The sequence below is a fragment of the Cupressus sempervirens genome, chromosome 11, assembly GCF_028749045.1.
Source record: "Cupressus sempervirens isolate cs-2001-9-10 chromosome 11, ASM2874904v1, whole genome shotgun sequence".
In the NCBI taxonomy this organism is placed as follows: Eukaryota; Viridiplantae; Streptophyta; class Pinopsida; order Cupressales; family Cupressaceae; genus Cupressus; species Cupressus sempervirens.
Genome location: NC_143128.1, coordinates 529,128,171 through 529,200,259, shown reverse-complemented (window position 1 = coordinate 529,200,259; position 72,089 = coordinate 529,128,171).

Here is a 72,089-nt window from a genome sequence, read left to right as displayed (position 1 = left end):
CATATATTTACCATTATTCAAAATTTCAATATAATTAAATGAGTCGATGTACCTTATATGTATCGATTAGTACTTTGGTACTCTGTTGATTGATGGGGTCCGGTATTGTGTACTCGAGCATGTATGCTCACATAATTTGCCTTGTGATTGGTGTCTCTTTTTACTTTTTCTTTGACTACCCGAGCAAAGAAAATACCATATATTTCAATGAGGGACTTTGTTAAGCAACACCAAATTTTAGGGGAATCTTATATTCGATGGGCTCGAGAGTTCATATTTTAGCAAATTACATTATCACACAGAAGTTGGTCCATGAAAGGAACTCGTATATAACAAACTTTGATATTAAATGGACACTAAGCTAAGTTGTATCTCTTAGATTTCGTAGCATTTTAACCAACCTTAATAAATAATAGACTTACAAGTTTAGAAACAATGGACTGATAAAATAGTCTACACCACACACCTATATATAATAAGTTTAACATTTTCTCAAGGAGAGATGAGTGTGGCTAATTGTTTGATATTTTAAATAAAGAAATTTTGCATGGCCTAACAAAACACACAATATCTTAATTTATCCAATTTTTGGTTTAAGCAGTTTTATGACTTTCCATCGTCAATCTCTGTACTCAGATTGTATAGTATAGTTGATAGTGAAAAAGATCATACATAATTTAAACTAGAATTGGAACACAACATTTGGTAAAAGTTTTTAGATTCAAGTGTTTGAATTTTTTATCAGATCATACTACTAAGATTCTTCCTCAAGATATAAGAAGCTAACTAACTTGTATAATATGATCTAAAACATTGATGTAGAACATTCATAGAAATTATAGATTGTGAAAAATATGATAGCTTTAAACTCCCTCAGGTTGTTTTCGAGTTATAAACTAACTACCTTGATCAGGGCTTTTGTCCATGCAGATCAAGGAGCGGCACTTGTTATAAATACAAGCCACACTGATCAAGCATACCACCATAGCTGCAATACACAAGACTATCACCACGACCAAAGCAACCACATTTGGGGAGTGTTTTCTGTTGGAAGAACAAGCAGGGAGCTCTAGAGGCCCTCCACCACAAAATTTAAGGCTGCTCAAGCTGGCCAACAATGAATTGAGCGGCCCAATTTTGAAACACTTGGATCCCTAAGTGATGGAATGACTTGGGCTGTTTGTTCCATAGATCATTATTTAGCTGAGCACTCATGGTGGTGTCTCTCTTCTTCCTTTCTCTTTCAATTGCTCTTTTCTCCCTTGATTGATTTGCATAAACTATTCTTCATAGGTTGGCAGGATTTTTGCTTTGATACCATTGTAATGAACCCTTTTTTGGGGGTCATTTGTTTATTTATGACTTCTTTTATTTGTATCCTTTTTCTCATATTTTTTCTGATGATCCTTAACACAAAACTTTCATTCAATATATATATATATATATATTTTAATTTGAAGAGTTGTGACTTTTCAATATAGTAATTATATTATAATAATATAATAATATAATAATTTATTTATATTATAATATATCAACTATATTATTAGATTATAATACTTTATTAATATAGTACGTTGCTATATTATATTAGAATATTATTATTATAACACCATATGATATTATTATATAATTAGAATGTAATATTGTTTTATAAAAATATTATTATTTTAATATCATTATTAATATTACTTTATACAAAACATTTACTTATTATTTAAACTATATACTTATATGGGGAGATCACAACCCCACTCCCATCATGCTAACAAGATAATATCAAGTCCCAAATGGCTAACAATCCAAAAGTCAAAACAAGAATCTAGGTCAAGGAATCCTGATAGCAATCTATCTCAAAGGTACCAAGTAAACAATTAACATCTAATCCCAAAGGCAACAAACACAAGTAGGAAACCTAATATGCATGTGGGAAAGTGTCATCACATGAGCCAACTCTAAGGTTACCCTAGTAGCCTCTCTAGCCTCTGACCCCCTAGCGACTCTTTGCAGCATTGGTATCCTTTCTTACAAACAAGGCATACTAATGAGGCAAGGTCACAACCAAGCATCCTCTCTACTCCCATCCTAGTAGGTACTAGCACTTGAGGCATGTGTGAGGTAAATCATTATCTCTTTTTAATTGATTTTAACTCATTTAATTAAATGTTATCACTTATTAATACAACTTACAATGGGTTACCCAGGAAACCACTTTAGTGCCTGGGCCTCCATTACAAGTAATTTCCTAGCATACACATAAATAACCTACCCTAAGCTCATAAAATCACAATATTCACCTTACTTCTATAAAAGCAACTAAAAACCACCAATAGATAATTGATTGAAACCTCATAGTTTACACCAAGAAAATCACACTATGTATCTCAGTCCTATACAAGCAACTAGTAAGCACTAATAAAATAACTGATTGAAAACCTCATCATAGAAATGTGTGAATGCATCACAATGATTGTGAATTAAAAAAGATCGTGACTAAATAATAGTATATAATAACATCATAAATTAGACACCTTACAAGCCTTTAGTAAACATACCTAACTAGTCAAAACTAGGTTTATCCCAAAAACTCATTACAAGATAAAACATTACAATTCGACGTGCATTTAGAATAATTGTAATCATTTAGTTAATTTGGTTTATTAATATAATATCATAAAAAATGATTCACAATAAGGGTTCTCAAGTTCTCATTTTCAAAATAGTCAGATTTGATAAAGGTATTCAAGTTGGGATGATCAAATGAAAATTCTTAAGATCGTATCTTAATCATCTATGTTTTTCCAAATAAATATATGGTTAAATCTGTCCAATGATAGTCTATATGGGAAAATATCTTACTTCTAAAAATTCCCAAATAAAACCTATTTATAAATATTTCAAATGACCGAACAATCCATTAAAAATCACCTTATTACATAATACCATTTTCATAAAAAATAAAATTAAATATTTTTAAACAATAATTAGAATTTCATTAAATTTCTCTTAATTAAAAAAATTATAATTATAATTTTTAATTTTTAATATTTATTAGTATTAAACTATATAACAAAATTTTTAATTAACTATTATTAAAATATAATAATAATTATTAAATTATTAATAATAAAAACTATAAAATCTATTAATAAAATAATATTTATTAAAATATTAATAATAAGAACTAAACATATATATATATATATAATATAAATTAAAAAAAGAAAAACTAAACGCCCTAAGGGCTAACCGTAGCAGCTATGATTGCTCATCGCAACTTTGGCTCGACTATCATGGTAGCTTCAACTACTTACAACAACCTTGGCTGCTTTCATAGCTAAGCTACGATGAGACAGTGTGGGGACGGGGAACGTCATAACCTCTATCTCCAAAAAAAGTTGTTTTTTTTATAGATAATTTTTTTGGAAACTAAATCAGTAAAAGCCCCCCCCCCCGCTCTTGTTCCAAACCAATTTTGATTATTTACCACAATAATTACTAATTACTATAGCAATAGTATAATTTTCTCTCTTTTAAAAAAATGAATTTGAACAATGATTTGTTGGGAAGAATAGTATGTAGCAATCAAATTTGTATAATTTAATTCTAGTTTTCATTTACAACCCTAGCTAAATTTTGTTTTCTCAATTCCAATACAAATGAGGGTTTCAATTTCATTTCTTTTCATAGAGGTTTTAATAAAGAAGAACAAAAATTTCAACAAGGGTTTCAATCTAAATGTGATTTCCAAAACCAAGATTCATAAATAGGCACAAAGATCATAGAGGTAATTTGAAAGAATTTACTATGAAAATCTCAACAAAATTTCCTACCTTGATATAATGCTAAACCTGATGAACGCTCAAAGAATACAAGAATTCTCGTCTCCCAAAACCCTTTCGAAAAATTGCTCCTCCAAAATGTGTGTGGAGAAATGAGCTCTAATTTCCTAATAAAGAATTTTCTCCTCTTAGAGTTTTGGTTTCATGAACATGCAAAAGCCTTTTCTTTTATTATTTTAATTTATTTAATTCTTTGTGCATATTTTTTGTGTTTTAATTAGATTAAAGTTTATTTCAATTATTCTCACTTTGACTTTATTAAATACTAAGACATATTTAAAAGGTATATATTTATTAATTTAACTAATCATAATAGTTAGAGTTCATTTTAAAAATGAAACTTCTAAGTTAATTATTATTAAATTAAATAAATATAATTATGTGAAATTTGGACTTTTAATTAAATCTTTAAATTTATTTCCTCTATTTAATTAATTTTAAAATAATTAAATATAATTAAAAATTTATTTTTCTTTATAAATTTATTTTTCAATTAAATCATTTAATAATATCTTTATTTGATTTAATTATAACTAAAAATCACTACAGACCCACAAACTTAATAAGAAAACCCATCTAAAAGACAAAGTATGAATTCAAATTCAAGGGTCAAAATCTCAAATTCACGTCACTTGACGAATTAAGAAGGGTACATAACTCAGATACTTGTCCTATGTTCTAGGAGAATTGGCTTAGGGTTAGGATTTGGACTCGAGAACTATCTCCCCTCTTTACCATTGAGATATTGCAATAGGACACACTCATCCTGGCAATTCAAGGATGTCGATGCTTGGTACCTACAATCTGCATAAAAATTGAACATGTACATATGCATATATATCTGAACCAAATAGGCAATGGTGGGGAGTGGTACATCATTTAGATCTTGTCTAGCAGGTGACTACAACTCCCTCCCTCAACCACATCAGAAATATTAAACATAAAATAAATATACATGTAAGCCATACATATACAAGTATGGGGTAAGTAACAATGAAAAAATGTATATAAATCATCCATCTAACTATCATCATGAAACAACATAAATCATTATATGAACATACAAAGAATTATCATTGAAAGAATAACTATGAACAAATGAAAAAAATGAGTATCAAGTAGCTCATCAAATATATAATCTTAGTATGAAATTTGTTGTTGGTTCGTAGTGTGTGGAGTATGGGGAGGTGCGACTGGTTCCATAGATGAACCATGGGCAAAAATTTTCAAGATTTTTCAGCAAGTCATGTAATGGACTAGTTAGGTTCAAAGGTGAACTTTGGGAATTGATGAAAGACATGGTGCATAATGATGGGAATGTGTGAAGTAGAATGTAAAGCAAACGATGATGCTGGAATGTGTAATGTGAATGGGTGGAGTTCTTGGTATCCCTTTATCACTGCATGGTTTGTGGAAGTGGGTAAGCTCAAGAAACTCGTGTGCACTTGGTGAAGACCTCAATGCTTGTTGAAATGGGGATTCTAGATCAGAACCCTCCAGTTTGCATCAATTCTAGAAAAATTGCACCTCTACAAAAGTACACTTCCTCACCTCACTAAATTTTGCACACCATAGAGTTTTGCACACTTGCAAACTTGCGTAGTTGTGGATCTGGGAACCTGTAGACCTGTGAAGTTGCACACTTGCACAACTACATTTTTCAAAGCTCAAAAAAATTTCTAAATCTGTGTGAAGTGCAGATTTTTGCAAAAAAAATGTAGAATTTCAAAAATTTGGAAAATTTTCCTTCCTTTTATGAGAATGAAAAGTGTGGCCCTCCTTCTAGTACCACTTTTGTTGAGCTATCATTTTACACGATGCTAAACTGTGGGAACTCTTGCGAATTCCTCTATTGAAAAGCTGATCTTGTGAATCGATTCCAACATTCTGGGTGATCTTGTGACCTATTGGAACCCACCAAGTTAAAGATAAATGTGAATGTTCAAAAGGAGGCCTTTGCTAGTTCATTTTGATTTCAGATGGAATGTAGAATCCGTACATTATTTCAAAAATAACATTAAAAGAAAACTATATTTTTGTATTTTATGTTTTTCTTTATGAATGCAATCTAACAATGCAACTAATATGAGTTCCTATTCTAACAAGGGGTTAGCAAAGCAAATAACAGAACTTGAAAGAAAATAACATGAAATTTAAAGCAAATAACATGAAATTAAAATCCTAACGGACATAAGCTATAGAAAACAACACACTGCGTGTTAAGCTTTTGAAGAGATCAGTAGGTAACCAATGAAAATAGGAGCAGTGCTTCATAGATTCCATTGATGCAATCGTCGATGGGAGATTCAAATAACCGACTGATGTTTTACTCTTCATCAAATCGCAAGGCCACGAAAAGTGCACTCATGCGAGACAAAGAATTATGTAGGCACAATTTGGTGATTTCTTCTCGAGCTTGTTACATCAACGAAATTCATAAATCTATAGCAAACACCAGAACTAGAAGATCACAAAACTAGAAACAACGCAATAAACCTTTGGCTCAATCACGATTCCATGAACAAAATTCACAAAACAATGACACATTTAGGCAAGAATCACTACACTCTAAATGTGAGCACCAAAAGCATAATTTTATTGCATAATAATGGCGGCCCTGATTACATATTACAATTTTGTACTTATAAGAAATCATCTACTCAATTTGTGTTGATAGTGAGAGATGTTCTTAATGCAATAAAATTCTTTTAATCAATAAAACAAATTAATTATATACAATCTAACAATCTAACTGGTGCTAAACAGGACTCCATCCATATTTTATTCATCAATTGGATGCATGAGCTTTTACATGTCATAGAACAAAGAATTTATGAGAGAAAAAGAATAAGAAAGCCTTTAGTCAAAGTAGAAGTGTCTAGAAGTGTCAAGAAAAGAAGCTCCATCCTCACTAGGCATTTGTTAGAGTTAAATTGCCGTTAGAATGCATTTTCAATGCATGGAAAGCTCTATTTTTGGAATTGACAGTCAACTATTGGTGGAGCTTCTAGAAATATGCACATGTGGATCTGCGGACCTGTGCAGCTCTATAAAAATGTGCATCTGCAAAAAATGTGCACCTGCCTAAATTACGCACCTACTCACTTCTTCAAAAAAATTTAAAAGACTTATGAAAATGTGGACCTGCACACCTCAAAAGCTCAATTCGCCAAAAAATCAAAGCTCTCAATTTTGAAAATGGTTTCTAGGTTTTTCTCAAATGGGGTTTTAGATCACTTTTTGTGTACATACTTTGCCCCTTTTTTATGATTACTTTCATAAACTTGAACTCCTTATGCATCTTTAATCTAAAATCCTAAGGCACCTACATTGAATCTTGTCACTAATAGTTGCATAAGGTGAGGAACCTATTTCACTTTGCTTCATATGTCCAACCTCTGTATCTTCAACCTTTGTCTTCTCTCCAACTTCCCTATCCTTCTTGGTGAGAGACCAAGTGATCCAGATTTTCCAAAATGATCAAATATTTGAAACTTTTTCATATTTTTTCACAAGTTTTTCTAGGTTCTCTTGACTGGCCTTTTCAGAGGTCTTCTGCTCAAAATTTCAAGTTGAAACTTTCATCAATCCCTAAAATTGGGTAGTCGAACGCTCACTGTTTTAGGGACTAAAATGAGATCTTTAGTTCTTTTTTCCAACAGTGTAAACGATTTTGAATTCTAAGCTCTAGGACGAAAGTTATGACCCTCACAAGTTGAGGATGCCTTTTGATCTACACAAAGAAAAGACGTTTATTAGTTCATCATAATAAGGTTTATTAATATGTAAAAAAATCCAATTACTCTTTAATGAAAAAATAAAAATGAAAAGGTGTCTTTTTCATTTTAACTATTCTAATATTTTTTATATTTATTTTTTAGGTTTCTAGTGTGGAGGTGTGGTGCACGTGGGTGAAGTTTGAGGAACACACGGTGTGAGCTTGTAGTGGTGGCATGATGTGAGGTGCAAGGTGCAAGTGTGGAGGCACAATATGCAATGATGTGTGCACAATGTACCTCAGTGTTGCGAGGTGTGCAGTGCAAGGTGGTGAAGTAAGGGGTGGCGTGAGGTGCGCATAGGTTGTGCAGTGCATGGTGGATGCACGTAGGAGATGTGTGGTATGGAAGCATAGGAGCATGAGCATGCTTTCTTTGTGGTGCACAATGCAACTTTGGAGTGCACGGTAGAGCGAATCACATGCAGCAGGTGTGAGCCACAATGGTGTGTGGTGTTTATTCTTCTTTTGGGTGTAGCACAAAGTGCATGCACACAAGTGGAGCAGAAAACATGGGCAAGCACTAATTTTGGAGGTGGGCACTACATGGGCCACAGGTCTTGGAGGTGTGGCACGCACAATGGGCACAAAGGCCATGGGGAGGACATAGAAGAGTGTGCACGTGAGCAGGCGCACGCAGGCGTGGCATATTGCACTAGCACTATGAACAAAGATGCACGTAGATTTTTTTATTTTTTTATATTAACTTTTTCAATTTTCATTTTTTGGGGTCTTTTCTAATTTTTCAATTTTTTGTTCTTTTGTAAATTTTATGATTTTTTGATCTTTTCTGATTTTTTGACTCTAAAAATCATTTGAATCCCAAATGGTTAATTCGAGGATTTGAAAAAAAAAATAGGGAGGCCCCATTCTTTACTAGGAATGGGGCGTGTATTGTGGAACCACAACAAATAGCCCCCAAAAAAGGAAGAAATGACCAAGGCATTTCTTCATCAGCAAACATCCTTTCAACGTGTGTCAAACACCAACAAAACTTTGAACACCTCAAGCATATTTGAATGACTTCCCAATCAAAATCTTAGAATTCAAAACCTTTAAGCTTAGTGTGTGATTCGTGTATTCATTCCCTTCGATGTCTAAGGATGCAGTCTATCAAAGTTTTCTAACAACTCGTATACATCTTCCACTCCTCTTGGCCCATCCATTTAGAATCTTCATGAAGGTTGTTTATCAATCACTGCTTGACCAGATGAGAGAATCAGTTCCAGGGGTCTCAGTGAGATATCACTTTCTTTTGTGCTTTTTGGAAAATTTTGAATAATTGTTCCATGTAGTTCACAATGTCACTCTTTGATGAAGAAATGTTTGGGATAGAAGATACTTTATTTTGAAAACATATCTTTTTCCATTTAAGATCTGTAGAATCCTTTGGTCTTAACACCATCCCCTTTTTTTCCTTTTCTTTTCTTTTTTTATATGTATCCTGACTATGCTTAGACTGGTTACCTAGGACATCAGTGTCATTTCTTTGATTCGCTCTTTGGTGAACATCCCTTGTGTTCCTCTTTTCAAACTTTTAGAAAGTCTCACGCCAAACAATGATCTTAGCAACCCTTCAAGAAGACCCCTCATGTTTGAATCAATCAAAGTTTGAATCATCCTTTGTTGCCTTCGACCATAATTCCACAGCACCTAAGATGGTCAATTCTTAAATTTGCAAAGTGTTGATGGTTGAGAACCCTAAATTTAAGACTAAAAATCTCCCTGTTTCCATAAGCAACATCTATTGTTTAGTTGGTATAAGACACACATTCGTCCAAACTTTTTGACAAAGAAATACCTCTTACTAAAAGTTGAAACTACAAGGAGTGATTTATTAAATGCATCAAAAATTAGTCTTGATTTCACCCAACCCCCGAAATGACACAACTAAAAGAGAAAAAGAAACAAAAAGAAATGAAACCCAAACAAAAATACTTGACTCAATGAAAACTAACACCTAACTAGAAAGACTAATAAAAAAAAAAAAGAAAAAACAAAAGAAAAAACTTATCTACAAAAAACCTTGAATGATAAGAATATGAGGTGGTTGTTAGTGTTCCAAATCTCTATTTCTCATATACAAATAATTGAATGAAGAACAATTAAAATATACAAGGGTTTCAATCAAATTACTTCACTCAAAGACATGTTAAGAACAAGGCAGAAAAGATTTCAACACAAAGTTTTTCAACCACATTTAAAAACTCTGAAAACAAATTTATCTAGACACGAAGAAGATAGGGATTCAAAGAATGGAAAATGGAAATCTTTTATGTAAATTAATCATAAGATTCTACTTGAATATGATGCTAACATGAAAACACACAAAGCACGTGAAAAAACCCCTTCCTTCGAGAAAGCTTCCTCTTTGAAAAATCCCTTCTTCGAAACCTAGTTTCCCCAAAAATGAGCTCTAGATCTCTGATAAAGAGTTCTCCCCTAAATTCGGGGCTTTGATTATGCAATCACACAAGGGAACTCGATGATCATTATCTTTTATTATTTTATTATCTTTTACATTTTCATGCACAACTTTTTGCAATTTAAAATATCTTTATTAAATAATTAGCTTCCTCTCTTTATTTAATTTATTATATTTTAATTTCATGCATATGCTTTATGCAATTTAATTAAAATAAACTTTATTAAATAATTGCTTACTCTCTCTTATTAATTACGAGACATTTTAATAATATATTTATTAATTCAACTAATAATAATATTTAGAGTTTATTATTAAAACAAAACTCCTAAATAATAATTATTAAATAAAATAAATATATGTACACCTAAATTAGAACTTTAATAAAATCTTTAAAATTATTATTTTTATTTAATTAATTTCTTAATAATCAAATAACAAATTTCTTTATAAAATATCCATTAAATTAAGTCATTAAATTATCTTTTAATCTGATTTAATTAAAACATAAAATCAAAATAGACCCACAAAACCAAATATGAAAATCCATCATACAAAACATAAAACTAAATCAAACTCAAGGGTTATAATCACGAATTTGCATCACTTGATGAATTCAGAAAGGTAAACAACTCAGATACTTGTCCTACTTTCTAGGACAATTGGCTTAGGGTTAGGATTCAGACTCAAGAGTTATCTCCCCTCTTATACCATTGAAATACTGCGATAGGGTACGCTCATCCTGGCAATTTAGAGAAGTCTTAGGTACTTGCAATCTGCATAAAATCCATGCATGTACAAACACATATATTCTAAACTAAATAGGAAATGGCAAGAAGTGGTATATCATGTAGATCCCAACTAGTAGGTGACTATGACTCCCTCCCTCAACCACATCAGAAATGTCAATTATAAAGTAAAACAAACAAGTACACCATACACATGCAAGTATGGGGTAAGTAACTATAGAAAACACATATAAATAATCCAACTATCATCATAAAATAACTAAAATCGATGTATGATCATACATATATCATAATAAAAATAATCCTGAAATAACTAAAATCACTATATGAGCATATATGTATCATCATTGAATAATCATAAAAACATTAAATAACTAGTAACTCATCACATATAAACAATTGAGTATAAAACACATCTAATCAAATCCACTAACCAAGTAGCGATAATCATAAAACACAATTAGAAAATTGGCCTAAAAGAATCTATTAATACAACAAGAAAATTCAACTAGGGATAGGTATTACATCCACTCCCCCTAGACTTAGGCTTACTCTTGGAAGCCTACAAGAAGGATGAAACTAAACTAGGGGTAGGCATCACATTAGAGGTCTGCTACAAACTCTACATCCTAACCACTATCCTCTCATTCACATGCATCTATCTTGACTCATAGCTCTCTAGTAGGCTTTTCTTCCTTCTCGTTTGTTCCTATCTTTGAAAATTCAATTTGGATATGCTATTGGATATGTCATTACTCTAACAAAATAATTGAACCAACTACTTAATATGATCCTCAGTATTGACTACCACTTTTTTGTTGAATGATGAGCACAATGTAGAAACTTAGAACCATATTTTTAATCTTCAAATAATTTATTTCTCAATACACTCTGCAATCATAACATTATTTTGAATTATTTATAGAGATAGAAGATGTTGATGAATGATTATTTTAAAGCATCTAAAAATGTTGATTCTTGTGTTTCATCATTTGCTAATATTATTCACCACTTTTGGCTCTTTGATCAATATAAACGAGTTGGATCATTTTCCCTCTGAGAGATGTATCAATATAAATAAGTTGCGATAATTTTGAGTTGTGATTAATGCGGTACTCTTCTATTAAAATTACTCATTAGGACTCTTAATTATATTCTCAAGTGTGCAAACTATGTGAGATGCAATGGCCTCTATATCTTCTAAACTAGGTGAAAACTCCACAGTTGTAAATTTGTATTCAACTTGAACCCTATTAATAAAATTCAATGTATTCTAAAGAATAAAATATTTGATTAGATTTAACAACATCTAATGAACCCAAATTATCTTGAAAAGTAAACTGAAGGTTCTAGCAGTTCATCAATCGATAGTAGGTTAATCACTTTTTATGGTATCTTATGTTAACAAAATATCATGTGCTTGTGAGGGGGGATAATGTTCACTTGGACTCTTTCTGGTATTTATTACCACTCACAAGGACTAGACTAAAATCACCCTTCTAGATGCTATTATTGATAAAGCGATGGTAGCTTTGAATCTTGCTCTGGTGGGGAGATTCTTCAAATTTAGAACCACTATCATCATGGTCTAAATATGGGTGGGAATATAGTATAAAATTAAGGGGAGTGTGGTTACCTCATTAGTTTTTGGTGGATTATTTCTCTTTAGGTTCACCATAGTGAAAGACCTTTCCATGGTGCTCTTGGGATCCTAGTTATATGGAAAACATTTCCTCACTATGATGAAGTGGAATCTTGGTTTCAATTAATCAACCAATCTTAGTTACATGGCTCTTGTCTTTGTAAGCCTCTTGGGACTCCTCCTTGATTTTTGGGATGAGTAGGTATTTTGGTGGGCAGGGGATTCTTTTGACAACTACATCTCTATAGATATGGCCACTTTGACAAAATCGTGCTTGGTCTTTACTAGGTTTTATGTCAGTTTAACCATCAACAAAGCCATACTAAACTTTGTTACCCTCAAATCCAAGTTAGGTTGTTGGACCCATGTCATAGTAAACGAGGATGCTACCTTATTCTTGAAAAATTGTAACTTTAAAGGTCACTCATTTGTGAACTATAATGCTCCTAAGGCACAAGAATCAAAATAGAAAAAGAAGGTTGTTATTAGCTCAAAGTCCCTTGAGTTGAGAAACCTAGAAATGTTAGAGTACTTCAAAATAACTGAGAGGGGGTGGGGGGGGGGGATGGGGTGGATCAGTTATCTAAGGTGCAAATGTATAAATAAAAAATTTCACAACTTAGTGAACCCATAAAACATTCATATCCATGCATGCATCCATTATGTAATTTCTAAAACTTATATATTACTATCAAATCAACTTCAAAAAATGTAAAGCATGAAACACAAACATTCATCAGGACACTTCACACAATGATTTACATAGAAACCCAATTTGGGAAAAAAAACCAGTAACATGCTACTCCTTTTCACTCTTCTAAAGTGATGCCTTATGAAAGGCCAACCCTGTTTAAGGTTACAATACACACTATTAAATGTGACCCGGTTAAGGGATTTCAATCACCCTATTAAAAGTGAGCCTTTTTAGAGGACTTTAGGCCATTCACTTGGAATGCCACCCGGTTAAAGGATTTACAAATGACTATTAGGTCAACCTTAATCCAAAGGATTTACGCTAGACTGATACAATTATTACAGAGCAATAGTAGAGCTTTGATCTGATACAACTTAAAACTTTTCTTGCAGATTTTAGATCTATGTCTAGTCCTCAATTCTAATTGGCCTTCATACTTTGCAACTCTAATAGCTTGTTCACCCTTCAATCATTGATCTCCTTAAGCCTTCTGGCTTAACACGTCATTTGCAGATTCTCCTCTTGGCTCACTTGATGAAGCAAAACCCTTAACTCCTTCTTCTCCTTAGGTTCTCGCACATGACAAATTTTTTGCTTCATGATTAGACATTCCTATAAATAGGAAATTAGGATTTTTTTCGCTTATTTTCCATTGTCCAAATTAGGGTTTTGGATGGATTAGGTAGGATACAATGTATCTACCCCATATCTTGTATTTTCTAGAAACTTCTGCTAGATTCCATTTGAATTCACCTAAAAATAGTTTACATCAAATTCTTTGCCACTAGGTCATCAACCTTATCTTCCTTTTGGTTCACAAGTTTTAAGAAAACAAACTTGTTGGCTTAGATTCGGTGAATCTTTGATCTTTAACATAATACAATAGGTTGGCATTATCAATCTTTTGATGCTCGACACATACTGCATTGCTCAGCAGCAACTAAAGTATACTAATGCTTGGCATCAACTAAAATTTACTTGGCATCAATTGTCTTGCTCAACATCCACTAGAATTTTCTTTCACTTGGCTCCAATTGATTTTTTTCTCAACTTGCACTGACTTTGCTTGGCACCTACTATCCATTTGGTCAAGCTTGGCAGACAAACTTCGTGTAACTTGTTCTTCTAAACTTTCTAAGTGTAGCCAACATTTTGTAACCTTAAGTAGATTATCAATACATCATTTCATCACTATCTTAAATAATCCTTGTACTTCATTACATAATCATAACTCAACCTTTCCTCTAGGTGCTATTGTTACCTCTTATTGATCAAATCCTCTTCATCAATGAACTAAGTAATAGTACTTGAATCTTATAAGTAGTTGTCTTACTAGAAAATAACAGGTTTGACATCAGTGACAAAATAATGATAGTTGTTTTCAACAATCTCCCTCTTAACAATGATGTATATGATCTTTTCAATCATATTTCAACAAGAAATCCGTCCAATATATCATCCTCTATAGAGATAGTTGTGAAGACAAGCAAAAAAAATCTCCCCCTCTATTGTAAGATTCTTCTTTTGAATTCTCTTTGATGGAAGAGGGGGAAATCCCAACCTCTTTGGTTGTGGTTTCTCCTACTATTGAGACAGACTTAGTGTAAGGAACCCAAAAGAAAATAACCTATTATGTCACTAAGTTTTCTTATTTTATTTTTTTGAAAGATTAGAATAATAAGAGATATCATATAGCAGAAGCAATAAATCGCATACATACCTAAGCAATACATTAACAGTTACATCTCTTAAGGATTCCATGACATTGAATCACATACATAAGTTATATTAAGATTAAATCTAATACGTAAAAAAGTTCAAAACATAGGATAACCTTACATATGAAATTAAATGAAATAATATACAACTACATTAGATGCCACATGGCATAACCAAAATGCATAATCATCCTTTACACAAGTCACAGGGTATGAAATGATAAAAGAATATACATCTTGATAAGATAGAACATCTCACAGGATCTCAAAGAATCAAAGTACAATAAATCAAAATATGACCATATAACATAATCACAAGATCAAATATAGGATAGAACAACTGCACAAAATATCCAACATTGACATCCAGCTATCAAAATCTCAATGGTATGAGAAACACTACCACCCAACCTCATAGAACCTAAATGACCCTATAATGAACCCTTTTTGGGGGTTTCTTTTTTAATTTATGAATTATTTTATTTGTATCCTTCTTCTCATATTTTTCCTAATGATCCTTAACCCAAAACTTTCATTCAATATATATATTTTAATTTGAAGAGTTGTGACTTTTCAATATAATAATTATGTAATTATTTATTTATATTAAATTTAATATTTATATTAATTTCACAAAATATAAATTATTTATCTATAATAATATCACAAAATATTTATATTATAATACATATTAATTTAATAATATATCAACTATATTATTAGATTATAATACTTTATTAATATAGTATGTTGCTATATTATATTAGACTATTATTATTATAACATGATATGATATTATTATATAATTAGAATGTAATATCACTTTATAAAAATATTATTATTTTAATATCATTATTAATATTACTTTGTATAAAAAATTTATTTATTATTTAAATTATATACTAATATGGGGACATCACAATCATCCCCTCTCAAATTTGCTTGTCCTCAAGCAAAGACAACTTAAAAGACTATCTACATGTAATGTTAATATCCTTATGATGTAAGAAAATATAAGCATATATTGAATATAAATATTGATGCATAAATACACGAAGCAAGCATGAAGTAGACACATGAATGCATGAAAACACAAAGCATACACGATGAAGACAGCTGATGCATGAAGGTACAAAGCATATACAATGCAGACATATCATACATTCTTTGTTGATTCTCTATAATTTAATTTTCACAATGAAGTAGAGTAAAAAGAATGATTTATAAAATATACTTCCCCAATACGCCTTTTGATCATGGATCCTGTAAACACAAATAATTATTACCATATAATAGCTCCAAAGAAAGATGAGTCTTGTGATCATCCCTTTTCTTATTTACATAATCATTTGCCCAAAATTACTCTACCTCTCCCTCCACAAACTCCCTACCTTAAGATATCAAAATGTGGATGAGAAATAGACCTTCATGTACTATAATTGGAATATGTTCCTAATGTCATCATGATATATATATGTATATATATATATATATATATATATATATGTATATATATATATGTATGTATATATATATATGTGTGTGTGTATATATATATACACACATATATATACATATATACATATACATATATATACATATACATATGTATATATGTATATATTTATATATATATATATGCATGTATATATATATACATATGTATATATCTATATATATATGTATATATATATATATATACATACATATATAGATACATATATACATATACATATATATATGTATATACATATACATATATGTATGTATGTATATACATATATATGTATACATATATGTATGTATACATATATATATACATATATTTATGTATACATATATGTATATATACATATGTATTTATATATACATGTATATATATATGTATGCATATATATACATGTATATATATATATATGTATCTATATGTATACATATATATATATACATACATACATATATATACATACATACATACATATATGTATGTATGTATGTATATATATATATCTATGTATGTATATATACATGTATGCATATATGTATGTATGTATATATATATATGTATATATACATATATATCATACATTTATCCCTTAATTCAATACTTATCTAATTTTCATTTTCATATATCCATATCTATATATGTGTGTGTGTGTGTGTGTGTGTTTGTGTGTGTATAAATATATATATATATATACATATATATATATATATATACATATATCTATATATATATATATAAATATATATATATATATATGACTTGTACCATATATTTACCATTAATGAAAATTTCAATATAATTAAATGAGTCGATGTACCTTATACGTACTGATTAGTAATTTGGTACTCTATTGATTGATGGGGTCCCGTATTGCGTACTCGAGCATGTATGCTCACATAATTTTCCTTGAGATTGGTGTCTATTTTTAATTTTTCTTTGACTACCCGAGCAAAGAAAACACCATATATTTCAATGAGGGACTTGGCTAAGAAACACCAAATTTTAGGAGAATCTAATATTCGATGGGCTCGAGAGTTCATATTTTAACAAATTACATTATCACACAGAAGTTGGTCCATGAAAGGAACTCGTATATAACAAACTTTGATATTAGATGGACACTAAGCTAAGTTGTATCTCTCAGATTTTATAGCATTTTAACCAACCTTAATAAATAATAGGCTTACAAGTTTAGAAACAATGGAATGATAAAACAGTCTGCACCACACACCTATATATAATAAGTTTAACATTTTCTCAAAGAGAGATCAGTGTGGGTAATTGTTTGATATTTTAAATAAAGAAAATTTTCATGGCCTCAAAAAACATACGATATCTTAATTTATCCAATTTTTGGTTTAAGCAGTTTTATGACTTTCCATCATCAATCTATGTACTCAGATTGTATAGTATAGTTGATAGTGAAAAAGATCATACATAATTTAAACTAGAATTGGAACACAACTTTTGGTAAAAGTTTTTAGATTCAAGTGTTTGAATTTTTTATCAGATCATACTACTAAGATTCTTCCTCAAGATATAAGAAGCTAACTAACTTGTATAATATGATCTAAAACATTGATGTAGAACATTCATAGAAATTATAGATTGTGAAAAATATGATAGCTTTAAACTCCCTCAGGTTGTTTTTGAGTTATAAACTAACTACCTTGATCAGGGCTTTTGTCCATGCGGATCAAGGAGCGGCACTTGTTATAAATACAAGCCACACTGATCAAGCATACCACCATAGCTGCAATACACAAGACTATCACCACGACCAAAGCAGCCACATTTGGGGAGTGTTTTCTGTTGGAAGAACAAGCAGGGAGCTCTAGAGGCCCTCCACCACAAAATTTAAGGCTGCTCAATCTGGCCAACAATGAATTGAGTGGCCCAATTCCAGAAACACTTGGATCGCTAAGTGATGGAATGACTTGGGCTGTTTGTTCCATAGATCATTATTTAGTTGAGCACTCATGGTGGTGTCTCCCTTCTTCCTTTCTCTTTCAATTGCTCTTTTCTCCCTTGATGTATTTGCATAAACTATTCTTCATAGGTTGGCAAGATTTTTGCTCTAATACCATTGTAATCAACCCTTTTTTGGGGGTCATTTGTTTATTTATGACTTCTTTTATTTGTATCCTTTTTCTCATATTTTTCTCGATGATCCTTAACCCAAAACTTTCATTCAATATATATATTTTTTAATTTGAAGAGTTGTGACTTTTCAATATAGTAATTATATTATAATAATATAATAATATATATTAAATTTAATATTTATATTATAATATATCAACTATATTATTAGATTATAATACTTTAATAATAAAGTATGTTGCTATATTATATTAGAATATTATTATTATAACACGATATGATATTATTATATAATTAGAATGTAATATTGTTTTATAAAAATATTATAATTTTAATATCATTATTAATATTACTTTATACAAAACATTTACTTATTATTTAAATTATATACTAATATGGAGACATCACAGGCCCACTCCCATCATGCTAAGGAGATAATATCAAGTCCCAAATGGCTAACAATCCAAAAGTCAAAACAAGAATCTAGGTCAAGGAATCCTGATAGCAATCTATCTCAAAGGTACCAAGTAAACAATTAACATCTAATCCCAAAGGCAAAAAACACAAGTAGGAAACCTAATATGCATGTGGGAAAGTGTCATCACATGAGCCAACTCTAAGGTTACCCTAGTAGCCTCTCTAGCCTCTGACCCCCTAGTGACTCTTTGCAGCATTGGTATCCTTTCTTACAAACAAGGCATACTAATGAGGCAAGGTCACAACCAAGCATCCTCTCTACTCCCATCCTAGTAGGTACTAGCACTTGAGGCATGTGTGAGGTAAATAATTATCTCTTTTTAATTGATTTTAACTCATTTAATTAAATGTTATCACTTATTAATACAACTTACAATGGGTTACCCAGGCAACCACTTTAGTGTCGGGGCCTCCATTACAAGTAATTTCCTAGCATACACATAAATAACCTACCCTAAGCTCATAAAATCATAATATTCACCTTCGTTCTAAAAAGAAACTGAAAACCATGAATAGATAATTGATTGAAATCTCATATTTTACACCAAGAAAATCACACTATGTATCTCAATCCTATACAAGCAACTAGTAAGCACTAAATAAATAACTGATTGAAAACCTCATCATAGAAATGCATGAATGCATCACAATGATTGGGAATTAAAAAAGATCGTGACTAAATAAAATTATATAATAACATCATAAATTAGACACCTCCCAAGCCTTTAGTAAACATACCTAACTGGTCAAAACTAGGTTTATCCCAAAAACTCATTACAGGATAAAACATGACAATTCGACATGCATTTAGAATAATTGTAATCATTTAGTTAATTTGGTTTATTAATATAATATCATAAAAAATGATTCACAATAAGGGTCCTCAAGTTCTCATTTTCAAAATAGTTACATTCGATAAAGGTATTCAAGTTGGGATGATCAAATGAAAATTCTTAAGATCGTATCTTAATCATCTATGTTTTTCCAAATAAATATATGGTTAAATCTGTCCAATGATAGTCTATATGCGAAAATATCTTACTTCTAAAAATTCCCAAATAAAACCTATTTATAAATATTTCAAATGACCCAACAATCCATTAAAAATCACCTTAGTACATAATACCATTTTCATAAAAAATAAAATTAAATATTTTTAAACAATAATTAGAATTTCTTTAAATTTCTCTTAATTAAAAAAATAAGAATTAGAATTTTTAATTTTTAATATTTATTAGTATTATACTATATAACAAAAGTTTTAATTAACTATTATTAAAATATAATAATAATTATTAAATTATTAATAATAAAAACTATAAAATCTATTAATAAAATAATATTTATTAAAATATTAATAATAAGAACTAAGCATATATATATATATATACATATATATATATATACATATATATATATATATATATATATACATATATATGTATATATACATATATATGTATATATATATATGTATATATATATATATATATAATAAATTAAAAAAGAAAAACTAAATGCCCTAAGGGCTAACTGTAGCAGCTATGATTGCTCATTGCAACTTTGGCTCGACTATCATGGCATCTTCAACAACTTACAACAACCTTGGCTACCTTCATAGCTAAGCTACAATGAGGCAGTGTGGGGACGGGGAAGGTCATAACCTCTATCTCCAAAAAAAGTTGTTTTTTTTATAGATTATTTTTTTGGAAACTAAATCAGTAAAAGCCCCCCCTCCTATTCCAAACCAATTTTGATTATTTACCACAGTAATTACTAATTACTATGGTAATAGTATAATTTTCTCTCTTTTAAAAAAATGAATTTGAGCAATGATTTGTTGGGAAGAATAGTATGTAGCAATCAAATTTGTATAATTTAATTCTAGTTTTCATTTACAACCCTAGCTAAATTTTTTTCTCAATTCCAATACAAATGAGGGTTTCAATTTCATTTCTTTTCATAGACATTTTAATAAAGAAGAACAAAAATTTCAACAAGGGTTTCAATCTAAATGTGATTTCCAAAACCAAGATTCATAAATAGGCACAAAGATTATAGAGGTAATTTGAAAGAATTTACTATGAAAATCTCAACCAAATTTCCTACCTCGATATGATGCTAAACCTGATGAACGCTCAAAGAATACAAGAATTCTCGTCTCCCGAAACCCTTTCCAAAAATTGCTCCTCCAAAATGTGTGTGGAGAAATGAGCTCTAATTTCCTAATAATTTTTTTTTTCCTCTTAGAGTTTTGGTTTCATGAACATGCAAAAGCCTTTTCTTTTATTATTTTAATTTATTTAATTCTTTGTGCATACTTTTTGTGTTTTAATTAGATTAAAGTTTATTTCAATTATTCTCACTTTGACTTTATTAAATAATAAGACATATTTAGAAGGTATATATTTATTAATTTAACTAATCATAATAGTTAGAGTTCATTTTAAAAATGAAAATTCTAAGTTAATTATTATTAAATTAAATAAATATAATTATGTGAAATTGGGACTTTTAATTAAATCTTTAAATTTATTTCCTCTATTTAATTAATTTTAAAATAATTAAATATAATTAAAATTTTATTTTTCTTTATAAATTTATTGTTCAATTAAATCATTTAATAATATCTTTATTTGATTTAATTATAACTAAAAATCACTACAGACCCACAAACGTAATAAGAAAACCCATCTAAAAGACAAAGTATGAATTCAAACTCAAGGGTCAAAATCTCAAATTCACGTCGCTTGACGAATTAAGAAGGGTACATAACTCATATACTTGTCCTATGTTCTAGGAAAATTGGCTCAGAGTTAGGATTTGGACTCGAGAACTAGCTCCCCTCTTTACCATTGAGATATTGCAATAGGACACACTCATCCTGGCAATTCAAGGATGTCGATGCCTGGTACCTGTAATCTGCATAAAAATTGAACATGTACATATGCATATATATCTGAACCAAATAGGCAATGGTGTGGAGTGGTACATCATGTAGATCTTGTCTAGCAGGTGACTACAACTCCCTCCCTCAACCACATCAGAAATATCAAACATAAAATAAATATACATGTACACCATACATATACAAGTATGGGGTAAGTAACAATGAAAAAATGTATATAAATCATCCATCTAACTATCATCATGAAACAACATAAATCATTATATGAACATACAAAGCATTATCATTGAAAGAATAACTATGAACACATGAAAAGATTGAGTATCAAGTAGCTCATCAAATATATAAGCTTAGTATGAAATTTGTTGTTGGTTCCTAGTGTGTGGAGTATGGGGAGGTGCGACTGGTTCCATAGATGAACCATGGGCAAAAATTTTCAAGATTTTTCAGCAAGTCATGTAATGGACTAGTTAGGTTCAAAGGTGAACTTTGGGAATTGAAGAAAGACATGGTGCATAATGATGGGAATGTGTGAAGTAGAATGTAAAGCAAAAAATGATGCTGGAATGTGTAATGTGAATGGGTGGAGTTCTTGGTATCCCTTTATCACTGCATGGTTTATGGAAGTGGGTAAGCTCAAGAAACTTGTGTGCACTTGGTGAAGACCTCAATGCTTGTTGAAATGGGGATTCTAGATCAGAACCCTCTAGTTTGCATCAATTCTAGAAAAAGTACACCTCTACAAAAGTACACTTCCTCACCTCACTAAATTTTGCACACCATAGAGTTTTGGACACTTGCAAACTTGCATAGTTATGGATCTGGGAACCTGTAGACCTGCGAAGTTGCACACTTGCACACCTAAATTTTTCAAAACTCAAAAAAATTTTCCAAATCTGTGTGAAGTGCAAATTTTTGCAAAAAAAATGTAGAATTTCAAAACTTTGGAAAATTTTCCTTCCTTTCAGGAGAAACAAAAGCGTGGCCCTCCTTCTAGTACCGTTTTTGTTGAGCTGTCATTTTACACGATGCTAAACGATAGGAACTCTTGCGAATTCCTCTCTTGAAAAGCTAATCTTGTGAATCGACTCCAACATTCTGGGTGATATTGTGACCTATTAGAACTGACCAAGTTAAAGATAAATGTGAATGTTCACAAGGAGGCCTTTGCTAGTTCATTTTGATATCAGATGGAATGTAGAATCTGTACATTATTTCAAAAATAACATTAAAAGAAAACTATATTTTTGTATTTTATGTTTTTCTTTATGAATGCAATCTAACAATGCAACTAATATGAGTTCCTATTCTAACAAGGGGTTAGCAAAGCAAATAACAGAACTTGAAAGAAAATAACATGAAATTTAAAGTGAATAACATGAAATTAACATCCTAACAGACATAAGCTACAGAAAACAACACACTGCATGTTAAGCTTTTGAAGAGATCATTAGGTAACCAATGAAAATAGGAGCAGTGGTTCATAGATTCCACTGATGCAATCGTCGATGGGAGATTCAAATAACCGATTGATGTTTCACTCTTCATCAAATCGCAAGGCCACGAAAAGTGCACTCATGCAAGACAAAGAATTATGTAGGCACAATTTGGTGATTTCTTCTCGAGCTTGTTACGTCAACGAAATTCATAAATCTATAGCAAACACCAGAACTAGAAGATCGCAAAACTAGAAACAACGCAATAAACCTTTGGGTCAATCACGATTCCATGAACAAAATTCACAAAACAATGACACATTTAGGCAAGAATCACTACACTCCAAATGCGAGCACCAAAAGTATAATTTTATTGCATAATAATGGCGGCCCTGGTTACATATTACAATTCTGTATTTATAACAAATCATCTCCTCAATTTGTGTTGATAGTGAGAGATATTATTAATGCAATAAAATTCTTTTAATCAATAAAAAAAATTAATTATATACAATCTAACAATTTAACTAGTGCTAAAAAAGACTCCATCCATATTTTATTCATCAATTGGATGCATGAGCTTTTACATGTCATAGAACTAAGAATTTATGAGAGAAAAAGAATAAGAAAGCCTTTAGTCAAAGTAGAAGTGTCTGGAAGTATCAAAAATAGGAGCTCCATCCTCACTAGGCATTTGTCAGAGTTAAATTCCCGTCAGAATGCATTTTCGATGCATGGAAAGCTCTATTTTTGGAATTGACAGTCAACTATTGGTGGAGCTTTTGGAAATATGCACATGTGGATCTATAGACCTGCGCACCTCTAAAAAAATGTGCATCTGTAAAAAATGTGCACCTACCTAAATTACGCACCTACTCACTTCTTCAAAAACTTTTGAAACACTTAAGAAAATGTGGACCTGCGCACCTCAAAAGCTCAATTCGCCAAAAAATCAAAGCTCTCAATTTTGAAAATGGTTTCTTGGTTTTTCTCAAATGGGGTTTTAGATCACTTTTTGTGTACATACTTTGCCCCTTTTTTATGATTACTTTCATAAACTTGAACTCCTTATGCGTCTTTAATCTAAAATCCCAAGGCACCTACATTGAATCTTGTCACTAATAGTTGCATAAGATGAGGAACCTATTTCACTTTGCTTCATATGTCCAACCTCTGTATCTTCAACCTTGGTCTTCTCTCCAACTTCCCTATCCTTCCTGGTGAGAGACCAAGTGATCCAGATTTTCCAAAATGATCAAATATTTGAAACTTTTTCATATTTTTTCACAAGTTTTTCTAGGTTCTCTTAACTGGCCTTTTCAAAGGTCTTCTGCTCAAAATTTTAGGTTGAAAATTTCATCAGAAACTTTCATCAATCCCTAAAATTGGGAAGCTGAACACTCACTGTTTTAGTGACTAAAATTAGATCTTTAGTTCTTTTTTCCAATAGTGTAAACAATTTTGAATTCTGAGCTCTAGGACAAAAGTTATGACCTTGACAAGCTGAGGATGCCTTTTCATCTGCACAAAGAAAAGACGTTTATTAGTTTTTCATAATAAGGTTTATTAATATGCAAAAACATCCAATTACTCTTTAATGAAAAAATAAAAATGAAAAGAAGGAGTCTTTTTCATTTTAATTATTTTAATAATTTTTATATTTATTTTTTAGTTTTCTAGTGTGGAGGTGTGGTGCGCGTGGGTGAAGTTTTAGGCACACACGACATGATTTTGTAGTGGTGGCACGATGTGAGGTGCAAGGTGCAAGTGTGGAGGCACAACATGCAATGATGTGTACACTATGCACCTCAGTCTTGTGAGGTGTGCGGTGCAAGGTGGTGAAGTAAGGGGTGGCGTGAGGTGCGCGTAGGTTGCGCAGTGCATGGTGGATGCACATAGGAGGTGTGTGGTATGGAAGCATAGGAGCATGGGCACGCTTTCTTTATGGTGCACAATGCAACTTTGGAGTGCACACTGTAGAGCGAATCACATGCAACAGGTGTGAGCCACAGTGATGTGTGGTGTTTAGTCTTCTTTTGGGTGCAACACAGAGTGCATGCACACAAGTGCAGCACAAAACATGGGCAAACAATAATTTTGGAGGTGGGCACTGCATGGGCCACGGGTCTTGGAGGTGTGGCACACACAGTGGGCACAAAGGCCATGGGGAGGACATAGAAGACTGTGCACGCGAGCAGGCGCGACGTAGTGCACTAGCGCTATGAACAAAGATGCACGTAGATTTTTTTATTATTTTATATGAACTTTTTCAATTTTCATTTTTTGGGGTCTTTTCTAATTTTTCAATTTTTTGTCCTTCTATAAATTTTATGATTTTTTGATCTTTTCTGATTTTTTGACTCTCAAAATCATTCGAATCCCAAATGGTTAATTCAAGGATTTGAAAATAAAAAATAGGGGGCCCCCATTCTTTACTAGGAATGGGGCGTGTATTGTGGAACAACAACAAATAGCCCCAGAAAAGAAAGAAATGACCAAGGCATTTCTTCATCAGCAAACATCCTTTCAACGTGTGTCAAACACCAACAAAACTTTGACCACCTCAAGCATATTTGAATGACTTCCCAATAAAAATCCTAGAATTCAAAACCTTTAAGCTTAGTGTGTGATTCATGTATTCATTCCCTTCGATGTCTAAGGATGTAGTCTATCAAAGTTTTCAAACAACTCGTATACATCTTCCACTCCTCTTGGCCCATCCATTTAGAATCTTCATGAAGGTTGTTGATCAATCACTGCTTGACTAGATGAGAGAATCAGTTACAGGGGTCTCAGTCAGATATCACTTTCTTTTGTGATTTTTGGAAAATTTTGAATAATTGTTCCATGTAGTTCACAATGTCACTCTTTGATGAAGAAATGTTTGGGATATAAGATACTTTATTTTGAAAACATATCTTTTTCCATTTAAGATCTCTAGAATCCTTCAGTCTTAACACCATCCCCTTTTTTTCCTTTTCTTTTCTTTTTTTATGCGTATCCTGACTATGCTTAGACTGGTTACCTAGGACATCGGTGTCATTTCTTTGATTTTCTCTTTGGTGAACATCCCTTGTGTTCCTCTTTTCAAACTTTTAGAAAGTCTCACGCCAAACAATGATCTTAGCAACCCTTCGAGAAGACCCCTCATGTTTGAATCAATCAAAGTTTGAATCATCCTTTGTTGCCTTCGACCTTAATTCCACAGCACCTAAGATGGTCAATTCTTAAGTTTGCAAAGTGTTGATGGTTGAGAACCCTAAATTTAAGACTAAAAATCTCCCTATTTCCATAAGCAACATCTGTTGTTTAGTTGGTATAAGACACACATTCGTCCAAATGTTTTGACAAAGAAATACCTCTTACTAAAAGTTGAAACTACAAGGAGTGATTTATTAAATGCATCAAAAATGAGTCTTGATTGCACCCGACCCCCAAACTGACACAACTAAAAGAGAAAAAGAAACAAAAAGAAATGAAACCCAAACAAAAATACTTGACTCAATGAAAACTAAAACCTAACTAGAAAGACTAATAAAAACAAAAAACAAAAAATAAAAGCAAAAACTTATCTACAGAAAACCTTGAATGATAAGAATATGGGGTGGTTGTTAGTAGATCTCTCATTATGTGCAATAGTAATGAATCACCCCATATAGTCTTGAGAAAAGATGATTTTTCTTTTTACTCAGAAAAATAAAATTTGGACAATCTTGGTTCAAATTCTAAGCACAAATCACACCAAATCAGAAGTTGTGGTAACTCTCCATGACCATGATCAATCCACAAACAAGTTCTCTTACCTTTAGCATCATATTCAAATTGAAAATCATAAAAATCAAAGGGATAATGGAAAGATATCACCTGATCCAATGAGTTCCCCACCATAGGGTACACTCACATATTGTAACCTCTCCTTCTAGTGGTCTTATCTCATGGTACACAACTTCATGCACACATGGAAACACTTTAGGCTCCTTTGAACTAGAAAATTCAATCATTAACCTTCCTTTCGAATTATAGGATTCATTAATATCATCGATCAAGATGTTTTCTACCTCATACCCCAAAGAATCCTATTCAATATCATACTTTCCCTCCATTGCAATCTCCCAAGCTAACAATAAATCAAGACAACTTCCTTCTAAATGGAACCCAAATGGATGGATTCTACATGACTCTGTTATTGCATGGTTTGATATATGTGTAGAATACCCACAAATAAACATTTCCTTAGTCAAGCTTGGGACCAAATTGAGCACTCTATCCATCTCTTCTAATGACAAATCTTGTTTTGAGGAAGATATCTTATCATTATCCAATGAGGAATTAATATCATAGTAGGAACAGTTGGTATCTTCTTCTTGACGACTTTCTGATTCAAAAATCTCACCAACCTTGGGATCCTCTGCATTTTCATCACCTTTTGCAACTTCATGGAGTTTTGGAACTTCAAAATTTTCTGCACCCTCAAAATTTCTTGACATATCCATACTTATTGAGACATCAACACTTGGAAGAATTTCTTCATTGAATGGGAATAGAAACTCGTATTGATCATCTTCATCATTTTGTTCTCTTGCAGATTTATCATATGATTCAAACATCATTGCACTAAACTACAAAGGTTTTTACTCCATGATTTGGGGAGGCTGATCCAAAATATCATTGTACCTGTATCCACTTTCACTTGGTCTCATATCTGTAATACCATTATTCTCATTGTTGATGTTACTATAAAGGCCAAAATTTCTGCTTTGATTTTGAGAATAATTGTTTTGCGCAACAAGTTGTCTTGGATGATTGTCTTGGTTTCTTGATGAATTCAATTTTATTCTTAGAAGTTCATTAGATAAAAGAGACATCGTCTCCTTCATGGCCTTAAACTCTCTAGCCATATTGTTATCTACTTTAGCAGATGCAACTACCTTTCGGGACTCATACCTTGAATATGTAATTATATGCATTGGAGTAGCAATAACCTAATTCATGAATGTAACGGCCTCTATGAAGACCCTTTCAATGGTATCAATGTCTCTGGATGGGAGCCTTCTTAGAAAAATAGAAGTTAAAGAATCCATTATTCTAAAATAGATCTAGATGGCAACCTCTTGTGGTATAGTGTATGGAAACTCCATTCTTTGATACATTCTATAGAAGTGATGATTAAACTATGAAATACTCTCATGGGGATCCCTCTTAATTGAAATAAACTGATAATGTAGGATAACTGGATCAATATAAATCTTGAATTGTTCTAGAAACTTGCTCTCAAAAGAGTTCCAATCCCTTATTGATGTTGGTGGAAGATTGAGGTACCAATTGAATGCCATTTCTCCCAAAGTGTAAGGAAAAAATGAGCATACCACATTCATATGCTGAATTTGGTTTCTATTACAAATCTCCTTGAAAATTTTAATATGAACTTCTAGTATTTGCGATTCTCCATAGATGAACCGTGGGCAAGATTTTTTAGGATTTTTAGGCAAGTCATATAATGGACCAGTTAGGTTCAAAGGTGAACATTGGGAATTGAAGATGTTGGGACTAAAAATTGCATGGTCAATTTTTAGTACCATTGAGAAATTGAGGCCTATAAGCACCCACAAATGCATATGTACCTAGTTGTACCTTTGAGGCCCCTAAGGTGTTTAATGTTTCTAACACCCTGCATTCAACATGTCTAAGCATTCCATGAAGAAAATTTTAGATTCTGAGCCATTTTGTGAAGTCCTTTTTTGAGCAATTTACAATTTTGCATTTTTGGCTCGTGTCAAACAACGACAGAAAGCTTTGTTTGCCATTGAATATCTCGCACCCAGAAATGTTTCATGACTTGCCACCTTGGGAGTGTTTAGTGTCCATATCCAAGAACCTATGTTTTATTTTTCAAGTCATTTCAAATCCGTTTGACTAGGTTTTGAATCCCTCAAAGTTGGTCAGTTACTATTTTTATGCATTTGCAATTTGCACCTAATTTTGGGAAGCCCTATTTGACATGATGTAACTTTTGACCAGTTGACCTAAATACTAAATTTCCTTTTGCGTTGTATTGTAGATGTCAAAAAATTGTTACGTTTCAAGTTTCAGCTCATTATGAATCTGTTTGATTAGTTTTCAAATGTGATTCCAAATGGAATTTCTGTCTTTTTATTGGTGTCAGCATTTGCAGATTTGTTAGGACCCCTGTTTGTGATGCTATATCTTGAAATCTATGATAGGTGAGGTCAAATGGATTGTACCACTATGTTTTCCTTTGAAAATACTTTAAGTGTGCCAAGTTTCAAGTTTTGACGAATCCGTCTGCACACTTTTCCAGGCCCATTCCATTTGCTAAAAACACTTTTCTGATATTGTTTCTAGTCTGCAAATTTAAGTATCCCACTTTGACCGCTCTCCATTCACATATTGTTATTCTTCATGAGCCCAAATCACAAATCCATAATCTCCTCATGACAGAGAACCAACGCCCCAGTTTGCGTATTCCCATGTGTTAGTTTGCCTAGTTTTTGAAGCTAGTGCCAAACACGATTTATTATTTTTTGACATGTTTTCTTGTAGGCAATTTTGAAAGGGTAAATTTGACAGTCAATATCTTTTGACCCTGAATTCATCATGAGATGAGGTTTGACATGGTACAAGAATGTGGAACAGAGAATAAGTATCTCGAATTTCAAAGCCCAATTATCTATTTGGATCAATTTTTAAAGCTAGTCAAAGGAGCTCCTAGCATTAGATTGACAGTTTGCAAGAAGAAGTGAGAATGAGTTTTAAAAGTTGAATCAATGATGCAAATTGATTTTAGTTACTGTCAGGTGATTGGTGGATCAGTTTGAGGTGATTTGTGGATCAGTTTGAGGTGTCAGTCGCCCAAAAACAAAATTTTTTTTTAGCCGGACCCACTTTGGGATTCGATTGACTTCAATAAGTTGATAAGGTGTGTCAAGAATTTTGTTGTTTTCTTGCATGTTCTCAAGGAAGCCATATCTACATCAAAAATAGTTGCCAAAAGGTTTTCAAATGAAAAAAATGTGATGAAGAATGTTAAGGCAAGTGCATATACAGATTTTGGATTAGGCTATGCATCTATGCATGCTTATGGGTAAATATAGGATTTGCTATGGATGTTTCTGGCTATGAATATGGAAGTGTTGATTGCATCCACACAGAAGGCAGAGATATATACAAGTAATCCAGCACCATTTTATCAAACTACTTCCGTTATGGGCTTGTAGAATTTGAGTCATCAAGTTCTTCTCAAAATGCCATAGAGACATCACCAATTATCATCGATGGTCGCCAGGCTTGGGTTGAGGGGAAGAGGCTTGCTGAGCCACACATGGCCCTTATCAAGTTTTAAATGGTGATCAAAGAAGCCCCATAGTGGAAGAAAATGTCAGGTATAGAAAAAAACAAGTCAAAGGCATGCCGTAGGCAAAGGGAGTCAAAAGCAGCGATTTTGAACAAAGGAACAGAGGAAGCTATTTGAAAGAGAAGGCGCCAGTCAACATGGATGAAGGCATTAGCAAAAAAACTTGTGTAAGACCGGAGAGCAGCATAACAGAGCTCCACGCATGAAGCAGTACATTTCTTGATAGCCACCTGCTTGGTGTTCTTTCAAAGGGATATCAAGAAGCAATTGAGGAGATATCCAAAGTCAAAGCACAAGGCATGGCACTCGAGACAAAAGCACACATCATTGGCAGAGCATCTTCAATAGTCTTTGCAGCAGGGAACAAAATTCTCAGTAAAAAGTTGGACTACCTCTTGTCACTTCTTGCAGAGAAGAAGCGGAAGATGGAACAAGAGGAGGCTGAAACGAATATGGGGATACCTCTCGACTTTTTGCAACATTTGAACCAACATAAGTAGGATACGTTGAAAAAGAAGAGCAGTTTGCGGGAAGTTGACTAAGAAAGATGAAGGTGCAATTGGTAAGTAGGCATCGCAACAGAGCAACAAGTAGTCCTACACATGAAAAGTGTCCAATTCCATTACCCATGCTGAACAAACGTAAAGAAGCCTCAGCAGATGAAGAAAAATGTCCATAGCCAGTTTCTAAAGAACAGCCCACTCACGCCAAATAAGTAAGGAAGGGGCTTGGAAAATGAAGACGTTTTGCAGGGATGAATAAGGGTAAAAAATTATAACAAAGTTTAGTCCCACATTTCCCATAGAGGGGTTATTTTTGTTTTTTAAATACAGGAGTGCTCAATAGGTAAAATGTCTTAAGAAAGATGCCTTTTGAAAAGGCTATTGCATGCACAGGGGTCCCACCGATGATGTTACCTGGGTCGACTTCGTAAACTTTTGAACGAATCTGCAGGCGCGCTAATGTGGTAGAGATGTGCCAGGATTCCACCACATGTCCGATCAAATGGCAAGATCATACCCGCAAGATAAAGATGTGCACCGGTTAGGTTATGGGGGTAAGTGAGCTACTGCCACATGACAATAGGTCTCGCTCAGAGATGAGGTGGTGATCTAGTCAAAGTGGTAGGCCGAAAAATGAAAACATGACACGTGTCATCTATCGAGCAAATCATAAAGTGACAAGTGGTAGCATGGAAGTCTGTAGGAGCTTGAAATGAAGCTGTCAGATTTTGCCACATGGCGAGATCCGACAGCTGGTGCATGCTTGCTTCCTAGAGTTGCAAGGTAATTAAGAAATGATAGAGAGTGGAGAAGTGCCATATGGAAATAGGGCCTAGCCTACGATGATGTGGCACTAGGGGTCAACCAATCACAAAGCACCACATGGCACCCGGTCAAAGCTTATTGACCCAAATTGAGGAGGAGGGAAAAGTTTGAAAATAATAAAAAATAATATTTTATTATTTCCTCAAATATGTGCACGTCAAATCATTTTAAATTCAAATGGACCTTTTTTCTAAAGTTAAAACTTTAGATTATTTTAAATTTTTTAAAATTTAAAATATTTTAAGTTGCAGACCTGAGTCTTTTAGCAAAGGGACATTTTTCAAACTGGCTTTTTGGAGGTTCTTGGTAGGCTAAATATGCAATGTTATATATCACCAGAACTGGGAGAGAATGAACTTTTTGATGATAATGACTCAAATCAGTTACATTCTCTCCCAGTTCTGGTGATATATTCTAGAATCAGTTACATGATAATGATGAAAACAAAATCAGTTACAAAATGGGTGGAAGTTAGTGATATTTTCAAATCAGTTACATGATAATGATGAAAACAAAATCAGATCAAATGGGTGGAAGGAGAAAAGAGGTTTTGCAACTGAAAGGGATTCAATTCCAAGTGGACACATGTCAGGCATAGATCAGATCTGGGAATTCATCTTCTCCTATATCTTTCTATTTTTCATTCTCTGAAGTTGTTGGCAATTTTCTCTGGGTAATAGCAACAGGGTTCCAGTGTTTTACTGTGAAACCATTTTCTTCAGCATATTCTCTCTTGTATGAACAACATTAGGAAGGATAATACAAATAGTTCAGATCTATTAGGTGTTTTATATGTTTTCATTTCATGCATATGAATGTATAATTTCAAGGAAATTAATACAAAGAATAGTATATGGTTGAGTTTCAGCTGAAATCTTTTCTCCTTCATCAGTGATCTTCAATGTTTTATAATCTTTGACATAGAGCTTAGGTTGTAGTTGCAGTCCCTTAAGGCTTTATGTTATTTCATTGTTGCTTGTGACTCAAAGGCTTATGTAAATGCTTCAGGAAAATCAACAAGGTTGTGAGGTTACTAATGGGGATATCATGTAAGAATGAGGTTTAAATTGAACATTGATGTCTATTTACAAGTTGAATAGATAGATTAGATATCTAAAGATACAAATAGGTATTAGATATCCATATGTGTGTTTTTGATTCATAGATTTTCCCAATGGATAAGGCACTAATTAGTTTACAAGATCATTAGGTCTTACTCTACATATCTGAGGTTTTGTTGAATTCAACATTATTAATCAAACGTTCTTTCCCTTTCATGTTGAAGGAATTAAAGGATTAACCCTCACTCAACTTATGTGATTCACAGATTTGCATTTAGCTATTGTATATCTCTATTATTGCATGAGTTATTAGGAGATATAAGGGGTCGTTATTTGCATTATTAGATTCAACAGTATGTTTTTGATTGAATCTGAGGTCCACCTGACTAGGTTTTGCAGAGCTTGAAGTGAAGGAGGAGTTATGCCTTATAGTTGGCCCAAGACTACAGTCAAGTGTATCTGTCATAGGAATTTTCTAGCCTTAGATGCATTGGTCTAGTTTCTTGGTTATCTACAAAACTATTAAATCAGGAGCCAACAGAAGAAAGACATGTGCATAATGATGGGAATGTGTGAAGTAGAATGTAAAGCGAATAATGATGCTAGAATGTGTAATGTGAATGGGTGGAGTTCTTGGTATCGCTTTATCACTGCGTGGTTTGTGGAAGAGAGTAAGCTCAAGAAACTCATGTACACTTGGCGAAGACCTCAATGCTAGCTTAAATGGGGATTATGGATCAGAACCCTCCGATTAGCATCAATTATGGAAAAAATGCACCTCTACAGAAGTACATTTCCTCACTTCAATGAATTTTGTGCACCACAGAGTTTTGCACACCTGAAAACTTGCGGAGCTATAGATTTGTGAACCTACATACCTGTAGAGTTGCACACCTGAATTTCTCAAAACTCAAAAAAATTTCTAAAGTTGTGTGAAGCATAGAATTTTGCAAAAAAATGCAAAATTTCAAAACTTTGGCAAATTTTTCTTCCTTTTATGAGAATCAAAAGTGTGGCCCTCCTTCTAGCACCACTTTTGTTGAGCTGTCATTTTACATGATGCTAAACAGTAGGAACTCTTGCGAATTGCTCTCTTAAAAAGCTAATCTTGTGAATCAACTCCAAGGTTCTGGGTGATCTTGCGACCTACTAGAACCCACCCAGTTGAAGATAAATGTGAATGTTTACAAGAAGGCCTTTGCTGGTTTGTTTTGATTTTGGATGGAATGTAGAATCTGCACACTATTTCAAAAATAACACTAAAAGAAAACTTATTTTTTGTATTTTATGTTTTTTAATGAATGCAATCTAACAATGTAACTAATATGAATTCCTATTCTAACAAGGGGTTAGCAAAGCAAATAACAAAACTTGAAAGCAAATAACATGAATTTCAAAGCAAATAAAATAAAATTGAAATCCTAACAGACATAAGCTACAGAAAACAACATACTGCGAGTTAAGCTTTCAAAGAGATCAATAGGTAACCAATGAAAATAGGAGAAGCACTTCCTAGATTCTACTAATGCAATCATTGATGGGGGATTTCAATAATCGAATGATGTTTCACTCTTCATCAAATTGCAAGGCCATAGAATGTGCGCTCATGTGAGACAAAGAATTATGTAGGCACAATTTGGTGATTTATTCTCGAGCTCGTTACATCAGTAGAATTTGTAATTCTATAGCAAACACCAAAACTAAAAGATCTCACAACCAAAAACAACGCAATAAACCTTTGGTTCAATCATGATTCCATGAAAAAAATCACAAAACAATGACACATTCAAGCAAGAATCACTACACTCCAAATGCAAGCACCAAAAGCATAATTTTATTGCATAATAATGGTATCCCTGATTACATATTACAATAGGGTATTTATAAGAAATCATCTCCTCAATTTATGTTGAGAGTGAGAAATATTCTTGATGCAATAAAATGCTTTTAATCAATAAAACAAACTAATTATATACAATCTAACTATCTAACTAGTGCTAAATAGGACTTCATTCATATTTTATTCATTAAATGGATGCATGAGCCTTTACATGTCATAGAACAAAGAATTTATGAGATAAAAAGAATAAGAAAGCCTTCAGTCAAAGTAGAAATGTCTAGAAGTGTCAAAAATAGAAGCTCCATCCTCACTAGGCATTTTTTAGAGTTAAACTGCCATTAGAATGCATTTTTGATACATGGAAAGCTCTATTTTTGGAACTGATAGTCAACTATTAGCGAAGCTTCTAGAAATGCGCACCTGCTGATTTGCGGACTTGTGCACCTATATGAAAATGCGCATCTACTGAAAATGTGCTCCTGCTTGAATTGCACACCTGCTCACCTCTTCAAAAGGTTTTGGAACACTTATGAAAATGTGGACCTGTGCACCTACACACCTCGGAAGCACAATTTTCCAAAAAATCAAAGTACTCAATTTTGAAAATAGATTTTGGGTTTTTCTCAAATGGGGTTTTAGATCACTATTTGTGTACATACTTTGCCCCTTTTTTATGATTACTTTCATAAACATGAACTCCTTCTGCTTCTTTAATCTAAAATCCCAAGGTAGCTGCATTGAATCTTGTCATTAATAGCTACATAAGATGAGGAACCTATTTCGCTTCACTTCATGTGTCCAACCTCTGTATCTTCAACCTTTGTCTTCTCTCCAATTGCCCTATCCTTCCCGGGTAGAGACCAAGTGATCCAGATTATCTTGAATGATCAAATGTTTGAAACTTTTTCATATTTTTTCACAATTTTTTCTAGCTCCTCTTAACTAGCCTTTTTGGAGGTCTTCTGCTCAAAATTTCAAGTTATGACCCCGACAAGTTGAGGATGTCTTTTCATCTACACAAAGAAAAGACGTTTATTAGTTCCTCATAATAAGGTTTATTAATACACAAAAACATCCAATTACTCTTTAACAAATAAATAAAAATGAAAAGGTGTGTTTTTTTTTTAAAAATAATTTTTATATTTATTTTTTAGGTTTTTGGTGTGGAGGTGTGGTGCACACGGGTGAAGTTTGAGGCATGCACAGTGTGAGTTTGTAGTGGTAGTGTGAGGCAAGGGTGTGGAGGCACAGGGCGCGACAATGCATGCATGATGGGCCTCGACATTGCGGCAACGTAGTAAGGGGTTGTGTGAGGTCTGTGTAGGCTATGCAGCACGTGGTGGATGTGTACACGAGGTGTGTTGTATGGAAGTGCAGCAGCACAGGCACACATGACCGTGCTTTCTTTGTGATGCGTAGTGCCACTTTCGAGCACATGCGGTGGAGTGGATCGCACACATGACCTCTTCCTAAAAGTCGAAACTACAAGGAGTGATTTATGAAATGTGTCAAAAACAAGTCTTGATTGCACCCAAACCCAAGACTGACACAACTAAAAGAGAAAAAGAAACAAAAATAAATGAAACCCAAACAAAAAGACTTGACTCAACAAAAACTAACACCTAACTAGAAAGACTAAGAAAGACTAATAAAAATAAAAAATAAAAAACAAAAAACAAAAGAAAAAACTTATCTACATAAAACCTTGAATGATAATAATATGGGATGGTTGTTAGTAGATCTCTCATTATCTGCAATAGTAATGAACCACCCCATATAGTGTTGAGAAAAGATAATTTGTCTTTATACTCAAAAAAAAAAAATTTGGACAATCTTGGTTCAAATTCCGAGCACAAATCACACAAAATTTGAAGTTGTGATAACTCTCCATGACCATGATCAATCCACAAACAAGTTCTCTTACCTTTAGCATCATATTCAAATTGAAAATCATAAAACTCAGAGGGATAATGGAAAGATATCACCTAATCCAACAAATCCACCACCATAGGGGTACACTCACATATTTTAATCTCTCCTTCTGGTGGTCTTATCTCATGGTACACAACTTCACACACACATGGAAACACTTTAGGCTTTGCTTCAGGCTCCTTTGAACTAGAAAATTCAATCATTAGCCTTCCTTTTGAATTTTAAGATTCATTTATATCATCAATCAAGATGTTTTCTACCTCATATCCCAAAGAATCCTATTCAAAATCATACTTTCCCTTCATTCCAATCTCCCAAGCTAATAGGAAATCAAGACAATTTCCTTCTAAATAGGAAATCTACAGACCTGTGTACCTGCAGAGCTATGCACATGTGCACCTAAATTTCTCAAAACTCAAAAATCTTTCTAAACTTGTGTAAAGCATAGATTTTTGCAAAAAAATGTAGAATTTCAAAACTTTGGAAAATTTTCCTTCCTTTTATGAGAATCAAAAGTGTGGTCATCCTTCTAGCACCACTTCTATTGAGCTGTCATTTTACAAGATGCTAAATGGCAGGAACTCTTGCAAATTCCTCTCTTGAAAAACTAATCCTTTGAATCAACTCCAAGGTTCTACGTGATCTTGCAACCTACAGGAACCTACACAATTGAAGATAAATGTGAATGTTCACGAGAAGGCCTTTGTTGGTTTGTTTTGATTTTGGATGGTATGTAGAATCTGCACACTATTTAAAAAATAACACTAAAAGAAAACTATATTTTTGTATTTTATGAATGCAATCTAAGAATGCAACTAATATGAGTTCCTATTCTAACAAGGGGTTAGCAAAGCAAATAACATAAATTCAAGGCAAATAAAATGAAATTCAGAGCAAATAACGTGAAATTGAAATCCTAACAGACATAAGCTATAGAAAAAAACACACTATGAGTTAAGCTTTCAAAGATATTGATAGGTAACCAATGAAAATAGGAGTAGCGCTTCCTAAATTCCACAGATGCAATTTTCGATGGGAGATTTCAATAACTGAATGATGTTTCACTCTTCATCAAATTGCAAGGCCACAAAAAGTGCACTCATGTGAGACAAAGAATTATGTAGGCACAATTTGACAATTTCTTCTTGAGCTTGTTACATTATCAGAATTCATAAATCTATAGCAAACACCAAAACTAAAAGATTGTACAGCCAAAAACAACACAATAAACCTTTGGCTCAATCACGATTTCATGAACAAAATTCACAAAACAATGACACATTTAGGCAAGAATCACTACACTCCAAATGTGAGAACCAAAAGCACAATTTTATTGCATAATAATGGTGGCCCTGATTACATATTACAATAGGGTATTTATAATAATTTGTCTCCTCAATTTGTGTTGAGAGTTAGAGATATTCTTCATGCAATAAAATGCTTTTAATCAATAAAACAAACTAATTATATATAACCTAACAATCTAATTGGTGCTAAATAGGACTCCATCCATATTTTATTTATTAATTGGATGCATGAGACTTTACATGTCATAGAACAAAGAATTTATGAGAGAAAAAGAATAAGAAATCCTTCAGTCAAAGTAGAAGTGTCAAAATATAAGCTCCATCCTCACTAGGCATTTGTCAGAGTTAAAATTTCGTCAGAATGCATTTTCAATGCATGGAAATCTATATGTTTGGAACTAACAGTCAGTTGTTGGTGAAGTTTCTGGAAATGTGGACCTAGGCACCTCTATGAAAATGTGCACCAACGGAAAATGCGCACTTGCCTAAATTGTGCACCTGCTCACCTCTTCAAAAACTTTCAAAACACTTATGAAAATGTAAACTTGTACACCTATGCACCTCGGAAGCTCAATTTGCCAAAAAATCAAAGTTTTCAATTTTGAAAACAATTTTGCTCAAATGGGGTTTTAGATCACTTTTTGTGTACATACTTTGCCCCTTTTTGATGATTATTTTCATAAACTTGAACTCCTACTTCTTTAATCTAAAATCCCAAGGCACCTACATTGAATCTTTACATTAATAGCTACATAAGATGAGGAACCTGTTTCACTTCGCTTCATGTGTCGAACCTCTATATCTTCAACCTTTTTCTTCTCTCAAACTTCCCTATCCTTTCCAATGAGAGACCAATTGATCCAAATTATCCAAAATGATCAAATGATTGAAAAATTTTCATAATTTTTCACAAGTTTTTCTAGGTCCTCTTAACCGGCCTATTCGGAGGTCTTCTGCTCAAAATTTCAAGTTGAAACTTTCATCGATAACTTTCATCGATTCCTAAAATTGGGTAGCCAAAGGCTTACTATTTTATTGACTAAAATTAGATCTTTAGTTCTTCTTTCAAATGGTGTAAATAGTTTTGAATTCTGAGCTCTAGGTCAAATGTTATGACCCCAACAAGTTGAGGATGCCTTTTCATCTGCACAAAGAAAAGACATTTATTAGTTAATCATAATAAGGTTTATTAATATGAAAAAACATCCAATTACTCTTGTGAATGTTTTTTTATTTATTTATTTTATCATTTTTATATTTATTTTTAAAGTTTTTGGTGTGTAGGTGCAATGCTTTTGGGTGAAGTTTGAGGCACACACTGCGTGAGTTTGTAGTGGTGGCTTGATGTGAGGTCCAAGGTGCAAGTATGGAGGGACAACATGCGATGATGTGTGCATGATGTGCCTTAGCATTACGAGGTGTGCGGTACGTGGCAGTGAAGTAAGTGGTGGTGTGAGGTGCGCTTAGGCTGCATAGTGCATGGTGGATGCACATGGGAGGTGCGCGGTATGGAAGTACAGTGGCACAATCTCACATGAGCACACTTTCTTTGTGGTGCCCAATGCTAATTTGGAGTGTGCTTGGCAGAGTAGATTACATGCAATAGGTGTAGGCCATGGTGGTGTGTGTTGTTTCTTCTTCTTTTGGGTGTTGTGTGGAGCGCACATGCACTAGCATGGTGCAAAACTTGAGCAAGCACTTAATTTAGAGGTGGGTGCTGCATAGGCCACAAGTCTTGGAAGCATGATGTACACAGTGGGCATGGAGGCCAGGGGGAGGATGTAGAAGAGCGTGCACATAGGCATGGTGTAGTGTGCTGGCGCTATGAACAAAGATGCACGAAGATTATCTTGGCTACAAATAACTATTTTCTAGTAATTTTTTTAATATTACAGATAGGAATAAGATGTTTGAAGGTGGTCCATATTTTTTTAACTAGGTGGGTCTCTTTATCAAACCCTGACACATAGGATTTAATTATGTTGAGGAGATCCCCTCTCAGGTACTAGTGTGGGTTTGTCTACCAAGGATAGCTTTCAAATTTTGGAGAGAGGATATTCTCCACTTGATTTCACTATTGCTTGGGAAACCTATAGGTTCTGTTACACAAACTCAAGATTGTAAGGTAATCTCTTATGCACAAATTTGTGTTGAGTTTGATCTTAATAATTCGCTGCTAGACTCTATGGAAATCTTCTTAGGCTCTACCTCATGGTTCAACAATTGGACTATGAAACCCTACCTTTTAGATGCAGGATATGTCATAAGTATGGGTACCCAAAATGTAAATGCCACCAAAATAACTTCTCTCATCCATTAGTTTATGCTTCTTCAGCCCCCAAGGATGATAAGGGTAAGGCCCCTATGCTAGAGGGATCTACAAACAAGGAGGGATTTTTCCCAGTTAGGCCTCACAATAAAGGGAAAAGAAAGAAGAGAACTTGGATGGATAGACAGAATGATGGTACTTTTAGCAGGTTTAATGTTCTAGATGATTTGGTGTAGGAGGAAGGTTTACCAATTGATCTGCCCTTAGGGGGTGTATCTCAATAGGAAACCTAGGTGGAGGAGGTAAGGAACCTATCCTAGTTATTAGAAGAGAAACAAGGTCAATAAATTCTTATGGATGAGCCATCTTAGGGGAAGAATTTTTGTGTCCTAGGGGGGGCACAACTTGGGGACAATTTAAATAACATTTTTTCTACTCTCCTCGCCTAGAAGGGGATGCCAGATATCACAAAACATACTAGAGCTTCTTCCACTTGAGGGTTACATCAAAAGCCTTTTAGAAAAGGGTCCTTAGAGGAGTCATCCAAGAGCGGAAGGAAGACTGACCAAGAGAAGGTTAAGATGATGGGGGAGACATTAGTTGAGTTAGGGTTTGTGAAGCCCATTGATTCCCATTTCTCTCAACCTTCTAAATGATTATTCTCTCTTGGAATGTGAAGGGGTTGAACAACTTCCCTAGACAAAAGGTTGTTTGTAGATTGATAGAGTCTCATTCTCTAGATACTGGTTTCATTCAGGAAACTAAGCTTATAGTTGAAGGTTTGGATAGTTGTAGGCTAAAGTTGTGGCCCCATGATAGCTGGTAGGGAGTGGGTTCTCAAGGTAGCTCTGGTGGAATTACCTATCTCTGGAATCCAAGGAAAGTGAAACCTTTGTGGTGGATTTCGAGTGGGTCCTCTATCTCTTTGATTTCTTCCCACTTTGAGATTGGTGAAAGGTGGATGTTTTCTAATATTTATTTTCCTAATGATTTCTTCCCAAAGAGGATATTTCTCTAGAGGCTATTAGACACTTTTCCCAACTTTTCTCTAAGGAGGAACCAATCCCAATAGTGGAGGCAAGGACCATTTTAGATTGTATTCCCCACCTAGTTTCTAATGATATGAACATGAATCTCTTACAACCTATTTTTTTATAGGAGTTGGAGAAGGTGGTTTTTGGTATGAAGAAAGGAAAAGTCCTTGGTCCAAATGGTTTTCCCTTTGAATTCTTCCAAGAATTTTATGAGATTATTAAATTTAATCTTCTTGAAGTGGTCTAGGAATCACATAAGAACAAATAAATGCTTGAGTACTTGAACGCTACCTTCTTGGCTCTCATTCCCAATATTGATGGGGCTAATAGTTTAGATCAATTTAGGCCTATTTATTTCTGTAATGTTACTTAAAAAATTATCACCAAATTAATTGTTGAAAGGCTCAAGCCTTATTTGGCTACTTTGATCTCTGAGGAGTAGGGAGGCTTTATTGGTGGTAGACAAATCCTTGATGGGGTTGTCATTGAATCAAAGGCTATCCACTCTATGGCTACTTCCAAGGAAAAGGCCATGTTCATTAAGTTGGATTTGGCAAAAGCATATGATCAGGTTAGCTGGGACTTCTTAAGTAGAATGCTTCTAGCTTTTGGATTTGATGTGGGATGGGTTGATTGGATTCTTAGCTGTGTGATTTCCCCATTCTTATTAATGGAGAACCTGTTGAGCTATGTTCATCTTCTTGAGGACTCTACCAAGGAGATCCTCTATCTCCGTATCTCTTTAGCATTATGGCTAAGAGCCTAGGCAGATTTATTAAAATTTAAGTTGAATAAGGGCTTATTCATGGGTGGAAATGGAATAATAATTTCCCAGCATACTCACACCTCATATTTGTGGATGATACTAGACTGATGGGCTTGGCTACAATAAATGAGGCAAGGAACTTTAGAATGATTTTGGATAGCTATTTGAAAGCTTCTAGGTAGTAAATCAATGAAGGCAAATATTTTATTTATTTCTTTAATACTCCATAGTCAATCTAGCATAGGATTGCTAGGATTCTTTTGTTTTAGATTGAATCTCTTCCTCTGATTTACTTGGGAGTCCCCTTAGCTCTAGGAGCTCAGTTGAAGGATTATTGGTAGGACCTTTTGGTTAAATTCCATAGCAGAGCGAGAAACTGGATTGATAGGTGGCTCTCTTCTACTAGGAGATTTATCCTCCTTAGGATAGTGATTTAGGTTCTTCCCAGTTATAGGTGTCTTGTGTAAACTCCCCATACTATTGTTATGAAAGAATTTGATGCTTTGTCTTGACAATTTCTTTGGTGAGGTAATCTTCTCTCTCCAAAGTGGAACTTAGTCAATTAGGAGATAGTTTTCTTGCCTAAGTTTTCTAGGGGTTTGGGTCTCAGATGTATGGCTCTTTCTACCAATGATTTTGCTACTAAATTATACTAGAGGTGGTCCAATAATTAGGATCAAAATTGGGCTAAGATTTTGGCTCAAAAGTTTTTTTCGAGAGTGGATTGTCAAGGTATCCCAAGACTAGCTCTAGCTAGGAAAGGCTCCTTTATTTGGGATACTCTTTAAAAAGGAGCCCATCTTATCAAGGATGATTTTTTCTAGACATGTAATGAGGGATTGAGTGCTTTGTTCTGGCAGGATTCATGGGATGGCCATCCTCCCATTCTTTCCAGCTACCCTCATTTCCAACCTCTTTGTCATATCTTTACAGTTGCAGGGTGGACTAAGGTGGTATACTTCAAGACTTTCAAGTAGTGTGGATCAATGGATGTGGCTTATTGGAAGGACCCATAGGAGTGGCCTTTGCATGGTCCCATGGAGATTCAGGCTGAATTTTCTAGCCTCCTCTTTGATAGGCTCTGCACCTCCTCTAAAGACAAGTATATCCTTGCTTGGGGTCTGTGTCCTAAAGGAAAGTTTAGTGTGGCCCAAGGTTATGCTTGGATAGATAAACAACATCATGGACTAATTGAAGTTCCCTAGTAGAAGAATTTTTAGAATAATCTTTCTTTGCCTAAGTTTAATTTTTTCTTATGGTTGGTGGCTCAAAAGAAATGTCTTACTGGACAACCTTTAAAAGAGAGGGTTCCATGAATCGTCTCTTTGTTCCCTTTGTATGATGAATGGGGAGAGTTTATCCCACTTTTTCTTCTTATGCCCTCTCTCTAGAGAAATCTAGCATAAGTGGTGGGAGGTGTGGTGTCATGGTTGCATTTATGTCGAGTCTTTTATTGAATTTTGGGAAAGCCTTGGTAGACCCCCAGTTAAAACTACTTTCCTCCAAGTGGCTTGGGTTATTGGACCTACCTTCATTATATGGAATCTTTGGCTAGAACATAGTTGCAAGATTTTTTGTAACTCTAGTTTGGAAGTCACTAAATTGTGGCAAATGATTTTGAGAAAACTCTAGGAAACTATCTATGCCAAGTGCGATATGACTGTACATATGGACCCTAGAGATTATAGTATAGTAAGGAATGTGGGAGTTGTGGACAAAGTATTGGTATGCACAAGTAGTAAAAGATCTTAGCCACTCAAGAGAAAGGTCTATAGAGTTGGGAGGTGGAGGTCACCTCTTATTAGCATCCTTAATTAATACTAGTGGCTCTTCCCATGGGAACCCAAGGCAGGAAAATATTGGGGGTATTGGAAGAGGTAACGATGGGGAAGTTATCTTTCTTTTCTCTATTTACAAAGGAATTACTTCTAATTATCTGATGAAGGTCATTGCCATTAAGCCAGCTATTGAGTGGGGATGTTCTCTATGATGGAGGAAGATTATTTGTGAGTCACACTCTCAAATTGTTGTGAATATGATAAACAACCAGATTACAAATGGTGTTAACTAGAAGTTAGCCTCTATTAATAGAGAGATTTTTTATTTGAGTAGCTATGTGAATTGCATCACTTTTTGTCATAGTCCTAGGGAATGGAATGGAGTGATTGATGTCCTGTCAAAATGAGTGTTAGAGAAAGGAGTTGATTGGGATATTGCAGGAAGGAATGGACTTCCTTCTGATTATACTAGGATTGTTGAGTAGTTAGTGGAAAATGATAGGATTTAATTGTTATTGTGGTTTATTTTTGGTTCTTTTAGGCTTGAGGCCTTCTATTTTACTTTGGATCTGATTGAATAAATATTTACCCCTTTTTCCAAAAAAAAATAACATCAATCAAATTAGGTAACCAAGTACAACTAAATCATTAAACATAACCATAAAAGATGGCATAAATGAATTCAACAATATAACATGAAAAGTAAACTAGGGGTAGGCACTTCACTAAAGGATACTTGAGCACCACCTCATGTTCATAATGCTCATATTGGTGATTGGCAACATGATGAATCCAACCTCATTCTGAAATGCACCTTAGACCCTAATGCCAAGGAAAAAATTTTCACACCGCTTGTAGCTTAAACCCTTGGGATGCCTAATGATGAAACTAAGTCAAAGACACAAAAAAAAAAACTATAAAGAGCAAAAATACATGTGGGAAATGACATAAAGGAAGGGAGCCCATAGAGAGAGCTACCCACTAGAAGCATGTTGCAAGGGATATTTTTGTATGGAGACAACTCACCCTTGAACCCAACCTAAAAGGTAAGAAATGATCCTACACTCCTTAGAATACTAGTGGTCTTAAGAGTACTCAACCATTTTTTTGTTAAACAATACATCACCAATCACAACATGGATATTCTTATCCTACAAGAGATCAAGATGACCAATGAAAATTTCAAAAACCTTATGGGGAAACTTTGGTTGAGTACCTTTTTTTCTTAACTTTGAAGCCTATGGGGCCTTAAGAGGCATTGCAATCATCTGAAATCCTACCCATATCAAGAGTATTGTTTATGCATTTTCCAAACACTAGTTGGCCATCTCATTCACCTCCCAAACTAACCATTAACTTAGTTTCAATGTGTATGTCCCCAACACCCAGTTGGGTAGATTATAATTATGGAATGACCTTACCTCCTTCCCTAGGCCCCCTATGGATCAAATTATGATTGTTGGATACTTCAACTCCCCCTTCTCCCATTTGAAAAAAATTAGAGGGATTGACAACTATTTTTACAACATGGGGAGCCTATCCAATTTTTATCTCTACCAGTGATCTCTTCGATGTTGATTTTTCTAGCACTCCCTTCACCTAGTGGAACAATAGAAAAGGTATGCATCTCATCTAGGTCATATTGGACATTTTTTTTTTTAATCCTCCTAGGACTTAAGTTGCATGTATTCTCTTACTACTCTTGCCAGAATGACCTCTGACCCTAAGCCAATACTTCTCAACTGGTACAATCAACAAGCCCCATGCACCACTCCTTTCAAGTTTGAGATAATGTGGAACTTCCACCCTAACTTTTGTGAGATTATTAATACATTTTGGTCTACCCCAGTGAAATATTTTTTGATGTTCAAGGTAGCTAAAAAATTAGAGATCATCATGAAGGACATGGTAAAATGGTAGAGAAAAACCAACTTCTAAGATATATTCAAAAGTAAGAAGGATCTATTGAGTTGGTTTGAAAAACTCCAATAGAAGATGGTTTTGGGTGACGAGTCCCTATAACTACACCTTGAAGAAGAAGCTAATGAGAAAAATTAGAAGAAAATTTTTGCTAAGGATGAAGAAGTGTATTCGAAACAAAGATCATGTGTATAATGGCTTATGGAAGGAGACTAAAATATTACATTCTTCAACAAGTCCACTTAAAGGGTAAAAAAAGGAACTCTATCCAAATCCTTGGGGATCATGTTGGTACTACTATCTCATACCCTACCCAGTTAGTTAACCTAGCCACTAACTACTTCACCTTGTTATTTAAGGACATTATTTCAAGGAACTCAAATGTGTTGCAAAACTAGCTCCTATCCACCATCCCTCATGTTATCATTGAGGGGGAAAATTCTTCTCCTATCTCTTGGTTCTCAAATTAGGAGGTAAAAAAGATGGTCTTTTATATGGTCCCTACAAAGCTCCTCGATCAAATGGGTCCTGCTAAAATTGTTCCATATTCTTTTAGACTTTTATGTTCTAGATTTTAGTTGTCCTACTAGGGACTTCCTGAAAATTGGAAAGATCTTAAGGAAACTTAGTGATACCTTCATTTTTATGGTCCTTGAAATGGATAATCGTTCTACCATTTAGGAGTTTGGACTATTAGTCTCTACAACACCTTTTACAAATTTTTCTCTGAGATCCTAGTGAATAGAATCAAACCCTTACTTGACAAGATTATTAACCCCAACTAGAAGGGTTTTTTTCCCTAGAAGTAAAATCATGGATGTTTTCATTACTACACATGAAATTTTGCACTCTATTGATCACAACAAAGTTGTAGATATGGTCCTTAGGCTTGATAATTCTAAATCTTGTGACAAGGTCAATTGGTCCTTTCTTTAAAAAGTTCTCATAGCTTTTGGATTCAATTATTCTCTCATCAAGATTATCAAGGATTGTATGGCTGTAATTAGGTTCCCAGTCATTATGAATGAGAAACTAGGGAGGAAGTCACATCTTGCCAAGGGGGTCAAACATAGAGACCATCTCTCCCCCTATTTATTTATCTTTTTGGCTAAGGTCCTAGGACACAACATTATCTACTTGGTAGAGAATGGATCCATTCAAGGGATTAGACTATCCTCCACCTTGTCCCCCTTAGTTCTACATTTTTTTCTTGATGAAACCTTCTTCTTTGGTTTCATTGAGGCCTAGGAGTGGAATTCCATCCTTAATAATTATGCATCTTCCTTTGGTCAATATATTAACTCACAAAACAAGGAATTTTTTTTAAATTTTGTACTGAAACCAAGCTATGAGTCAAGAGATTGGATATCCTTTATTTTCAACTTTCCACCCTCTTGACTACATATCTTCGGCTTTTTCTAACTATTAAGAACGTCAAAAGTGGTGCACGAGCACGTCTGTGATAGGAAGTCTGATGGTGATAGGAAGGCAACCTAAAATATTAGTAAAATGCAAAAGTTTTGCGATAGGAAGTTGTAGAAAATATTATTAAAATAAAATAGTTTTGTGGCAAGAAGTTGTAGAAAATATTATTAAATTGTAGAAGTTTTGCAACAGGAATTCTGACAGCGATAGGAAGTATGACAGTATATTAAAATGCAAAATTTTATTATAAGATTTAGATGATTCCCACTTGTCATTATAACTGATGGAATATGAAGATTCATTTGTTTGTAACTGCCCATGAACAATATATAATGGGCTGGAGTTTTCAAAAAGAAGGACAAAAAAAAGAATAGTTAAAAATGTAGTCTTATTAGTTTTCTTTGGCTGTAGATAGCCATTTCGTTTATGTAGTTTGTTTAGGTTTCAATAAAGGTTTTCATAGTTGAGTTCAGATTTTCTTCTTCTATTTCTTGGTGTTGTCCTTGTAATAGATAAATGTTTAATCTTTGAGTGATTCAATCATGTATGGAAAGATTGTAGAATATTTATTGGTCTTTATTTTTGGGTTTTCAGTTCAGAGTTACTTACATTGAAGTTCATATGATTTGGATTCGAATCTGAAATATGTTGACAAGTAATAAAAAGTTTGCTATAGAAAGTTCCCATCTTCCTATCATTTTTGAATAGAACTATGTTACTGCAGATTTGAAGAAATAATATATGTTTACTTTGAGTTTTCCCCTATTCTAAATTTTTATGATAGAGAAATGAAGTAAAAGGTGTAGAATTTGATTGAAGAGCTTATTATGAATTATATTAAGATGTAGAGAAGATCCACTATTAAGTCCCTTGAGTGTTTAATTCCTTAAGGAGAGTTCCAGTGTTGATTCCTTTGCATCATTTTTGGTATTAGAGCTCAAAAGATTTTGAGTGTGTAGATGGATAGAATCTACACCAGGCAGATTTGGGTATATGATTTTTGTTAGTAAAGTTTTGTGGTTGCAGCTGCTAGTTCACTCGTTGCAGATGGGTGGACAAGAGGTCTACCAAGTGAAGGCCATAGAAGATGGTCTAGGGCCAGAGAAGATGGTTCTTTGTGTGTCACCAAAAGTCTTGGGGAGAGAGGCAAGAGGGACTCCCAAGTGAGGGACAAAGTGTTGGTGTTTGTGAGAAATGTAGCACTGGAGAAGTGGACATTTGGAGGCAGCCATTACAAATTTTAGTGATGAGAAATTTAGTTTAAAGAAATGGTTTAGTAGAGATGTGAAAGAAAGTTAAGAGGAAGAGGTAGAGGTTCATGTTTTTTTTTGGCAGGTTTTAGTCAAGCATGTTTCCATGGGACATGGAAATTTTTCAAATTTTGGAGTATGGTGTAGGAGCACACCTGTGACAGGAAGTCTGATGGTGATAGGAAGGCAACTTGAAATATCAGTAAAATTTAGAAGTTTTGCGACATGATGTTGCAGAAAATATTATTAAAATACAATAGTTTTGTGACAAGAAGTTGCAGAAAATATTATTAAAATGTAGAAGTTTTGCAACAGGAAGTTTGACAGCGACAGGAAGTATGATAGTATATTAAAAAGAAAAATTTTATTATAAGATTTAGATGATTCCCACTTGTCATTGTAACTGATGGAATATGAAGAGTCAGTCATTTGTAACTACCCATGAACAATATATAATGGGCTGGAGTTTTCAAAAAGGACAACAAAAAGAATAGTTTAAAATGTAGTCTTATTAGTTTTCTTTGGTTGTAGACAGTCATTTCGTTTATGTAGTTTGTTTAGTTTTCAAAAAAGATTTTCATAGTTGAGTTTAGATTTTCTTCTTCTATTTCTTGGCGTTGTCCTTGTAATGGATAAATGTTTAATCTTTGAGTGATTCAATCATGTATGGAAAGATTGCAGAATATGTATTGGTCTTTATTTGTGGGTTTTCAGTTTAGAGTTACTTACATTGAAGTTCATATGATTTGGATTCGAATCTGAAATATGTTAACAAGTAATAAAAAGTTTTCTATAGAAAGTTCTCATCTTCCTGTCATTTTTGAACAGAACTATGTTACTGCAGATTTACAAAAATAATATATGTTTACTTTGAGTTTTCCCCTATTCTAATTTTTTATGAGAGAGAAATGAAGTAAAAGGTGTAGAATTTGATTGAAGAGCTCATGATGAATTATATTAAGATGTAGAGAAGATCCACTATTGAGTCCCTTGAGTGTTTAATTCCTTAAGGAGAGTTCCAGTGTTGATTCCTCTGCATCAAAAAGTGACTACTAAAACTCTATTCTTGAACAAAGCTAGAGGAATATTATTGGTTGGAAGGGAAAAATCCTAAGTAGTTGCAACTTTAATAATAGTTATAATTATGGAAAAATATGGGTTTAAAGTAACCACAAGTACATGGAAAGACATTTGGATTGTCATCCTAGTTTAAAGAAGGGTTTTGTCATCATTCCCTATAGTCTTCTCTTGTTGTTTACTCCACATTTTTCACCGTGGGTGAAGCCAAGTTGAGAATTGGGGACAAAAAAATTGATGAAGCTTTCCAAAAGAACCCTAAGGTGATGTTTGTGTGTGAGGAGGGTGGCATTTCACTCTTCATGGAGAGTATGGTAGGTGACTAAGATTAGGTTTTTTTGAAGAATTTTGTTTCCTCCTAGAATGAAAATAGGGTTATTGTGCAGGGTATCTCCTTTAAGATCAATAAAGATAATAGTGCTAAGGCTACTGACATGTCTATGGAGAGTCAAAAGTGAAAGAAAAAAACTACAACCTCTAACTATGAAGGTCTCAACCAATTTTTTAGAGTCCCAAAGGAGGAACTTAAATAGAGTGATTATAGTATGGAGGACCTGTCTGACATATGGCCTTATGTTTTTTGTATCATCATGAAGTACTTCACGTGGGAAGGTAAGTTTACAGTCTTCTACTTCTATCACCTTCTCTTTCTTAACCATCTCAAGAATAGGGACCTCATCTCCATTCCTTTCTTTCTCTCGTATTCCATTAAAAGTAATGTTGAGGCCATTAAAAAAGGCAAGGAGAATTCTATTTTGTATCATGGACTTATTTATAGACTTTATAAATTTCACCTAGCTCTATGCCCTCCAACCAATGTTTCTGTCAAAATTGTTAAAGAAGCTACCATGTCTAGCTCGACCCAAGATGTAAATACCCATAAGGTGTTGTGATGTAGAGCCTAATTAGACACGAAGGTTTATTCAGTGCAGTTTTCTCCCCATATTATTTCTATGGAGGTTTGGGGGCAGCGCCCCCAATATGGGGTCAAGGGGCAGTGCCCCTGTGGGGTCTTGGGGTTGCGCCCTAGGTGCACTCCCTATCACAGTATAGGGTGGGGTTGAGGGGCAATGCCCCCATGGGGGGTTTCAGGGGTAGCACCCCTAAAGCCAAAACCGACCATATATTGTAAAAGGCATTGGCTACTATTTTTCTATTATTCTAGCCCTTATTTTTGTGAGCAGCAAAAAGCTTGTATAAAAAGACTTAGGGTTAGGGATTTTCATAAGGTGTGATGCGAAAATGGGTTCTTGTAGCAATATTGAGTTGTAGGGGATTACAAATTATAATCAGGTTGTAATCACTAGATAATAATAGTATTGGACTTGCTATTGGTGGATGTAGATCAAGGATTGGGTGAACCATGTTAAATCTTGGTCTCTTCTGTTCTCTTTTGTGTGATCTATTATTCTATGATATTGGTTATATTTACATGTAACTATTAGTTTTTTCTAAGATTAATCCTAACAAGATGTATCAGAGTCAGACGGTTGTACTTTTTATTTTTAAGCCAGACCATCATTATTATTTTTTTTTAGCGATCCTCTACAGGAAGGTCTCATAGTTTAGTGGGAGCAATGGCAAATGAGAGTAAGCTGAGGGTTGACAATTTTAATGGGTAGAACTTTCAGTTATGGAAGTTGCAAATGGAGGACTATCTCTATCAGAAGGATTTATGGAAGCCATTAGAAGGAAAAACTAAAAGCTAGGGAACTATGACCAATAAGGAATGAGAGATTTTAGATAGAGAGGCACTTGGAAGCATTCGATTATGCCTAGCATCATCGGTGATATTTAACATTACAAAAGCAAAGAAAATGGAAGAGTTGATGAAAACCCCAATGAAATTGCATGAAAAGCCCTCCGATTCAAATAAGGTATTTCTCATGAAGTGTTTATTTAATATGAAAATGGTAGAAGGTGGATCTATTGCTGACCATTTAAATGAGCTTAATACTATTACTAGTTACTTATCTTCTATGGGTATTAATTTTGATGAAGAAATTAGGGCTTTCTTGATTTTGTATTCTTTGCCTAAAAGCTAGAATGGCTTGGTAATGGCTAAGAGTAATTATGTTTTTGGATCTAATACCCTAAAATATGATGATGTGATTGGTGTTATTTTGAGTGAGTAAATTCATAGGAAAACCTCAGGTGGATCTACATCAGGAAGTGCTTTAAACACACAAAGTGGAGGAAGAATGACCAAGAGGAAATAATTCCATAAATTATGGGAAATCAAGAGGAAAGTCAAAGGGGAAGAGATCTCAATCCAGAGAACTGAGAAATTGCTAGTACTCTGGTAAAACAGGGCATAAGAAGAAATATTTTTGGACTGGAAAGAACAATAAAGGAGATAAACTAGAAGGGAACAAGGAGGCAAATGTGGTAAGTGACAAATCTGAAGAGGATGCTTTTCTTTTGGCTTTAGAAAGTGTTGATACTTCATGGGTTTTAGATTCTAGTGCTTCATTTCATGCTACACCTCATAGAGGTTATTTTATTGATTATGTCCAAGGGGATTTTAAGCTTGTTTATTTGGGGAATAATGAACGCTGTCATATTTTTGTAAAGGGAAAAGTTAAGATTAAGTTGTAGAATGGGAATCATTGGCTACTACATGAGGTAAGACATGTTCCAAGGCTGAGTAGGAATCTAATTTCAGTAGGGCAACTTGGTGATGAGGGTTGTGTAGTTACTTTTAATGATAAAAATTGGAAGGTTTCAAAAGATTCCCTTGTAGTAGCAAAAGGTTTGAAACTAGGCATCTTATATCTTTGTACAGGTCATATTATTCCTTCTACTTTGATTGTTTCAGAGAAAAATGAATGTTCAAAAATAGTTGTTATAGTTGAGTAGGGAGAACAAATAGTTGCTATAGATTTTGATACAACATTGTGGCACAAAAAACTTGGGCATATGAGTTAGAAAGGTATGTAAGTACTTCATTCGAAGAAAGTTTTAATAGGTCTGAAATGTGTCAATATGGATTTCTGTGAAAGTTGTGTGTATGGAAATTAAAAGAGAGTGAGTTTTCTGAAGACTGCGAAGGAAAATAAAAGTGAGAAATTAGAGCTTGTGCATACAAATGTATGGGGATCAACTTAGGTATCTTCCCTTGGTGGCTATCATTATCATGTTAAATTTGTTGATGATGCAACTAAAAAATTATGGGTTTATTTCCTTAGACAGAAATCTGATGTAGTTCAAACTTTTAAGAAATGGAAATGCTTGGTTGAAAATGAGGTTGGTAAGAAATTAAAATATCTCATATCTGATAATGGTGGTGAGTATTGCAGTCATGAATTTGAAGATTATTGCTCCACTAATGGTATTCATAGACAGAAAACTATTCCAATGACTCCATAAGGAAATGGAGTGGCTATATGCATGGACAGGACAATAATGGACCATGCAAGAAGCATGAGATTGCATGTAGGGTTTCCCTTAATCATGTGGTCAGACGCTATCAATACTTTTGTATATTTGATTAATAGAGGTCCCTCTATTCCTTTGGGTTGTGGTATTCCAAAGGAAGCATGGACTAGTAAGAAGGTGAGTTATTATTTTCTCAAAACCTTCAGTTGTGAAGCATTTCCTTATATAGATTTTGAAAATAGAACCAAGCTGAAACCTAAGTCAAAGAAATGTGTATTTGTTGGATATGGCATTAATGATTTTAGTTATAGGCTTTGGGATTTTGAAAATCATAAAATTGTATGAAGCAAGGATGTCATATTCAATAAAAAAGCATTGTACAAAGATCTGTTCTAGCAAACATGAGAAGAAAGAAGATGATTATGTAGTGCTGGAAGATACTCCAAAAGCTGATTTTCCAACAATCCCTCATGATGTACAACAATTGTAGCAACAAATACCACACACCCTAGTGAATGTTAGATGGTTAACAAGGCTAAGTAGACATCTAAAAATATTGTCTCCTTCCTTGTATTCTATTTTACTTACTGATGCTAGTGAACTTGGATGTTATGATGAAGTTGTGTAGGTGGATACAAAGATTTAGTGGGAGTCTACAATGAAAGAAGAAATGGACTCTTTTCTATAAAAAAAGACATGGAATTTATGCAAGTTGCCTACAGGTATACGTGCTTTATAGAATAAATGGGTTTACAAGCTAAAAGAAGAGGATGGAGGCAAGAAAAGATTTAAATCCAAGTTAGTTGTAAAAGGATTTGCATAGAAAAATGGAATTGATTTTGATGAGATATTCTCTCATGTTGTTAAAATGACTTCTATTAGAACTATTTCAAGTATTGTGGCTACTAAAGATTTGCATTTGGAGCAACTTGATGTTAAAAAAACCTTTCTTCATGGTGATTTGGATGAATAGATATATATGGCATAGCCACAAGGATTTGAGATCAAAGGTAAGGAGAACTTAGTGTGCAGATTGATAAAAAGTTTATATGGCTTAAAGCAAGCACATCAGAAATGGTATATGAAATTTGATAGGTTTATGCATGAGCATGGATACAATGGATGTCATTCAAATCATTGTGTTTATTTTAAGAGGTTGGATGACAAAAGCTACATTATTTTATGTTTATATGTTGATGACATGCTTGTAGTTGGGTCTAACATGGATCACATTAAGGGTTTAAAGGAACAGTTAGCACATTCATTTGCTATGAAGGATTAGGGGCAGCAAAAAAAATCCTTGGTATGAATATTTGTAGAGATAGGAAAAATAAGAAATTGATTTTATCTCGAGCTGATTATATTGAGAAAGTGTTGCAATGTTTTTCTATTTAAAATGCTAAAGTTGTCAACACACCTTAACCTAGTCATTTGAAGTTGACTAAGGAGATGTGTCCCATGACACAAGAAGAGGAGGAAAATATGTCTAAGGTACCTTATGCTTTAGTTTTAGGAAGCTTGATGTATGATATGGTATGTACAAGGTCTGATATTGCACATGTAGTGGGATTTGTTAGCAGGTATATGACTCATCCAGGGCTTGACCTTTGGAATGCAGTTAAATGGATTCTCAGATATTTGAGAGGAACATTTAGTAAGTGGTTACATTTTGGGAGCTCTAATACTAATTTATAGTGATACATTAACTTATATTTGGTAGGGGATATTGATACCAGGTAGGGTACTATAGGTTATGTATTTACTATTGATGGGGAAATAGTGACCTAGGTTTATCAGTTGTAGAAGGTTAATGCATTATCCACTACAGAGGCAGAGTATGTTGTTTCTCTAGAGGTAGCCAAGGAGATGATATGGCTTTAGTTCTTCCTAGAAGAATTGGGACACCCACAAAAGGATAATTATTTGTTCACAGATAGCCAAAGTGTCATTCATCTTGTGAAGGATTATGCTCTACATTCAAAGAAAAAATGCATACAGTTGTGGTACCATTTCATTCAGTCAGTTTTGGATGATGGATAGTTAAAGCTAGAGAAGATACATACAAATGAAAATCCAGGGGATATGTTTACATAGGTAGTAACAAGGGAGAATTTGACCTCTTCTTCAGCTTCAATTTTCCTTTTAGATTGAACAAAATAAAAGAATAATAGAGTCTAGGGTAGTTTGATATATTCCGGTGGGAGATACACATTTAGAAGTGCTATGATCAGTCTCCAAGTAGGAGATCATTTTGATGTGGAGCTTAATTAGACACAAAGGTTTATTTAGTGTGCCTTTCTTCCCATATTATTTCTACAGGGGTTGAAAAGGTCAAGGGCCAGTGCCCCTGCAGTGTCCTAGGGCAGCACCCTAGGTGCACTCCTTATCGCTATATAGGGTGAGATCAAGGGGCAACACCCCCATAAGGGTTTTTAGGGGCAACACCCCCGAAGCCAAAAATGACCTTATATTGTAAAGGGTGTTGACTACTATTTTTCTATTATTTCAGCCCTAATTTTGTAAGCGGAAAAATGCTTGTATAAAAAGGCTTAGTGTTAGGGATTTTCATAAGGTGTGATGCAAAAATTGGTTCGTGTGGTGGTATTGAGTTGTAAGAGATTAAAAATTGTAATCATGTTGTAATCACTGGATAATAATAATATTGGACTTTTTATTGGTGGATGTAGCCTAGGGATTGGGTGAACCATGTTAAATCTTAGTGTCTTGTGTTCTCTTCTATCTGATCTATTATTTTCTAATATTGGTTATATTTGCATGTAACTATTATTTCTATCTAATGTTAATCCTAACATTAGGTTGGGACTAATAGAAAAGGCATGTCACCAACCTCCCTATATTGAGTGTGTGTCTCCCCTCGAATCTAAAGACACTAAGAAAAAAACTGTTGAATCTAGGGCACTAAAAAAGGAAAAAAAGAAGAAGTTTACATTATTAATTCAAAGGACTGTATTGAAAAACCAAGAGCCCCTAGGTCCAACAAAATTTCCATGCAAAAATGTAAACAAGCTTTGAAGGGGAATGGTTACATTAATTCAAATGATTGTAGTGTTGTCAAAGCTATGGATTATTTCTCTTCACACTCTTCTAGCTAGAAAAAAGAGCTCTCCCTCTGCCACAACTACACCCCCCCGCCCTCCATGGCCTTAGTTTCACCAACAATCCCAAGACCTAAACCTTGCCCCCAGTCTCCTTCCCTTACATGCTGTTCAAGAGGTGTTAAAGACTGACACCATAAACCCTAAAATTGGTGGTATACTGGATAATTTCAAAAACTATCTTTTAGGGTTAGAGGTTGTTTTGAAAGAGCTAAAGAAGGATGTCAAAGATATTAACAAGCATATATAGGACTCAAAAAAAATTTCTATAAAGGTGATGCACACCTGCTATGTCACCCTATGCATAATTTTAGGATAGGATTACGAGTCTAAAACCCAAAGTTGAAGAAGACTACAAGGAGCTATTTACATTTCTCAAGAACAAATAGGCCTCTACACTCCCATCCAAGTAGCTTGGGAGGGGATCCTAAAATATAATGGTTATTGGTTTTCCTATTTTTTTCTATATGGTTTATGACAACCCTAGGGGATTTTATAAGTTTTTTTAAAAAATCTTACTTTTATTATCATTGTGTGGCTCATGGTTTACTTTAGCTTTCAGTTTATGCACGTTTATACTATTAGCTTTAATTTTAGCATGAAATACTTTGGTTCATATTAATTTTTTGATAGAGGGAAGATGTGGTTCCTCTATTATGTTGAGAATGTGCTAGTTGCAATTAATGTATTGTTAATGTTCTAGTTCTATTTGTACCAAGGGTCATTATCCTCTTTCTTCTTTTTTATTACAAAATAATGTAGAAAAAATACAATTAATTACAATACATAGACATAGATGCAACTCAAGGCACATATTATATTTCTCAAGGATTCCACAACATAGAATCAGATTCATATCGATTAACTATTTGGATTAACCATAAGTAGAAATCTCACATCCATACATGTGTATCAAGTACATCATCACATAAGTGAAGAAGACATAGATACAACTGATACCATAAAGTATACTCAATGATACAACATCCACTAGATACAAGTCATAGGGTATGAATAATAATCCAAGTAAAAAATATAATACAATATCTAATAAACATCTTAAAATGATAAATGATACAATAAACAACATATGAAAGATAAGAGCAAGTTTCTAACAATGATGAGCAACGAAGAATGTAACTACTATAAGGATCATCCAATATTGGTACAAGTACATTGTAATCTAAAATGACAACAAAATAATTATGTGACCATGTGGAAGAAAGGTCCACTCCCACCATGCTGAGAAGATAACATTAAGTCCCACTCAGCTATCAAACCACAAAATCAACAACATGAAATCTAATTAAGGAATCCTGAAGCATTAGAAGTGTAAGAATCCTTTTTCTTTGGTAATCCAAGGTAAGGAAATTGTCAGTCTATGGGGAGTAAGTGTCCCTATTGATTTAAGAGTGGTGCCCCACAGCAGGGATAACTTGACAAGTGTCTCTATTCTAGAGACTTTCCAAGGAACTTTTTGTCCTTCTAATATTTGGCCCAAAATAGATTATATTGTGGACAAGTGTCATTATTCTGGAAATTTTCTCTAAAACTTGTTGTTCTTTAATGTTTTATCTTGAAATAGGATTTATATCATTGATTTAGGATCATCTAATGGTCATTTAAAAGGGTTATTATATTTTGGATGATATAAAATTATGGACGATATATAATTATTTTTATTTTGGTGATGATTTCACTAACATAATCTAATTTTTCCACACAATAAATTAAATATTTTTGGATACAATTTCTAATGCATGTCCTATTAGATGGTCACATTCACCAATCTATGGTAAAAATTTAAGTTTGGTTATATGTAAAGCACAGAGACTTAACAAGTGTCTCTATTCCGAGGACTTTCCAAGGAACTTTTTATCCTTTTAATATTTGGCTGAAAATAGATTATACTATGGACAAGTGTCATTATTCTAGTAAATTTCTTTAAAACTTGTTGTTCTATAACATTTTATCCTAGAATAGGATTTATACCATTCATTAAGGATCATCTAACAACCATTAAAAAGGGTTATTATATTTTGGATGATATAAAATTATGGTTTCTAGGTATTTTTACTTTTGGTCACCATTAATGATACATAATTATTTTTATTTTAGCAATGACTTTGCCAATAGAATCTAATCTTTTCACATGACAAATTAAATATTATCATCCACAATTTCCAAGGTTTGCCTTGGTCGATGGTCATATTCGTCGATATGTGGTAGAAATTAAAGTTTAGTTATAGGCTAAGCACATATGTTTGACAGGTTTTGTCTATTATGGAGTTAAATCCATGGAACTTTTTATCATTTCTCGCTTTGGCCCAAAATAGATTTTATTATGGACAAATGCCTTTATTTTGGGAACTTTCTCTAAAACTTGGTGTCCTTCAAATTTTTTCCCAAAATAGGATTTGGGTCCTTGATTAAGAACCATCTAACGGTTATAAATATAGGGTTTCTATATGTTATATGATATAATATTAAAGTAGGAGCATTAATTAAATATTAAATGTCATTTGAGCTGTCAAGGGTGCTACCCTTGAAAATTCCCATGGGGGAGCTATCCCTCAACCATGTCTTGTACTATGATAGGAATTGCACCAATCACCAACATTTTATAGAATTTGAATACGATTGAGAAAAATGGCCAATAGAATTAAATTTTTTCTACTTTGAGAAAAAAATTGCCAATAAATGTTAGATTTGCCAAAGTATTATACATTTTTACAAAGGGGGCTTCTTAAAGTTATCCCTGAATCCAACTCAGCCCTAATATCATTTGACATAGATAGCCAACATTCATTACAAACATCAAATTGGAAGGAGATCAGGGAGAAGACAAGTGGACTGCCTACTTGAGGGAATAAAAACATATATGTCAACTTATAAAACATGATGTAGATCATTATTTTCTATAATATATAAATGATTCAAGAGTCTTCCTAAGTCATTCATAAATCTTTGACAAGAACATTATATGTTAGAAAAATGAATATCTCATACTAAAAAAGGAAGAGATAATTGTAGTCAACAAGCAAGACATATAAGGTCACACATGTTATAGTAAAAGGTATAGGAAATCAATAGGTATCAAAACATCCATCTCTAGTATGGAATGGGGGATTGGATTTACCAAGTACCTCTAGGAAGTAAATAGAATTTGACTGTAGTAAATTCATTATGCTCAATTTGTAAATGGAGAATACTAATGTGATAATAATAAAATCATTTCCAAAATATTGTTGCCATCTCATGTAAATCCTACTCCTAGTTTACTTTTCATGTTGGATTGCTACATTCTTTTAGGCTAGTTTTATGGTTATGTTTGATGATTAGTGGCACTTGATTACCAAATTATTTTGATGTTAAGTCATACTCAGTTTATATATTAGATGAGCTACTCGATACTCTGTTATCTTCTATGTTCATGATTATTTTGATGATGATGTATGTATGTTCATATAGTGATGTCAGTTATTTCATGATCATAGTTAGATGGATGATTTATATGCAATTTCTATGGATACTTACCCCATACTTGCATGTGTATGTTGTATTTGTATGTTTTACTTTATGTTTGACATTTCTGATGTGGTTGAGGGAGGGAGTCATAGTCACCTGCTAGTCGGGATCTACACAATGCACCACTCCCCGCCATTGCCTATTTAGTTTAGATTTATATGTATATGTACATTCTCATATTTTATGCAAATTCCAGGTACAGAGCATTGACTTCCCTAAATTGCCAGGATGAGTATGCCCTATCATAGTATCTCAATTGTAAAAGAGGGGAGATAATTCTTGAGTCCAAATCCTAACCCTAAGCCAATTGTCCTCGAAAGTAGGACAAGTATCTGAGTTATTTACCCTTTTGAATTCATCAAGTGATGTGAATTCATGATTTCAACCCTTGAGTTTGATTTAGTACTCTATCTTTATTAGGAGTTGTTTGGATTTAGTTTTGTGGGTTTGTTGTGATTTTCAGTTATAATTAAATCAAATTAAAATATTATTAAATGATTTAATTTTTAAAAATTATAAAGAAAAAATAAATTTTAATTATATTTGATTAATTGAGAAATTAATTAAATAATAGAATTAAATTTAAAAATTTAATTAAAGTTCTAATTTTGGCATAATTATATTTATTCAATTTTATAATAATTTATTTAGGAGTTTCATTTTTATAATAAACTCTAAATATTATTATTAGCTAAATTAATAAATATTTTATTAAAGACGTCTTGTGATTTAATAAAAGAGAGAAAGAATAAATTTAATAAAGATTATTTTAACTAAAATGCAAAAAGTTTGCACATGAAATTAAAATAAAACAAATTATAAAGAATAAGGTTTTGGGTGATTGCAAACCCGAAAACCCTAATTAGAGAGGACTCTTTATTAAGAAATTAGAGCTCATTTCTCCACTCACAAGGTTGGAAGAGCCAATTTTTTGAGAAAGAGGATTTTTGAAAGGACAATAATTTTCTTGTGAGCTTTGAGCATCTAATTGGTTAGCATCAGATCAAGGAAGGATCTTGTTGAGTGTTGCACATTAATTTCCTCTTTGAAATCTCTCTATCTTCTACATGGTTGTATGGATCTGTTTTCATAATTTGATTTGGGTTGAAACCCTTGTTTGAGAAAAAATATTTTTTGTTATTAAATTGTCTATGAATTAAATCAATCTAAAACCCTTGCTTGAGTATTCTCCTTTTGGAAATGGGGTTGGATTTAGAAAATTACAATTCAAGTAGGGTTTGGAACAGAAAATCAAAATTTTATATTCAGAATTCGATCAGTTGTTTGTATTTTTCCTATCAGATCTATTATTGAAATTTTAAAAAAAAAAATATATATATATATATATATAATAACTACAATAATTAAATTTAGTATGATAATTACACTATCATATAAAAATGGTGAGTAATGTTTTAGGTTTTGTATTGATTTTTTTTATTTAAATAAAAATAATATAAGATATATATATATATATATATATATATATATATATATATATATATATAAGAAAAAGAGGGGAGTTTTGAAGGGGAATGGGGCCACCAACTCCCCACCCACCCACGATTGGTCATAGCAAGCCGCACGAGAGCCTATTGTTGTCGCGATACCAAGTACTGTCATAAGGCAGTACACTATTGTTGCTGCTGTAGCGACTCTATCACAATAGTACTAAATTGGTCGATGGGCCTTAAACGCTTAGAAAGATTATGATATTCATTTTTTCTAATTTATTAAATTTTAATTTAATATATTTTTTAATATATTTTTATTTAATAATTAATATTAAATAATATTTATTAGATTATTAATTTTAGTAATTTTAAATTATTAATAAATAAATAAATAATATTTATTAATAATTAAATAGTTATTATTATTATTATTTAATAATTATTATTATAATTTAATAATAGTTATTAAAATAATTGATTATATAGTTTTAGTAATTATGTAATATAAATCAATTTAAATTAGAAGAAATTATTTTAATGAAGTTTGGATTTTATTATACAATAGTTCATTTTTATATAAAATATGGAGTTTTATATTTAAACAACTTTTAATGGATTTTTTGAATCTATTGAGATTCTTGTGAACTGAGAATTCTTAGTAAATTTGACACTAGGAAAAATGGAAAACTGGAACCCTGGTTGTAATATAAAACAATATCAACTATAACATTTGAAAATGAAAATGAAAACTTGAAACCCAATAGTGAAAATTGAATTTTTATGTTTTCAAAACCAAACAAAATTATGAAACTACACTTTTTGTGATGTATGTTTTACTTTGTGTTGGGTTTGGGGTTGACTTAGTGCATTGACTAGTCAAGATGTTTACCAGAGGCTTGGGGAGTTTTTCTCTATGATGATGTTATGGTTATTATTTGGTCAAGATATTTTTATACTTGACCATGGTGATGTATTCATGTATTTTTATGTTGATTTTTTGATCAGTTATTTTTTTATCCTTTCCACTTTCTCATATAGAAGTGAGGTGATTATTATGACTTTCTTGTTGTAACCTTTGAGTTTTTGATCGATTATCTTATGGTGCTTTCTAATTGCTTGTATAGGACTAAGGTGATTAATGTGATTTATCTATAGGTGCTTTCCAATTGCTTGCATAGGACTAAGGTGAATATTGTGATTTGCCTATAGGTGCTTTCTAGTTGCTTGTAAAGGATTGAGGTGAAAATTTTTATGTTATGAGTTGTACTTTTCATGAGCTTAGGGTACGTGATTTATTTGTACGTTGGGAAGTGGCTTGCAGTGGAGGTCAGAGCCCTAAAGAGGCTGCCTAGTTAACCCATTGTAAGTTGTTTTAATAAGTGATAATATTTCATTAAATAATTTTTAAATGAATTAATAAGAGTCGATATTTTTTGTTGCCCATGCTTTGAATTCTAGTACAGACTAGATGGGAGTAGAGAGGATGCTTGGTTGTGACCTTTCTTCATTAGTATGCCTTGTCTATACTAAAGGATACTAATGCCACATAGAGACACTAGAGGGCTTGAGTCCAAAGAGGCTACCAAGGAAACCTTAGAGTTGGCTCATGTGATGACATTTGCCAACTTACATAGTAGATTTCCTACTTGTATTTGTTGTCTTTGGGTGTAGATGTTACTTTTCTCTTGGTACCTTTGAGATACATTGCTATCAAGTTTTCCTTGAAATAGATGTTGGTTATGACTTGTGGATTGATATCCATATGGGATTTGAGATTGTTAGGATAAACCACAGACAAAAATAAAAACTACATGCAAATATAACCACTAATAGAAAAAATAATAGATCACATAGAAATGAACACAAGGCACCAAGATTTAATGTGGTTCACCCAATCCCTAGGCTACGTCCACCAAACAGCAAGTCTGATCTTATTACAATCCAGTGATTACAATGTGATTATAGTCTGTAATCCCTTACATCTCAATACCGCTACAAGAAGCAATTTCACATCACAACATAATGAAAAAACCTAACCCTAAACCCTTTTATACAAGTATTTTATCCATTTTAGGGTTACCACATGTCAGCCATATGTCGGCCATAATATGTCGGCTACAACGTCGGCCATGGCCCAAAAATTATGAAGTCACCATAATCTAACAATCTCCTAATCAGTCACCATAATCTAACAATCTCCCACTTGGGGACTGATCAAGCTCCACACTAAACAACAATCTCCCACTTGGAGACTGATCCTATAGCAATACGACTACCACATGGGGCTCCCACTGGATCAAACCACCCTGGACTCTACTATTCTTTTATTCATGTTTAGTCTAGAAGACCAACCGAAGTTGAAGAGGAGTTTAGCTTCTCCCTTGTTACAACCTTTTTCAACATATCTATTGGATTGTCATTTGTATGGATCTTCTCCAACTTTAACTGACCATCCTCTAAAACTGATTGAATGAAATGGTACCGCAACTGTATGTGTTTGGTCTTTGAATACAGAGCTGAATTCTTTGCAAGATGAATGGCACTCCGACTATCTATGAACAAATAATTATCCTTCTGAGGATGTCCCAATTCTTCCAAGAAGAACTGAAGCCATATCATCTCCTTGGCTGCCTCTATAGCAGAAACATACTCTGCCTCTGTAGTGGATAGAGAATTAATCTTTTGTAACCTAGAAACCCAACTCATGGCTGCTCCACAAACACTAAAGACATAACCTGTAGTACTCCACCTGGTATCGATATCCCCTGCCAAATCTGAGTCAACATAGCCCTATAAATCAGTAGTAGAGCCCCCAAAGTGTAAACGCTTATTGGATGTTCCTCTCAAATATCTAAGAATCCACTTGATAGCATTCCAATGCTCAAATCTTGTATGACTCATATACCTGCTAATGACTCCCACTACATGCGCAATATCTAGCCTAGTACATACCATAGCATACATTAAGTTTCTTATAGTTGAAGCATAGGGTACCTTGGACATCTTATCATCCTCTTCTCGTATCTAGGACACATCTCCTTAGTAAACTTCAAATGACCAAGTAAAGGTGTGCTGACGGCTTTAGCATTCTCCATAGAGAAACATTGCAACACCTTCTCAACATAATCAGCCTGAGATAGCATCAATGTTCTATTCTTCCTATCTCTACAAATCTTCATACCAAGGATTTGTTTTGCTACCCCCAAATCCTTCATAGCAAATGCATGTGCTAATTGGCATTTTAGCCCCTTAATATGATCTATGTTAGACCCAGCTACAAGCATATCATCAACATATAAACATAAAATAATGTAGCTTTCATCATCCAACCTTTTAAAATAAACATAGTAATCTAAATGACAAATATTATATCCATGCGCATCCATAAAACTATCAAATTTCAGATCCTGTTGCCGAGGTGCTTGCTTCAAGCCATATAAACTTTTCTTCAATTTGCACATGAAGTTCTCCTTACCTTTGACCTCAAAACCCTATGGTTGAGCCATATATGTTTCTTCATCCAAATCACCATGAAGAAAGGTTGTTTTAACATCCAACTACTCTAAATGCAAATCTTCAATAGCCACAAGACTTAAAATAGTACAAAGAGAAGTCATTTTAACAACACGAGAAAATATCTCATCAAAATCAAGTCCCTTTTTCTGTGCAAATCCTTTTACAACTAACCTGTCCTTAAATCTTTTCTGACCTCCTTCCTCTTCTTTCAACTTGTAAACCCACTTATTTTGTAAAGACTTTTTACCTACAGGAAACTTGCATAAATCCCATGTCTTATTCTTCAACAAAGAGTCCATTTCATGTTTCATCGCAGACTCCCACTGAATCTTAGTATTCACCTGCACAGCTTCATCATAACTTTTAGGTTCACCAGCATCAGTAAGTAAAATAGAATACAATGAGGGAGAAAATCTTTGTGGAGGTCTAATTTGCCTCGTTGACTATCTAACATTCATCGGTGTGTGTGGTATTGTTTGTTTCAGTTGTTGCACATCATGAGGAATGGATGGAACATTAGCTTTTGGAGTATCATCCAACACTACATAATCATCTTCTTTCTTCTCATGTTGCTGCAACAAATCTTTTTCCAACACTTTCTCATTGAATATGACATCCCAACTTCTTACAATTTTATGATTTTCAAAATTCCAAAGCCTATAACCAAATTCATTAATGCCATATCCGACAAAGACACATTTCTTTGATTTAGCTTCTAGCTTCGTTCTATTGTCAGAGTCTATATGAGCAAAAGCTTCACAACCGAAGGTCTTGAGAAAAAAATAACTCACCTTCTTACCAGTCCATGCTTCCTCTGGAATACCACAGCCCAAAGGAGTAGAGGGACCTCTATTAATCAAATATACTATAGTATTGATAGCCTACACCCACATTTGTAAGGGCAATGCAGCATGCAACCTCATGCTCCTTACACGCTCCATTATAGTCCCGTTCATGCATTTAGCCACTCTATTTTCCTGCAGAGTCCTTGGAACAATTTTTTGTCTATGAATACCATTAGTAGAGAAATAATCTTAAAATTAATGACTACAATACTCACCACCATTATCAGATCTGAGACATTTTAATTTCTTACCAGTCTCATTTTCAACCAAGCATTTCCATTTCTTAAAAGTTTGAAATACATCAGATTTCTGTCTAAGGAAATAAACCCATACTTTTCTAGTTGCATCATCAATAAATGTAACATAATAATGAGAGCCACCAAGGGAAGATACCTAAGCTGGTCCCCATAAATCTGTATGCACAAGCTCTAATTTCTTCTTTTTAGTTTCCTTCCCAATCTTTACAAAACTCACTCTCTTTTGTTTTCCATACACACAACTTTCATAAAAATCCATACTAACACATTTTAGACCTGGTAAAACTTTCTTTGAGTGAAGTACTTTCATACCTTTCTCACTCATGTGCCCAAGTCTGTTGTGCCACAGTGTTGTATCAGAATTTACAACAGCTATTTGTTCTCCCTACTCAACTGCAGCAATTGTTCCTAAACATTCATTTTTCTTTGAAATAATCAAAGTAGAAGGAACAATATGACTTGTACAAAGATATAAGGTTCCTACTTTCACAACTTTTACTACTACAAGGGAACCTTTTGAAACCTTTCAATTTTTTATCATTAAAAGTAACTACACAACCCTCATCACCGAGTTGCCCTGCTGAAATTAAATTCCTACTCAGCCTTGGAACATGTCTTACCTCATGTAGTAGCCAATGATTCCCATTCTGCAACTTAATCTTAATTTTTCCCTTTCCAACAATCTGACTAGATTCATTATCCACCAAATAAACAAGTCCAAAATCTCCTTGGACATAGTCAATGAAATAATCTCTATGAGGTGTAGCATGAAATGAAGCACCAAAATCTAAAACCCATGAATCATCAACACTTTCTAAAGATAGAAGCAAAGCATCCTCTTCAGATTTGTTACTTACCACATTTTCCTCCTTGTCTCCATCTGATTTATCTTCTTCATTTTTCTTTTGATTCTAGCAATCTTTCTTTTTGTGCCTTGGTTTCCCACAGTACCAGCAGTCGTTCAGTCCTCTTGATTGAGACTTCTTCCCTTTTGACTTTCCTCTTGATTTCCCACAATTTCTAGAGTTACTTCCTCTCTCAATCGTTATGCCCCTAATTTGTGCATTCAAAGCACTTCCTGATGTAGATCCACCTGAGGATTTCCTATGAGTTTTCTCACTCAAAACAACACCGATCACATCATCATATTTTAGGGTACTAGATCCAAGAACAGAATTACTCACAGCCATTACCAAGACATTCCAACTTTTAGGCAAAGAACACAAAATCAAGAGAGCCCTAATTTCTTCATCAAAATTGATACCCACAAAAGATAACTAACTAGTAATTGTATTAAACTCATTTAAATGATCTGCAACAGATCCACCTTTTCCCATTTTCATATTAAATAAACACTTCATGAGAAATACCTTGTTTGAAGCGGAGGGCTTTTCATACAATGTCACCAGGGTTTTCATCAACTCTTCTGTCATCTTTTCTTTTGTAATATTAAATGCCAATAATGGTGCCAAGCATAACCGAATTCTTTCGAGTGCCTTTTTGTCTAAAAGATCCCATTCAACATCTAACATAGTTCCCTTATTCTTGGCTTTTCCTTCCAACGACATCCATAAATCCTTCTGATACATATAGTCTTCCATTTGCATCTTCCATAACTGGAAGTTCTGCCCATTAAACCTATCAACCCTCAACTTACCCTCATCTTCCATTTCTCTCACTCAACCATGAGACTCCCACTCAACTATGAAACTTTCCTGTAGAGGATAACTGAAAAACAACTAGGCTCTGATACCACTTTTTAGGATAAACCACAGATAAAAATAAAAACTGCATGCAAATATAACCAATAATAGAAAATTAATAGATCACACATAAATGAACACAAGGCACCAAGATTTAACATGGTTCACCCAATCCCTGGGCTACATCCACCAAACAGTAAGTCTGATCTTATTACAATCCAGTGATTACAAACTGATTACAGTTTGTAATCCTTTACAACTCAATACCGCTGCAAGAAGCAATTTCACATCACAATATAATGAAAAAACCTAACCCTAAACCCTTTTATACAAGTATTTTATCCATTTTAGGGTTACAACATGTCAGCCATATGTCAGCCATAATATGTTAGCTACAACGCCGGCCACGGCCCAAAAATTATGAAGTCACCATAACCTAACAATCTCCTAATCAATCACCATAATCTAACAAAGATTATCTCCTTAGCATGGTGGGAGTGGGTCATTTAGGTCCCACGAGGTTAGGTGGTAGTGTTTCTTATACCATTGAGATCCGACAAATTGATGTCATGTTTGGATGTACTTGTGGAGTTATTCATTTCTTTTTGATCTTGTATTTTTGTTGGATGATTATATTTTTTTGTACTATAATTTATTATCAAAGATCTTATGAGATGATGTATTTTATTCATGATGTATATTCCTTGAGCTTTTCATACCCTATGACTTGTACATCAGATGATTATGCATTTTGGTTATGCCAAGTGGCATCTTCTGTAATTGTATTTTATTTCATTAGATTCATACTTGTAGTTATTCCATAATGTGGATTTCAGTTATGTGTTAGATTTAATATTAATAAACTTATATATGTGATTCAATGTCATGGAACCCTTAAGAGATGCAATCTATTTTTGGATGGCTATATGTGTGTGAGTTATTGCTTCCACTATGTTATCTCTTGTTGTTTAATTTTAAAAAAAAAAATGTTTGGAAAACTTAGTGAAACTTTAGTTTATTTTCTTTTGGGTTCCCCAGTGAGGCATTACAATTTACTTCTATTGTATGAAGTTTAAACTTATATTCTTACTTATACCAATCACTCTATAATTAGTGTATGTATTTGATATGCTCATATAGTGGATATAAATGACATAAAGGCCAACTTGAAGATTATTCTTGGTTTATCTTCTTAGCAATGATGGGTGATATTCCTAGGAGGCTTTAATAAAGACAAATATATGGAAAATAGATGAGATTATTCAGAAAAAGACATCAACCAAGAAGGTCTTCGAATAAGTTATAGAATTCTTAAAGAATGAATCAAAATCCTTCTATAAGATCAAGCCTTCTATAACAATTATATTAGGAATAAGATTGGTAAGACTTTAACCTAACGTCTCTCTCTCTCTCCCTCACTCCCTTTCTCAATCTATCCTTGTGTAGTAGTAATACATAACCCAATTGGGTCCTAAATGCAATTTTAAATTTTCATAACCTGATCAGCTTATTTGACTCCAAAACAATTGATTGGGTTATGGCTTGGTGATAACCTATGGAAATGACCCAAAGGCATGGGAGATATTTTTCCCTCCAATTTATTTTCCTTTAGAAGTTTCTTCATCTTCTAAGATGAATTCTCATATTTGTCTCCATAAGGTATGCTAATGGTGCAGTGGGTATCTCTAAAATCACCACCATAATCTTACATGTCTTCTTAGCTTTCTAACTATGTATTTTTTTCTATTTTGGACAACATTAACATTGTTAACTTTAAGGTGGGAGAGAGAAATAGGAAGGAGCCATCAGGAGAGGCGGGGAACTAGAAGGAGAAACTGAAGGTTTGGTGCAAACTAGTAAAGGGCAGGATTTCTCAATTCCTAGAGAAGCTCTATGGTTCTGATGTAGGGATAACCAAGGTTATGGTGGATTCCTAGAAAAATGGGAGAGTTAAAATTTATGGCATCTCCCACCAAGTCAATGCGAAATTGATAACTCGGGTTGCTAAAATTCCCCTGGAAGGGACCAATTTTTTCAGAGATAAGAAAATGTCGACAAACACCGTCAAAGTTTTTGCAAAGGATGAAAAAGAGATGAATAAGCTCATTAAGGTGGAGATGTATAATGACATGGAGTCAATCAAAAAGATATGGAGGTATGTTCTCAAGATCATTATTGAGTATATTTCCCTAGACCCCAGATTTGATAGGATAAGAATGCATCATTTTGTCTTGCTTAATCACTTTAGGCATAAAATCAAAATTTCTTTTGCTTTCTATCTTTTTACCTCCATGAGCAAGGCTATCGAGGGTTTTAAGAGAAAACCCACTGCTAATCCATCCCTTCATGAGGGATTACTCCTCCTAGTTTATGAATTTGAAGGCTCAAACCAAGGGAAAATCCCTTGGTGAAGCTAGGTTTGCATCTAAGGAAATTGGGAGCTCAGACTCCAAGGAAGTGCAGAGCATAAAATTAGAGAAAGAGGAGTCCAAATTCAAAGAAGAAAGGAAACCCTCTACCTATGCCCCCTATAGAAAGAGCCCAAGAGTTTTACCCCTCATTCCCCCTAAGCCTAAGCCTCAAGAGGTGGAGGAGGATAGTGAGGATGAAGAGGACACTAATTTGGAGGAAGAGGAGAAGGAAGAGGGCAATGAGAAGGAGGAGAAGAAGGGGAGGGATAGTGAAAAAGAGGAGGAGGATTCTACCGATGTGTTGAGGAATCCTAACAAAAGGAAAGCTAAAGAGGCCTTTGACACTAAAGACCAAATTCCTGATATTCCTAGCCCTGGCCACACTTCTTCCTCGATTGTAGACATTTTGGGAAAAGAGAGTGGGGAGGTGGTAACAAAAAATAGGAGGAGGTCTTGGAGGAATTTTGATTTGAATAAAGCCAAACTAGGGATAGTTAGGGAGCCTTTGAATATTCAAGTGATGGAGGATATTGATGGAAAAACCCATTATGAGGATCTCATTGATCCTGGTCTGGTTGTGATTTTAGATAATACTAGGGAAACTAGGCTTAACCTTTTGAACAACGCTAGGAACAACATGATAGATAATTTTTGATCTATCAAGTGGTTGTTCCATGAAATTGAAGAACTCAAGGGGAGAAAAAGCTAGGAAGGTGACCAAAATAGAGGTAGTGACTAGGGGAACACTGAAGAGGACAGAAGCCAAGATGGAAGCTAATAGAAAATATACGTCCAGGATCATAGGGTTGACTAGGAGGACATAATCACAAAGGTGGAAAAAAGAGTCCAAAGGATGGAGTTCTTCCACCACAACCTAGCGAATTAGGTGATCGCCACCTTGAACACCCTAAATGAAAATATTAACAACCTAGGTGAATCACTGATTAGTGCTAGATTTGGTGGGGAAATTTTGGAGAAGGCCAACTTGGACAATGGGTAGGCTAAGGATTATCTGAAAGACCAGGTGGATACTCAAAACTAGAACCAAGTGGATGCTCAGAACTAGGATCAAGAGGATGCGGACAACAGGAAGACTATTGAAGCTGGAGAATCCCTGCAGGTTCTTGACAAAGATAATTGATAGTTAGGTTGTTTGCTAGTTCTTTTTTGTTCTAATTTTACTTGTTTTTTGTTCCTAGCTGTGGACCAGTTTTATGGTTGGATTTTGTTTAGCTATTTCATTTATGCTGGACTCTACTGAATACTTCTATTTTTGATATGTTGTAATACTTTTAGGTTTCAAGATCCCTGTAAAACTTATTTTACTTAGTCAAAAATGTTGTTAACTTTAATCACATTTACCAATGCCTTGACAATCCTCATAGACATATGTGTATGATTTTTTAAATAAATTTTTATATACTTAACCAAATTCAAAATAAATTACATATTATTGTTCTACACTTGATTATATACACATTTTAAAAAGATTCCATTTTTATATTTTGATGCAAGTTATGCTTAACACATGAACAAGTACCAAAATTTCTAGATGTAGTCTATTCAAAAATTCATAAAAATAATACTTATCATAAAATTACAAAAAAATAAAAACTTCTAGATATGACTCTTAACTATCATCCTACCAAAGAGATATGAAAAATACTAAATATAAATATGTCTTTTGAGCTACACACAAAAATAGCTATGTTATGGTTTCTAAAAAAAATGGGAACTATTTTTCATGTGTGCATGGTTTGACCCACCTAATCTTATCCATTTGTAAAAAAGCTAGTAGTTTAAAAAGTAGATTTAGAGTACTACAATTTATATCTTTTATACATCTTGTCATTTTTAGTGGATGACCCTCAAATTTCTCGTCTAAGTTCAGGTTTACCTGATTTCAGAAAAAAGGTATCCACTTATACCCCCCTTTCGTACACCATCTTGGTGCACTCACCCTTAGATAAGCTTGAGATTTGGATTCCTACCATCCAATATTCAACACCTTTGATCTGTATAAAGACATTTCGAGGTGTGGAAATTTGGTAAAATATTCCAATATTTGGCAAATGTTTTGTATAATTTTGTTTCAAAATTTTTATGTCAAATTTAAAAGGAAAAATAACATCTTCTCAATGTTCATTTAACATAACATTTTTAATGACTAGAATTAAATTCAACTTTACTACTCTACTGTTGAAATTTTATAACAATTTCCAATTGATTGCCCTATTAAAGAAGAA